General features: G+C 36.2%; 3 protein-coding genes and 1 long non-coding RNA gene across 5 annotated transcripts in view; 2 read left to right on the top strand and 2 right to left on the bottom strand.

Annotated features, from left to right (window-relative positions):
* LOC127837894 (laminin subunit gamma-1-like) overlaps positions 1 to 11,060 on the bottom strand; it is a 59,129-nt gene extending 48,069 nt beyond the window's left edge. Inside the window, exon 1 of the mRNA XM_052365342.1 lies at positions 10,562 to 11,060. Within this exon, the coding sequence (XP_052221302.1) occupies positions 10,562 to 11,027 (466 nt within the window). The 5' untranslated portion in view covers positions 11,028 to 11,060. The remainder of the gene's footprint in view (positions 1 to 10,561) is intronic.
* A 10,839-nt stretch (positions 11,061 to 21,899) lies between these two features.
* On the top strand, positions 21,900 to 40,806 carry LOC127837906 (E3 ubiquitin-protein ligase PPP1R11-like). Its single transcript, XM_052365360.1, has 4 exons — positions 21,900 to 22,044; positions 28,434 to 28,548; positions 31,458 to 31,574; positions 37,870 to 40,806. The coding sequence occupies exons 1-4, from the start codon at positions 21,985 to 21,987 to the stop codon at positions 37,902 to 37,904; spliced, it is 327 nt and encodes a 108-aa protein (XP_052221320.1). The 5' UTR covers positions 21,900 to 21,984; the 3' UTR covers positions 37,905 to 40,806.
* A 2,203-nt stretch (positions 40,807 to 43,009) lies between these two features.
* On the top strand, positions 43,010 to 60,587 carry LOC127837901 (uncharacterized). The gene is made up of 8 exons (XM_052365352.1): positions 43,010 to 43,183; positions 44,127 to 44,162; positions 44,397 to 44,426; positions 56,129 to 56,245; positions 58,289 to 58,435; positions 58,726 to 58,746; positions 59,518 to 59,628; positions 60,372 to 60,587. Exons 1-8 carry the CDS (start codon positions 43,153 to 43,155, stop codon positions 60,512 to 60,514), a joined length of 636 nt encoding a protein of 211 aa, XP_052221312.1. The 5' UTR covers positions 43,010 to 43,152; the 3' UTR covers positions 60,515 to 60,587.
* LOC127837907 (uncharacterized) lies at positions 46,753 to 55,757 on the bottom strand. Of its 2 annotated transcripts, none has more exons than XR_008029519.1 (2): positions 51,828 to 55,757; positions 46,753 to 47,724 (listed from the first exon to the last, which is right to left on the bottom strand). It is a non-coding gene; the product is annotated as an uncharacterized LOC127837907 (long non-coding RNA). The 2 variants fall into 2 exon arrangements; XR_008029518.1 differs by lacking the exon at positions 51,828 to 55,757 and adding an exon at positions 49,776 to 50,609.
* Positions 60,588 to 69,866: the final 9,279 nt, after the last annotated feature.

Raw genomic sequence — 69,866 nt, forward strand, 5'->3', positions numbered from 1 at the left:
TGCATTTCACACTGCTGATACCTGAAAATAATGACATTCTCGTAGAGTTAAATATTCAATTAAGTGTTGTGGTAAGAAAAAAAAAGCCTACCTACTGACCCACATTTAAATTAGATTACTGTTATATAGATTGAGTGAAAGTCCACTCTTTTGTCCTATAGATAGTGATAGTCCCATATATAGAAATATATGTTTATAACAGTTAAACACAGTTGTAAAACTTGTTGTTTTTTTATATAAAAATTCCCCCATTTACAGGGCTGCGGACCCCTTCCCCAAAGTAGTGTGAGGGCGCTGGTATTTTTGTTCATGCACAATAAAGCCTAAAACTGGATTTTAATAAATGAATTCAGCTTTGTGACAAATAGTAATCTGACAATGTGTATGTATTATTTGAAGGACTTTGGACTCCTTCTGCACTTAACCCTTTACCACTTAGTTTCATATTTTGACACATTTATAATCCAATAGAAGGTTAAATATCATTTATGACCTTTTTTTCTAAATTCAAGTTTAAAGGCTTTATTTCCAACCCTTAGATACTGATGAGCAGCAAACATCATAAAACCAGAACAGACTGCGAGTTACTCTCAGGCTGTTCTGGTTTTGTGCTGGTTGCATATAGCCATTTTCCCTATGCTTATGAGTGGGAAAGGGTGAAAAAGATATGCTGCAATATGTAGGCCCCTGTGTGCCCAGTCAATCTGTATATAATTTACTAATAAAGTGGCACATCAATTGGGGGAAATGACTCTGAAAGATATTGATTGTTTACAACTCTACACTTTAAACTTAGGCCATGAAAAAACAACACCAAAATGGCCTTTATTTCCAGTTCATTAATATTAGACTCAGAAAACAAAAATAACTGTGTTAGTGTGACAAGCTATGTGGGGTGTCAGATAAGAAAAGAATGCTCATTATTGGCCCGCAACTTATCAGGTGTTGACACAATAGAAATGTTTTAATTTATTGCCACTTGAAAGGTTCACTGACTTTCACCACGTTTAAATTGTGATGCCTTATGGTCATTTAAACCAATAGAACACAACATAATCTTGATTTAGAATGTACAAATCCAAGCATATCACTGAACCTCTATTTTCTATAAAAAAATATTATTGCCTAGAATCACATTTAAAGGTCATTAATAGCATCATTAACAAAATAAACTGACACAAACCACGATTCAAAAAAAATTATATCATATCAAGACAATTGGCTTGAATGTATAAAATGTGAATCCTGTCTTATTCCTGGGCCAGCATGTCGGCAAATATTTGTCCCAGAGTTGGATGTTTACGGCATAATCAGTTGGTTGTTAAGTTTTCACAGCTTAATGACCGCAAAAATTGATTATTAACAAAATAAAATTTCATACAAACAAAAAAATAAGACTATAATTTTACTCTGAAATTTTTAACACCATTTTATGAATCTTTATTATTACAAAGGCCCAGTTTAGACTCCATAGATGGGACTGCACAGCCATATCCTTCTGAACAATTACAGACACCAACCCATAAATGAATCATAATGAAATGTATGGCCCAAACCACAGTTAATATGGCAGATTCTGACAGGTTACCAGTGTAGAGCCAGTCAAGATATTGTGTAGCAACCAGACACCCCACAAGTCCACCTGTCAATTAATCCCCATTATCTAGCATCTTGGCCTGCTAAGCTCTAATCCACTGCCATGTTGAACCAGGAACTACATCAGTGATGCTTACACAGCTAAATCTAAAGCTCTTATGAAACAGATCATCACCACAGTTTTAGGCTTGTAAACTGAATAGACCTATAGTTTAAGAAGTCATGTAGGACTCAAATTGTTGGTTTTAGAGCACACATTAACTTTATAGACACAAGGTACAATGTACACACCTAAATGATGGCACCTTCAAGTATGTGAATTTTTGTGATTGCTTGATGCTGATCCACCTGATAACTGATGAGATTATGATATATTCAAAGCTCTAACATGTACATTGTCTGATTCTTGCTAGACCAGTGGAAATATCCTAGAACTTAACATCTGATAAATAGCTTATTCCAAAAACATGCACAGGTGTGTTGAGTTTGAAATTAGGCGTGAAACAGTTATATCCCAGAAGAAAATGTAAAGCATATACAACAGTTTGTTTCACACTCAATGAAAGTATGTTACATAAAACAAGGCGTATATCCTGACTTTGTAGTAGTAAGAAAATTTACTTTCTAATTTATTCAATTTATTAAATTAAAAACAATGGTTTAAAGTATTGTTGTGTTCTTTATTTACTTAAACCTCGCATGAAATGTTTGTCATGAAGTGCACGTTTATTAAACAACATACACTGTAATAGATACAAATGTTACTACATTTGATCGCATCATGTGTCCTAACTAGGCTAATTATGAATTTATTTCTTTGTCAACATTAAAACCAGAGCTCCAGATAAGGGTCGTATTTTCGTAATTACGAATTATTTTAAAGCCCGTTACGTATTTATTTTAAAATCTTGTCGTACCATTAAGAATAACAAAATCAAGTTACGAATATTATTTTTACATCGGTTCGTATCAATTTTTGATGGAGTTCTTTTCGCCTATTAAATATCTTTGCGGTGCTTATATAGAATGGCTATCGGGTTTGTTTAACAAAGCGCATTTTTTCCAATAAAAGCGGCGTATACAGTCTATTTGTCAAAAAACAATGGCGGCGCCCAGAGAGCGTCCTAAAAAACTGCAAAGCGCCCAAAAAACACGCTTTTAACATATTGTACGCAAAGTGAGCCGAAGTTAAATGTTTAGAAAGACATTATAGAAAAGATATTATACGATGTTGTATGTTCAGTTTCCGACACAGTCGGAAAAGCTAAACAAAAACGCGACACGACGGGTCCAAACTTAATCACAAAAAAACATTGAACTAGTGGACGGGACAAGTCCCGTGGCTAATCGTTGAAAAGATTGAAGGGGAGACCCGTTTAAATTGTGAAATATGTTAAAATTCATCTAAGGCATGCAATCTAAACACAGTTTGGGCATATGAAGATATTTGAAAAATAAAATTGTATAATACTGAAAAGACACGGTTAAACTCGTATAAATAAAGTTGCTAGTACGTTTATTTTGATTTGTTTTTGCATGAAAATAACCATAGTTATTTATTTTTAGGTCATTTATAAGTATAAGTAAAATTAGTAGTAACGTTAAGAATAAAATTTGAGAGTTAAGAATTCTTTTTGAAAATCTGGTAGTAATTTAAGAATTTCACAAAACCTTATCTGGAGCTCTGTTAAAACATTTTTTATTTGATAAATATCAGGGGTTTTTTTCACACATTTAAATAACACTGTTACATCCGCATCTTTCTAAAATTGGTCTTATGGCATATGCGGCCATGCAGCGTAGCTCAAGCTCAGCTTGCACACTTGCGCAGTCTGGTCAGGGGCTATGATTTCCGCTTTAAACAAGATGTGTTTGTGAAACACAATGTCCCCCTATATGATGTTTGACATTGTAGGATGACCTTGACCTTGTGAAGGATGACCTTGACCTTTCACCACTCAAAATGTGCAGCTTCATGAGATACACATGCATGCCAAATATCAAGTTGCTATCTTCAATATTGCAAAAGTATTCATAAAATAAGCGATTTGGGCCACATATATTTGACCTCTGACCTTGAAGGATGACCTTGACCTTTCACCACTCAAAATGAGCAGCTCCATGAGATGCATGCCAAATATCAAGTTGCTATCTTCAATATTGCAAAAGTATTCATAAAATGAGCGATTTTGGCCACATATAATTGACCTCTGACCTTGAAAGATGACCTTGACCTTGACCTTTCACCACTCAAAATGTGCAGCTCCATGAGATACACATGCATGCCAAATATCAAGTTGCTATCTTCAATATTGCAAAAGTATTCATAAAATGAGCTATTTTGGCCACATATATTTGACCTCTGACCTTCAAGGATGACCTTGACCTTTCACCACTCAAAATGTGCAGCTTCATGAGATACACATGCATGCCAAATATGAAGTTGCTATCTTCAATATAGCAAAAGTTATTGCAAAATGTTAAATTTGGCGCAAACAGACAGACAGACCAACAGACAGACAGGGCAAAAACAATATGTCCCCCACTACTATAGTGGGGGACATAAAAAGCACGCAACGTTTCTTTTTATCTCCTGAGACTTAGTATCCTCCTCTGGTATGCATATCCTTACAAGACTGGATGCACAGGCTTGACTGGGGCTACATGTATGTTGGCAGAATATTGCATAAGTCCCTTTTTTGCATGACATGGGCCTTTAAAAATCTGATTCCATATTGTCAATGGAACATCCAACCACTATACTTTCCAATAGAATATTGAAGTCACACTGTTATTTATAGCAAACTGGCAAGTGTCTGTAAGCCTATTTTGGCTTGCTGGAAAGATTTTCAGAGAGACTGACCGCGCATGTCACACATGTATGGCTTGATAATTACACGATTTCCCTTCTATCATAAACATTTTACTATTCTGTAGTTTAATCTCACAATGCAATACAAGTGGTACATGTATTTACCGATAGGGTTTCAGTCATGTCTTTCCCTTAAATTCCTGTTATTTAATATCTTCAAAGCAATACTTTGGTATCAACATAAGACGTTTATTACATTCTGTGTTCCCATGACGATTTACTGAACCAGCTCTGACCATGAAGGTCTTAGGGAATGAATTAACCCATAATGCATAATTGTAACTGGGCCAAAATGAACATGCAGAGAGTAGTCCGCATTTCCCTATACTGATAAGTGTTACATCCTATGCTACACAGATCACAGTGGTGATGTTGCCTATGTTCCAGGGGATTACCCGGTATGCTCAAATCAGCCAATGGAATGAATGGAGTGCATTCATTTGGGTCTGCTGACATTATGTAAAGGTCATTAAAGGTGAAAAACTGGGTTAAACGGCAATGCTGAAAAATCTGATATATTTAAGAAATATTTGATTGTAAAATACCAAACAGAAATAATTTACAGATTCATTCACATTCGCAATGCTTGGTCAAGTCAATCTTAAGGACTGTGAGTGGCCTCAGGGAATGTTACTTCATAGTACATGTTATTAAAATCTAGGAGTTTCATCCCACATAAACTATATTTGTTTACATAATGGATCAGTCATGCTCAAATTGATAATATGATCCAACATTTAAAACCTTCCTCAAATAGTAATATCTATCAGTACCCTAATTACACGGTATCATCCCCCGCCCCCCCCCCCCCCCCACACACACACACACTAGCAGAAAATTGCAAACCAAGACATTCAGGACTTGATGGTATACTTAGGTACATGCAAATATTTCCGATGAAAAGCCAAAACTGTGCTCTGCACTACATTCAGGATACATACAGGAGGAAGCATGTGTGTACATCAATAAATCTAGCCCAGAAACTACAGACATCTTGAAAGCCCAAGAAACATGTCTTACCAATTATCAATAATTTTTCAACTGCATTCACGAACCAGATGTTCATAAATAAGTTCAAAACCACACAACATTGAATTTAGCGTTTATCCTCTATATAAACTTGGTGCCGTAAATTGGGTTCCATTCCCAATGCTACCATTTTTCCCAATTTCAAAATAATAAATACAATGTACCCGTTGCACATATACAATTCCCATTTCACAGAACAAAAAAAAGTTTTTTATGCAGATACTTTTTTTTGCACTGAAACAATGGAGTGAGGTTCAAAACAATGCTTGCTTATCAACGGGGAAGTAACTGCAGCAAGCTTTGATGACAGAATATATTGGTTCCCATCATCAAATAATTTGTTGTTTTCGAGGAGAAAACCTTATAAAAATGTAATTACTTTTCAGAGATTAATCTGGGTCATGGTCCTTCGTGTCTGAAGCATTAACCCTTTGCATGCTGGGAAATTTGTCGTCTGCTAAAATGTCGTCTGCTGAATTTCTAAAATTAGCATTTTCTTCGATTTTTTTTCAAAGAATATTATCAGAAAAGCAAACAGTTTGGATCTTGATGAGACGCCACGTTCTGTGGCGTCTCATCTGGATCCAAACTGTTTGCAAAGGCCTTCAAAATTCGGTTCCCGCACTGAAAGGGTTAAAACCCGAAAAAGTGGTGCTGGTGTGTATTCCGACTCCGTGTTTTGTTAAATTCTCAAATGCGCATAATTAGAATGTTACACCTTACGTACCAGTCCGTTTATGTACCGGCATGAACCACTATCTGACACTTTATATACCATATATATAATATATATATAGAAAAATCCCTGATCCAGCATCTTGCCCCAGACCAGGTCAACCTGGAGTGGACTGGTTCATGTTGATTACGAAGCTGGTAAGAATGATTAATACTTATATTGAAATTAAATATTTCCCAATCCAAAGGGACCCGGGCTCATTCCAAAAATGGTGAAAACAACACTGAGGTTAATGGGGATCAAGTATAAACTATTCATTCCAGTGGAATGTTTTCAGATGTTGATTATAACAATTTATCAAAGACCAAGACTAGTCTATTGTTGCAAACCTGGTTAAGTAAGAGGCAGGTTGTCCTATTGCCAAGTCTATTGTTGCAAACAGTTAACCTGGTTTAATCAGAGGCAGGTTGTCCTACGGAGGCTCAGAGTACCCTCAAGAACAGCTTCAGTTGAAAGAGTGTTTAGTTCAATGAACTCAGTGTACTGTTAATAGAAAAAGGCTTTCCCAGGTATCACTTACCAATTTGACGTTAATTAGTACATGTAGCTCTATAGAAATATCACTGAGTTTCAGTAGTGAATTTCAAGACCATGCGGCCTCTGGAAATTAACCAGTAAAATTGTTGTGACATACATGTAATGGCAGAAAATTAATAAAATAAACTACATGTTAAACAGTTTTTTTATGCTACTTTTTATTTGTACACACTTTATAAAGTTTGCAGCATACTTTTACAATTTTCAAATTTTGATGAAAATGACACCTGTCCCAAAGTGGTGAGGAAAAAACACTGCAACTATTTATAATTTGCATGAGTTCTTAAAAAAAAATAGAGCCTTGTACATGCGTATGCATGAAATAAAATATTTGAACATTATTTAAAAAAAATAATGTTGCCTGTTAAAATTGTGAAATAATTTGACCCACAAGCTTACCATACATAAATATTCATCTATAATTTCTCCATCATTTCATTTAAACTTTGGGTTAAACAAATAAGTTGGCGATCCTTCAAGACTTTAGTGTAAAGACTTAATTTTTTTTTTGGATGAAAATGGTCTATTCAAAATATTAAAATTTAACATTTCTTGTCATGCCTTTAGTATTTGATGGATGAACGCAAATAATTATACATAAAGATTACTTTCATTGCGTTAGAAAAGAATTGTGAAACAGTTTGATACAGACTTTAATCAAGTAATTAAAAATGTGTAACTGAATCAAATGTCAATTTATTTTTAATTTGATTGTGACATAACATGTCTCCACTTTTCTCATGATGATTAAAGGGTTTATCCAATAGAGGAGTTAAACTTTGTTTTCATCTTAATGTTAGTACCGGTACGTTAGTTTACATTGAAACAGTACTCTGCTTTACTTCCATATTTATATTATAATTATTTCAGTACAGTTTTACATTACAGACACACACATATTTGGCTTTATTAAATATGAATAAATATAAATTCCTGATTAAACCTGTGAAAACACAAATTTTCAATTCCACACTATCATGCTTTCATCTGCAAGATTAAAAGCACTTATCACAGTAATAAACACTATCAGATTCTCTGTCTAAGCTTCTTAAGCGTAACATTATCTAATGCCTGAAGATTAACCACCTTTGACATTGTCAAATAATCCAGCCTTAACTTGATGACACTCTTGTATCTTTTTAAAGTTCTGATACTCCAACCTTATGCACAAAATTACTTGTTCATGTAAAGTCAGATGAAAACAACACACAACTTGCAGTGATGTTATGCATTCAATTTTGGATTATCATTATATGTATAGGACAGGATTAGGTTTTTATCTTATAATTATTATACAGTTTTCACGGTTCACAGTTATCACAATAAAACTATTTTTAAAATTTAAAGCCAATATTTCATCAACTACCAACAAAGAATTGATCTGTAAAACATTTGGTTACCATTAAAATCTATTAAATATGTGCAGAAGGATGTATTCACTTATTCCCAGAAAACAAATAGCAAAAGCATTTACATAGTACATGATGATATCACTAAAAATTATTTTCTATATGTCTTTCACCTTTCGAAACAAACCTCTTCATGAAAATTTAAGGAAACGCATGTTTACCAGAATGATGGAAAGTATGAAAATAACAGATAATAAGCTACAGTGACAGCAAAGTCAATGTTCAAAATGAATCCATAAAAATATTACCGGGTATTAACATAGTATGGCATTGAACATGTGAATGAATGTCGTTGAAGAAATAATATCTCTGAAATTAATTATTCAACATGACTACTTGATTTGGTGAATCCTAGTAATGTCTACTCTTGCAGCAGCCAAGTTTTCTGGTTCATGTTAATTGTAACAGTATAGTAAGTTGTATGCAAACAAAGTTGCTGCAAACAACTTAAACAACACAATTTCCTTATCATTTGTTTTCGCAATCAAAAGGGCCCTAGCCCTATTTCCAAAATGGTGAAAAAACACTGGAAGTTGAAAGGTGCATTTCTATAGGCTTTTATTGAGTTTTATACTGTGTGATGAAACTCTGCCTTCAGAATCAGGGCCATGATACATTCTGATTGATTGCAACTCACGTCTGATGGTGAACTGTCAAGATTTTAGTCAAAGTAAAGATTGCTTTGATCATCTGTACACTACCTTAAATGGGTGTTATAGTTTTGAAAGTTAAGAAGACCATAGTGACATAAACAGATAAGCTTCTACAACAGTGAAGCTAAATTACCCTAAATTGATAAACTTTCATCATAAAGTACCCATGCACAAAACAGTGTCTGCTCAAACTTAGCCCTCTGCTATCAGGTGCGCAGAGAAAGCCAAAATCTAACTGTAAGCGCCCTGGTCATGGCCCTAAAGCTGGGTTCCCACTGCCGATCAGATCAACTCGATCAAGCCCGACCAAGCAGTTGGGTACTGGTCTGGTTCTGTCGGCATGAGTGGTCGGGGGCGGTCGGCATTGGTTGGGCTTCCTACCCAATATTTTTTTACATGTCAAAAAATATCGAGTAGCGGTCGAGTTGATCGGATCGGCAGTGGGAACCCACCATAAAAAGAACAGGCCTGTTTCTGGTCTCCTTGGAAAAAAACAGGGTCTGTAGGTAGGGATGTTTTTTGGTCTTTCGGGTACTAGAATGAAAACAGGAGTGGAACGTTATGTTAAATGAAAGAAAATTAACGATTTTTTGTGCTTTTTTTGCAACCCCAATATAAAGTTGAGGGTCAGCGCCGATTCAGGAGACACGGTCCGGCTACCAGCAGGGCCCTCAATCCATTTTAGGGGAAGCAGGTCGCTACCCTCATGAGGGGGAATTTTCGCGGCGTTTCGATTTTTGGGGGATTTTTTTTCTTACTCTCTCATTATTACATTTGTACATGTTTGCACTATATTCATTTCTTTGTTCATAATTTAGTTTGTTTGACAAGATTAAATTGAAATAGAATTGAGATATAATAATCATGAGACACATCTTATGTAAAAAGAAAAAACATAATTTTTTTTTAATTTCAGGGGGAATTTTTCCCCCCAAAAGGGGAAAAAAGTATACTTTTCAAGTGGGGGACTTGATAGATTGAGGGCCCTGACCAGAAACCGACCTTTTTTTTCGCCTAGGCTTCTTACATTGTATATTTTGGCAAAACAGTTAACGGATTGGAAGCATTTATCTGTCTAGTCATTCATTGAACAAAAAATGTCATTCTGAAACAGCCTGTTACAAATAAAATGTAGATTTATTCGTTTCAGAAGACATTGCTTGTGCTTCAGACTATGAATGTCCCCAACACAGTTTCAATGTTTAAAAGAGACAAGTCAGATATGTGTAACATGCAAAAAAATTATGATATGCACAAAAACAAACATTTTGTTACATAAGTCAATGGCATTTTGTAAGTCACTGTATTTGGCAGAGACTATTGGAAACACATTGATCCCAAAATTTGTTTGGCAGAAATGGTTAATAAATATGGACAAAATAATGTTTTTACTGAACACGTTTCATGTGCCTAACATAAGATTATATATGGGGAATGATATAAAATACTTTTCTTTTTGATAGTGCTACCATTTTTGGGGGAGTGATAAAAAAAACATAACAAATGATAAGTTGTTGAGGTATACCAGCAAATTAATTTTTTGACATACGCGCATATTTAATAAGTCTGATTTGTCTGTGTGGATATGTGTTGCAGAGTCTGATAATAAACTTAATAGTACTTTTCAAAAAGTATATTTAATTATCAAATGATCACATTTTTAATAACACTGGCCTTAAAGGTAATGCTTAAACTTTGATAAGCTATTCTATAAGTAAAAAAGTGCTACCGAGACTAAGGGTGATGTTGACATGCTGTTGTCTGGAACTAAGCCAGTCTGATCTTCGTTCCAACATTGTCTCACTCTGCCACCAGGTCCAGTAATTCTGGGTATTAAAATCCGTCATGAAATCAGGGGGGTGCTTCTGCGATGGGTTACCAGCATCGCAGATGTGGCCACACGACTTGCGTGCACCTGTAACACCAGTCTGTAGACAGAACTCCTGCGGCCCAGTTAATCCACAAGTATTCGTAGCATCAGCGGTAAGATTGAAAGCAGCGTTCACGAATTCTGGAACACATTTTTGTGCCCTGCCGTTGGAGTCATAACACGAATTATCTATACCTAAAGTACTGTGGAGTACATGACAAATACACACTAAAATAGTTAATAATTTCATGTTAAGGCAAAAATGTGAGAACAGAGGAATATTTCTTAAAAATCCAGACCCCCTGAGGAACATATCCACCGCCATCGCACACAAAACTTCGCAAAGTTTACATAAAATGCATGCTGGGTAATGTATCTATCTCTTAAGTCCGGCTCGGATAGTGTAATGGGGAACCAAATGTTCTGCATCTAATACGGTCCCAAATTTAATCGGTCCAAAACATGAATGGTAAAACTGCTTTGAAATACAAATAGCATTGTATATACAAATAAATATGCAATATCGCAACGGGATACGGCTTGTTTATCTACTAAGCTTTCTTTATATAAAAAGTTTTACACGCATGCATGTTAATTGTGTTATTTAAAAGAGCACGTGGTGATGTTTCTAATATTTGATTTTTGAGCTATTCCTTTATCAGAGGGGTTATAACGTTTTCTTCTTCTTCTTCTGGTACAGCACTCCTTCTAAATAGAAGATATGGTACCGGTGCCTATTAGTTAAGGGCTGAAAAACTTAGATAAGATAAGATTTATTTTAAGTCGGCAAGAGTGCATAAAACAACAAACATAAGCTCAGGCAGCTTGTACAACCGACTATAAAACATCATGAATAAGGATGAATAAGGGTAATAAGTGTATAATAGCTGAACACCTGAAACCAATTTGTAATTAAATAAGGCAAATATACATTAAATATATAGAATGATATTATAAAATCAGATACGGTAATTTAAAAAGTTTAGATTTGTCTGCTTAAAAGTCGGATAATTTAAAAAAAGAGAAAATAATAAAATATCCACTAAATTTCTTGCAAATAAACAAGAGGTTTAAACAAATATTGCAAGTACAAAAAAATACAATACAGCGCTGTTACTAGACATTAAACATTTTATAAGCATATATACGTAAAACATCACAGTTAGTCACCAAAAGACAATGCACAGTAACTTGGATATCTAAAACACATAAATGTAAAGCAAGTAAAACAAGACAGAAGCGAGCACATTTAGTTTAGAGAGCAAACAAAGCAGCACATTAAGTCACCAATAAACAATAAACAGTATCTTGAGTTTCTAAAGCACATATAAAATAAAACAGAGACACAGCGAACATAATAAACAGATGCTTAGAGATTTAGTATACGCAGCATACACAGACAGCGGCAACTAAGCTAAGCAGATACTAACAACATATAACTTTGTAGTAGAAAATAACCCACATAAGGCACAAGTAAAACTATAGAACTTAATGATGTGATGTTCCCTTACTGTGGAGATCCCACTCAATCTACAACGTTTGCACATACAGATTTTGCCATTCCACGATCCCATTAAAGTTTTAAATTGCGAAACATTAGTACATTTTCAAAAGTCTTCCGGTAGGGAGTTCCACAGCGAGGAGGCAGCGTATATAAAGGAATTCTTACCATATGTTGATGTGCGTATCTGTGGTATCTGTAAAATATTGCTGTATCTAAAATATTATGATTGATGTCTCTTACCGACTAAATCATTTAACAACGGTGGAGGAATTCCATGTCTGCTTTTAAATGTTTCAATAGCAATTGATCTTATACGTCTTTTTTGCAAGGAAGGACGGTCAACCCTTTGTAAAAGATCACTATGTGGAGTGCTATAATCGTTGTATATAAAACGAATTGCCCTTTCTTGAAGTTTTTCCATCTTTTTAATATCAATTTCTGAACAGAAATGCCAGGTCATTGGGCAAAAATTAAAATTTGATAACACAAAAGTATGGAAAATAAAAAGCTTGTTTGCTACACTTAAATTTCTGGCAAATCTTTTTAAGATGTTTATCTGAATGGCAGCCTTCTTACATAATCCTTGATTATGCGTATCAACATTAACTTTATAATCTATGTCGATACCAAGTAGTTTAACAACTTGTTCACATGTAATATCGGCATCACCTATCTTAAATGATGTTTTTTTTCTTTCTAGAAGTTGATTTGCCTATTGCAAAAGATTGAAATTTGTCAGGGTTTGGTTGCATCTTGTTGAAATGAAACCAATCAATAAAAATGCTACTTTCTTGTTGTGAGACACTTATAAGTTCATCAAAGTATGATGTGTAAAATGAAAGAGTATTATCATCTGCATTATTAAATATGGTATAGACTTGTTTATAAAATAAAAAATATTATAAATAAAGACGTTGAACAGTAGGGGAGCCAGAATAAACCCTTGGGGTACTCCTTTTGTTATACTGGCAAAAGTACTAACTATCTCCTATTTTAATTTGCTGTTTACTGTTAGAAAGGTAAGATTGGAGGAGTCTGGATGCAGGCTCTGACATACCATATGCTGACAGTTTTGACAATAGAATATCGCCTGGCATGAAATCGAAGGCCTTGGATAGGTCAATGATAATTGCTGCAGCGAAAAGGATTTTATCCAGAGCCTGGCTCCATTCCTCCAGAAGTTTTAATAGGGTGGTTTGACAGCCATGTCCCTTCCTAAACACATACAAATTTATTAAAAATTGTATCAAAATGAGAGTTTAGTTGTTTAGCAATTACTTTCTCAAACAATTTAGAGGGCATTGGTAAGATACTTACTGGTCTATAGTTAGATTTGCAGCAAGGGTCATTTTTCTTGTATAAGGGTGTGACTTGTTCAATTTTGAATTTATCAGGAAAAGTACTTGTGGCATTAGAGATGTTTACACGATTAGTAAGAGGTTCAGTTAAAGCTGATTTTCCATTGTTTTATATTTTGTCAACTCCAGTGGCTTTCTTTACATTTAGCATATTGATTTCTTTGGCGACATCGGGCATGATTTCTGGTTTAAAATTAAAGGTTAAAACATCTGGTTATTTTTCATGAATTTTCCTGAGACTTGGGTGACTACCTGGATTAAATATACAGTTTTCCCTCAATGGACTGGGCAACATTTGAAAAGTACGAATTACAAATTTTAAGCGTTATCGTTGTCATTGGTTGTGATTTTCTTGTTTTCATGTACAATTATTTTGGGCAGTTCTGTACTTGATTTATTTGATAAAAATGGCTTAATGGTTTTCCAAAAAATTGATGTTTTTGCCCCACCAATGCATCTTTCTTGAAAATATTGGTTTGCTGAGTTGTGTTTTAAAAGGGTTCGTTGTTTCCTATAAATTTCCCAATTTTCGGGTGTTTTAAGGTTTTGGAATTTGTGCAAGTACATCTTTTGAAGATAAATTGCTTTACGTAGTGTTGTGTTCATATATGGTACTTGCTTGGTTTTTCTGTACATTTGTTTTACTGGTACATGTAAATCGTAGACGTCTGAAAAAGCAGACTCAAAATTTTGATACATAATATTTAAAAATTCTGATCTAGGGTTAATCTCATTGGGATCCTGATATTTGACAGATCAGCATTTAGAGCACTTACATCAAGATTTTTGAAGTTTCGATAACTTATTTTAACATTTCAATCGTTTGAGTAGCATTGTTTATCACAGTACAGATAACATTATGACAATCACTAATTTCAGTAACAAAATTTTGGGTATTCGACCATAGTGATCTAGAGTTGGTAAGTATAACATCTAGTAAGGATGGAGTGCAATTCTTCATAAAACATGTAGGTTTTTTTTACTAAACAGTGCAAGTCAAAAATCTCAGTAAAATCTAAAAGTGGCCGACCTTCGTCGCACAGAAGATCATAATTCAGGTCACCTATAATAATTAAGTGATCAAATTTAGTTAAAATATTGTTAAACAGATGCTCAGTTGGGTGTTAGTATAAATGTATTTACATTATAAGCGTTTACAGGTGGATACGGGGGAAAATGACGGCCATGGGAGTAATGGTTTTGGATACTTCTACTGTGGCTGCCTCATGTATGAAGGGAGGTAGTGAATTCCATTGTATTACCATATTTTCAATCTGACGCCGTCAATGCCGAGTCAGGTATTTTTCGACGTTTTATACCAATAATTATTTTTGTATATTTTTTAAATGCCACTCACTTTCCAGCCATATAATTAAAAAGTGTTTGTATTTATTTCTTATTAATATTTGATTTATATCTCGACCTTACTTGCTACAGAAATTTTTAAGCGTGATTTTGTGATCCCGCATATTTTTTATTTATGTTTGTCTGTCAGCATAATAATATGCTTATACTATCTCAAGGAAAAGACTCTCGATAATTTTGTACAACTTAAGATCCAATCCTTTTTCAATTATTTATGTGTGTATGGAAAAAAATTATACATTTGTAAAAATTTAGTTGACCTTCAAAATAAAATAAGTTAATACTGTACTATTTTGAATCGATGATACTGGTCGCTAAACTTAGTGAGTTTTCCGGACTGTGGCATGCTTTTTATAAACTACATTATTGTTACGACGTCAATGGAATTTGAATTCAACCATGAACATGTTATCATTTAAACACAACGAAAGTTTGTACTGTTAATTAAATGTATTTTCGAGAGCATTATAGTCGATGCATGCATATGTCACCTAGGCACTTTTCTAACGCATCACATTTCAAACTTGAATATCTCAGTATGAGTAAAGATATTTATTAAATATTTTACATGCGATCATTTGACTATATTCTATGCAAGCTCACAATAAAATCATTCACTCGTGACGATTGAACGCTTTAGCACGTGTGGTATATGTGGTTCCATATTTTTGCACGTGGAAATGGTGAAACTAGATATAATTCTATTTTTATTTTAAATAAGTTATTTAAGGTCGGTTCTTACACAAGGAAAACATAACATTAATTTACAAAACAATATAGCTCGCATGAACATTCAGCAGCGCAATCGCGCACTTTGCATTTTTCATTAATGTAGTCAAATGATCACATGTGCAATTTTAAATAAAAATATTTACTTATTACTGAGATATGTGAGTTTTAAAAGTATTGCGTTAGAAAAGTCACCAAGTGTAGTTGAACGCGATATACATGTTATTCCAATTCTAGGTCAGTTTTTAAACAAGAAAAACATAAAATTAATTAAAGAACAAGATGTGTTTGTGAAACACAATGTCCCCCTATATGACGTTTGACCTTGTAGGATAACCTTGACCTTGACCCTTCACCAATCAAAATGTGCAGCTCCATGAGATACACATGCATTTCAAATATAAAATTGCTAGCTTCAATATTGCAGAAGTGACATTACATGAGCAATTTCGACCCATATATTTGACCTTGAAGGATGACCTTGACCTTGACCTTTCACCACTAAAAATGTGCAGCTCCATGAGATACACATGCATGCCAAATATCAAGTTGCTATCTTCAATATTGCAAAAGTATTCATAAAATTAGCGATTTGGGCCACATCTATTTGACCTCTGACCTTGAAGGATGACCTTGACCTTGACCTTTCACCACTCAAAATCTGCAGCTCCATGAGATACACATGCATGCCAAATATCAAGTTGCTATCTTCAATATTGCAAAAGTACTCATAAAATTAGCGATTTTAGCCACATATATTTGACATCTGACCTTGAAGGATGATCTTGACCTTGACCTTTCACCACTCAAAATGTGCAGCTCCATGAGATACACATGCATGCCAAATATCAAGTTGCTATATAGAATATTGAAATACTGCAAAAGTGTACATTAAATGAGCGATTTTGACCCATATATTTGACCTATGACCTTGAAGGATGACCTTGACCTTGACCTTTCACCACTCAAAATGTGCAGCTCCATGAGATACATATGCATGCCAAATATCAAGTTGCTTTCTTCAATATTGCAAAAGTTATTGCAAATGTTAAAGTTGGCGCAAACCAACCAACCAACCAACAGACCAACCAACCAACAGACCAACAGACCAACAGACAGGGCAAAAACAATATGTCCCCCACTACTATAGTGGGGCACATAAAAACAATATAGCTCGTATGAATATTCAGGAGCACAACGGCTCAATCGGCATGTTGCAAGCCGGTTAGTTTTTAAGACGTGTAAGTTTATGCGTTTTACTTTTCCCATTGTTATTATTTTACGTTGTACGAGTTTGCGAATTTGACTTTTAAAGTGACGTTTTTAATTTGTTAAGTTTGATATTTTGCTGTTTTTTCAATTTCTATTAAATTTTCAGGAATAATCAGATATGTGTTGAATTATTCTTGATCCAAATTTCAACACAATCCGTTCAAAAATAAGAGAGCTATATTGATTGGCGTCGCACTGAAGTGCGGCGATTAGTATGTAATACGTTTTTGTTTCGCTTATGGGAGGGGAAGTTATTTTACGGATCAATGTATATATTTTTGTTGTCAGAATATCTTGCATAGTGGTGATTTTTTGTTAAATTAGTGTAAATAAGTTCTGCATTTGTGCCTATGACAACATGTATTGCCAATAATGCAAAGCTAATTGTTTTAATTAATAACTGATCACAGGGACTGGGCATATACGCGAACCGGTGAAACTTTCTGGTTTTGTATAAAAACAAAACTTCTTTGTTCCACTATCCTAGCAACCACTTAGTTACTAATAAAGGCGCTATAGAGCGCGAAGCGCGACACGTATTATTGATTGTAATAATGAGTCTTGATAAAGGAAGCAGCCGCTTATCAATGAGGAGCACCATCACAGAACCCCAGTCTCATTACTATCAAGTCCTCCTACAGGGTTTTTTAAGAACCACATACAGAAGGCCGCAGGCCTGACTCGTATCTTGCCAGTGGTATGGACCCTTTAGTATGGACCTTTAACCCCGCTCACTATCCAGCGTTTAAACTTTCGGGTTTACATTTAAACCGACTATTAATAGCTTATTAATATCTTAGTTAGAAGGTGATTTTTCAAGCGGTTCCGTAGTGTAGTGGTTACACGCTCGCTTCACATGTGAGAGGCCCAAGGTTCGAGCCCCAGTACAATCAAATTATTTTATTTGTGTTCTATGTTATCTTTTTGTTTTGATGTAGACATTTAAGTTTAAATAAACATGCTGTTTTATTGTAACCATTTTTTGTTTGTATTATGCCCATGAAATATATGTGTGAGAGAGTGTGGGGGGGGGGGTCGTAAACACATTAAAACTTTTACAGTGTTTTCAGTGTATTAATGAGTACTCAATCCCAATCGTAAATGAGCTACGTAAGAATAAGTTCAGAATCATCTCCCCTTGACGTTGAGAAAATATGAAATTACGCTTACAAGATGAAGCAGATTTTTCAAAACCTACAAAGTTCTGTTCCATTAATGAAAACTTCACACGAATGCCAGTAAGAAAAAAGGAAACCAATGTAAATAACATGAACTATAAAATATTTGGGGGTTACAACACAAAATCATAGATAATGGTTATTTGGGAGTTATAACACAACATCATAGATAATGGTTATTTGGGGGTTATATAACAAAATCATAGATAATGGTTATACCAGTATCTTTTTCTATTTTGTTTAAAATAATCGGCCAATATATTAATATTTACAGTAGAAAAAAAATCGTTCCATGTAACTTTATTGAGTACCTTTGACACTAAAATTCCCGACGCCCTTTGATGCTTTGCATCAATACTTATCTTGTATCATTAAGTGATGCGTAAGAAAAGAAGTCTCCAAGTGTATTCAATAATTGTCTCTTCAGCAAATGATCCGTCTGAAGCATCTCTGGATACAACGCTAGGCCAAGTCTAATATTTACATATTTACATATATATTTATATGTTTGCAATATGATAATAAACATACATTTTTCATCGGTGAGCATTTACTTTTCTTAGAGCTATTGATAAATGTATGTGTATTGCTAGATTTAAGCCCTATTGAATATGAATTGAAACCGTACCAGTACTCTTTTAATAATTTACAACGACATTGTCCAATCAAAGGCTCGTTGTGCTTAAAAACAATACTACTTGACGGCATAGTATATTAATGTTAACAGCGATATACACCGAAGGGATATGCTTTATTCATAGTTTTAGGCGCAAAGGTGCGTGTTTTAACTGAATAGGCTTCAACAGACTCACAGCTGGATTTATCCGGACTTTTAACTTAAAGGATGCATATGAAACTAGTTTGTTAGCTTAAATAATTTTAACAATTTAAGTAATAGTGTGTAGTAAGGTCCTTTGTGATTGTATTTGTTTTCCTGAATAGTGTGATGTATTTTTTAAACATTGTTTATTTATATTATTTGTACTAAATGGATGTATCAATGGTGTTTTAAAAAGAGCGTTTTAAATAGCTATTAATTTTATGATTTTTATTTTTAAAAATTCACTTGGAAAAGTTTCCGTCACTTTATATATGAGTGTTTGAATATAGCTATTCGTTTTATGAATCTTCGAACTTCAAATTGACCATGTTTTACTAAAAATACATTGTACGCAGTAATGTGTTGCGCGAAAAGCAAAACACTGTGTTGATAATTTTTAATTTTAATTGGTTTTGCATTGTAGTTATCGCGAGTAAAATGATCTATGGTAGCGGATGCATTTGTGTATTGTGAAACTTTATAGTGAACAGTTTAACCCTCCTGTACTAAATCGTGAAAACAAAGCCGCTGCATTAACTCGGTATTCGACAAACAAATCGCCGTAAGCTCGCCGCAAACCTGCTTTGACCAAACGCAATAGTTTTGATCCATCAAGGGACGTATAGAAAATATTTTAATGTAGGTAAGGGTAATATAGATATGTTCGAAAATCATTTGTCCTATGTTCAAAGAGCTTTACATATTGCATATGCATTAAAGATCAATGTACATCATGCATCATTCAGTACATAAGAAAAAATTAAAAGCAAGTCAACCAATTTTACGGACCTATCTGTATCGTATAGCTTCTCAAGTAGATGAACTCGTGAACCATTTTTAGTCTAAATATTTTAAATCATTACAACAATCCAATTGTGTCTTTCAGTTGGTCATGGTCTCATAACTTATAAGTAAAGCACAAGATGAAAAACATAACCATTGCTGAAACAAATTTCAATATATTTTATCATTACATTTGTTCATTTATGCTTTTCATGGTCAAAGCTGATAATTAATTTTAACTGTGGAATTAGCATAAATATATTGAAGTATAACGTTTTCTATTTGCCCCGGTGTTTTCTTACTCTCCACATATCGTTATTTTCAGAAATGCTGAAATTCATGTTAAATTCGTTGATTTTGATTGGTCAAGCGCCATGCGTGAAATGTAAATCCGGAGTTAATTTTATAGATCTGAGAACAAAACTGTTCGCCCCGAATGCTTACGACTACAGGGCCCGACCCACGAATGACCAATTGTCACCTTTCCACCATATTTCTCATTTTGTAATTGTATTTGATCATTGTAAAAAATCTCAAATATATGCCACCCGTTCTAGCAATGTCGAATGTGACGGTCTTTCGGATATAAAATGCGTTTTTTCCAGTTTTCTTTTAAATGACTGGACCTTATTACTAAATGCACATTTGTTTTATTATTGTAACACACTCGTCCAAATTCTTCTGTAATAAAAACACTTCATCAAACTTACCAGACGTTCCTAACATGAAATATGTTATTTTTTCATGTGTTATACGAGTACGACTGAACAATTAATTACACATGCAGTTATATTTTAATTATAAGACAAATGTTAAACAGAAACAATCAATAAATCATTTGCAAGTCGTTAAAACACGTTTGTGTGAATATTAAACGATTTAGGGTACATATAGTTTTTGGCCCATAAGTTTAAGAAATATTTGCAATTCTGGACTTTTGTTCATTTAAGTGTGCACGATTTTCTTTTCAATGAAATTAAAATTATATTTTGATAATTTGCTAAAGATTAGAGAACGCTCTGGTTTTATTTTTATGATACGAAGGTATATGGGAGGACAGCACATATTTTTTAAATTACGACCTAATGACAAAATTTTGATTGTGTCTTATGTTCATGGTTCAGAATTCAAACACAAAATGTGTTCTTTCTAACATCATAAACAAGGTATATTAAATGTTGATAGGTGAATTATCGTGTATGGATTCGTTGAAACTAGTCCAGTTACTTGAATGATTAATTACCGTGATTGAATAATTTATTTTCAGAAATGATCATGCCTTATATTGTGTTCATTGTGACGCAATATAAACTGTGAAGCGGCGTTTTTTCATGCTTTGCACCTATCGCTTTCCTTTACATGACTGAAATTGTTCGTTCAAGATACCTCATATAGTCATACATAAATGTTTTGCATAAAACGTATCAGTAATTTACGTTATTCGACAGAAAGATCCGAAGACCTTCTCGCCATTAACGATCTGAATGTAGCCAAACAAAATATGAAAACAACGGTATACCTAAGGTTGAATTGGACTGGCGCATTTCTGAAATGCACATCGAGCACCTACGGTAGCATGCAGTATGCATTCTGACCACATGTAAACATAATGTGTTACTATAAATATTACATTTATCAAATTATGGACTACACATTATTGACTACAATAATGGGACAACTTTTGACCAACGTCGCACGTCAACGGTGATGTTGAATCAATTGTACAACGATACACGCATAAGGCAAGTTTGGCACAATGTCAGCATGCTGAGTGTGAAGTTATTTCTCATATCTGCTGTTAATAACTTGACAAGGCAGGTCATTACTCATAACTGCTTGTGATTAAAAATCTTAATGCTTTTAAAGGGGCGCCCTTTTAAAGTGATGTGCAAACAACACGTATCGATCTATATTCTAGTTTATTTCACATCAGCCAAATTGAGATTATAACACACGACGCGACATGGTATTTCTTGTTGTTGTTGTTGTTGTTACTGTTGTTAAACAATATATAATCCATTATGATTTATTAATTTTTTAATAGCACATCCATATTTACAGAACACTTAATTTCATCTCTTAACCTCAATTATCAGTATTGGCATACGGTACGCATATGTGTGCATGGGTCCGTTATAACCTGTGGCTGTTTTAAAAGTTTTTCACCCGTACTGACCTGTTAGAAACTGACAATTGGAGTAACCCGCCCTTGTAATGAAAAGCAACAACACAAAATAAAATATATGCGCTAATGTGATCGTTAAATCAATAAAATGGCAGAGGCTACTTCTTCTTTTTCTGGAACTCAAGTAGTATCTCAACCTCCACAACAGGTATAACTCGATATATTTAAAACAACAGCCCGTTGAGTTTGTCTTGAACATGATTAGATATCGGACGCTAACATCATTTTCTCTTTAACTTAAAGGGGCCTTTTCACGTTCTGGTACATTGTCAAAAAGAAATAAAGTTGTTTCAGATTCGCAAATTTTCCTTTTAATTATGGTATGTGTGAGGAAAAAGTAATACTGAACGTTTACCATGCTCTAAAATATCCATTATATGCATCTTTTTATGATTTGAAAACCTGAAAATTATAAAGGGTTGCAACAACAGAAACGATTCACGATTTCTACATTGTCAAATCACGCGTAACGAGACTGCCAAGATAACGCGAGATTAAGGGTTCAGGGGGTGGGGGGTTCTAGCAGTATTCCCTCTACAGACCACACCTACACTATCCGCTAATATAGCTATATATTGACTTTAAAAATAAAATGAAGGCGATAAATTGCCGATTTATAATTAATAAAGACAATTCACAATTTTGACATTGTTAAATCACTCGTAACAAGACTGCTAACAAGACTGCCAAGATAATTTATTATCCCCGCCAAACATTTTGGAGGGGATATAGTAATTGGTCATGTCCTTCTGTCCGTCCGGCTGAAGCTTTGTCCGGAGCATAACTCCAAATCTATGGATTTACTTTAAACTTAGAATATAAACAGATGGCAACTAGGAGAAGTGTAGTGGCCAAGAACCATAACTCTATCTACCTTAATTTATGAATTATCTCCCCTTTTATATAACTTTAAAGTAAATTTTTGTCCAGAGCATAACTCTTAATATACTAAAGGGATTTACTTGAAACTTGAAATATAAACAGATGGCAACTAGGAGAAGTGCAGTGACCAAGAACCAGAACTCTATCTACCTTAGTTTTTGAATTATCTCCCCATTTATATAATTTTAAAGTAAATTTTTGTCCGGAGCATAACTTTAAATCTACTGATGGGATTTACTTGAAATATAAACAGATGGCAACTAGGAGAAGTGCAGTGACCAAGAACCACAACTCTATCTACCTTAGTTTTTGAATTATCTCCCCTTTTATATAATTTTAAAGTAAATTTTTGTCTGGAGCATAACTCTAAATCTACTGAAGGGATTTACTTGAAACTTGAAATATAAACAGATGGCAAGTAGGAAAAGTGCATTGACTAAGAACCATAACTCTGTCTATCTTAGTTTTTGAATTATCTCCCCTTTTATATAACTTCAAAGTAAATTTTGTCCGGAGCATAACTCTAGTTCTACTAAAGGGATTTACTTGAAACTTGAAATATAAACATATGGCAACTAGGAGAAGTGCAGTGACCAAGAATCATAACTCTATCTACCTTAGTTTTTGAATTATCTCCCATTTTATATAATTTTTAAGTAAATTTTTGTCCGGAGCATAACTCTAAATCTACTGAAGGGATTTACTTGAAACTTAAACAGATGGCAAGTAGGAGAAGTGCAGTGACTAAGAACCATAACTCTATCTACCTTGGTGTTTGAATTTTATCCCTTTATTTAATTTCAAAGTAAATTTTTGTCGAGATCATAATGAATTATCTCCTTTTATTGTTTTTACAAATATTATTCTACTCTCTAAAACAAATGTTGTCATACAAGCAAACACATTTCGGGGAAAAGTTGGCCCTACTGTGACAAGCTCTTGTCAAATTTTGATCCAAGTCAACCACTTTTGACACACATATCAATTTTTAGCTCACCTGATTGCTCATGTGAGCTTTTGTGATCGATCTTTGTCCGTCGTCCATCCATCCGTCCGTCCGTCGTCCACAATTGGTTTGTAAACACTCTAGAGTCCACATTTCTTGTCTGATCTTCATGAACTTTGGTCAGAAGCTTTGTCCCAATGATGCCTCGGTCGAGTTCGAAACTGGCTCATGCTGGTACAAAAACTAGGTCACTAGGTCAAAAATGAAGAAAAACCTTGTAAACACTGTATAAGTCACATTTTATGCTCAATCTATATGTAACTTTGTCAAAATGTTTGTATTAATGATATGTTGGTTGAGTTCAATAGTGGTTCCGGTCTGTGGAAAAACATGGCCGCCAGTGGGCGGGAGTTTTCCTTATTTGGCTATAAAGAAACCTTGCAAGCACTCTAGAGGCCACATTTCTTGTCCAGTCTTAATGAAACTTGGTCAGAAGATTTATCCCAATGATACCTCGATCGAGTTCGAAACTGGGCCATGCTGGGTCAAAAACTAGGTCACTAGGTCAAAACAAAACATGTTAACACTGTAGAAGTCACATTTTATGCCCAATCTTCATGTACATGTAACTTTGTCAAAATGTTAGTCTTAATGATATGTTGGTTTAGTTCAAAAGTGGTTCCGGTCCGTTGAAAAACATGGCCGCCAGTGGGCGGGTCAGTTTTCCTTATTTGGCTATAGAAAAACCTTGTTAACACTCTAAAGGCCACATTTCTTGTCCGATCTTCATGAAACTTGGTCAGGAAATTTATCCCAATGATACCTTGATCGAGTTCAGAACTGGGTCATGCTGGGTCAAAAACTAGGTCACTAGGTCAAAAAAAGGAAAAAACCTTGTAAACACTGTAGTCACATTTCATGCCCAATCTTCATGTAACTTTGTCAAAATGTTTGTCTTGATGATATGTTGGTTGAGTTCAAAAGTGGTTCCTGTCCGTTGAAAAACATGGCCGCCAGTGTGCGGGCCAGTATTCCTTATTTGGCTATAGAGAAAGCTTGTAAACACTCTATAAAGGCCACATTTCTTGGTCCAAATCTTACAAAAACCTTCTAAACACATGTAAAATTAGCATTACTTGCAAATGTTTGCATTGCAAAAACCCCATGCAAATTGACAGTACTCAATCAGAATTAATCATATGCTCACTCTGCAAAAGTAAACAGAAGAGAACCAGTCTAATATGCTCTAGTATGGAATGCCATTTCTGACTTCATATGACTGTTGTCGTTGTTTGCAGTACATTAATCATTATTTTCAGTGGGATATACATTATGCTTTGTTCAATTTTCTTTACAATCGGTACATTCGTCATGGTATGCAGTAGTTAAAGCATTACGCGAAGTAGTAACAACATTATGTTCTGTCCAAACTTCTTGACGTTCTGTACATTCAACATTATGTGTAGTAGTTTTATCTTTATGCGCTGTGCAAACATCTTTACGTTCAGTACATTTGTCATTACGTGCAGCAGTAACATCATTATGTGCAGTAGTAACATTACGTGCTGTGCAAACTTCTTTCGGTTCTGTACATTCAACATTATGTGTAGTAGTTTTATCATTATGCGCTGTGCAAACGTCTTTACGTTCGGTACATTCGTCATTACGTGCAGCAGTAACATCATTATGTGCAGTAGTAACAACATTACATGCTGTGCAAACTTCTTTCCGTTTGGTACATTCGTCATTATGTGTAGTAGTTTTATCATTATGCGCTGAGCACACGTCTTTACGTTCGGTACATTCGTGAACAAGCATAATGTATATTCCACTGAAAATAATTATTAATGTACTGCAAACAACGACAACAGTCATATGAAGTCAATAATGGCGTTCCATACTCTAGAGTACTGAATTTTCAACTACTGGTAAGCAATGAACAAGGCCTTGTAAAAAAAGGTGAGCGAACTAGGGCCATCTTGGCCCTCTTGTTAAATGTGTGCTATCGGGGAGGGGCATAACACGTTCATTGTTAGGGTGTCTTTTTTACTTATCAAACAATATGTACCAAGATAAGGTGTCCTCGTATCATTTGGCTATTTCAGAAGGCTGAGCTAATGGAATGCAAGTGTTTCAATCCAGTCAATAGGCACAATTATCGAAGTTTTAAAATGCAGCATTGAAAGATTTAAAAACATAAACAAAATAAAATATATACATACTTAACAAACAAGACATGAACGACCAGCATGCTCATCAAGTATATTATCACATACTTTCTAGAAAAAGAGTTTGGTGTTAACTTATTACCAAAAGACACATGTTGGACCAAACTGAATGGGTGTGCCAACAAGAAATGAAAGAGTGATAATAAATGATGACATACACGTAGATTTGTAGTGTAAAAAGCATTGTGATAATAGGAGAAATAACTAAAAATAAGCAATGTTTCTTTTTATTAAAATAATTTCTTAAAACATCTGACAAAAACTTGTAAATATTTTTATGCCCCCCTTCGAAGAAGAGGGGGTATATTGCTTTGCACATGTCGGTCTGTCGGTCGGTCCGTCCACCAGGTGGTTTTCGGATGATAACTCAAGAACGCTTGGGGCTAGGATCATGAAACTTCATAGGTACATTGATCATGACTCGCAGATGACCCCTATTGATTTTGAGGTCACTAGGTCAAAGGTCACGGTGACCCGAAATAGTAAAATGGTATCCGGATGATAACTCAAGAACGCTTAGGCCTAGGATCATGAAACTTGATAGGTAGATTGATCATGACTCGCAGATGACCCCTATTGATTTTCAGGTCACTAGGTCAAAGGTCAAGGTCACAGTGACCCGAAATAGTAAAATGGTTTCCGGATGATAACTCAAGAACGCTTATGCCTAGGATCATGAAACTTCGTAGGTAGATTGATAATGGCTGGCAGATGACCCCTAATGATTTTCAGGTCACTAGGTCAAATGTCAAGGTCACGGTGACTCAAAATAGTAAAATGGTTTTCGGATGATAACTCAAGAACGCTTAGGCCTAGGATCATGAAACTTGATAGGTAGATTGATCATGACTCGCAGATGACCCCTATTGATTTTCAGGTCACTATATCAAAGGTCAAGGTAACGGTGACCTGAAATAGTAAAATGGTTTCCGGATGATAACTCAAGAACGCTAATGGCTACGATGATGAAACTTCATAGGTACATTGATCATGACACGCAGATGACCCCTATTGATTTTCAGGTCACTAGGTCAAAGGTCAAGGTCATGGTTACCTGAAATAGTAAAATGGTTTCTGGATGATAACTGAAGAACGCTTCTTCCTAGGATCATGAAACTTGATAGGTAGATTGATCATGACTCGCAGATGACCCCTATTGATTTTGAGGTCACTAGGTCAAAGGTCAAGGTCACAGTGACCCGAAATAGTAAAATGGTTTCCGGATGATAACTCAAGAACGCTTATGGCTAGGATCATGAAACTTCATTGGTACATTGATCATGACTGGCAGATGACCCCTATTGATTTTCAGGTCACTAGGTCAAAGGTCAAGGTCACAGTGACAAAAAACATATTCACACAATGGCTGTCACTACAACGGAGAGCCCATATTGGGGGCATGCATGTTTTACAAACAGCCCTTGTTTTTGTTTGTTTTTGTTATAACTCATTTATTTCTGCTTCCCATAAACCACTTTCCTCTACACAGACAATTTGAAGCTTACGATTTTTAAACAGTTGGTATCAAATTGCTGATGGGATTGTAGATTTGTTGTTTTTATAAATCATTTACCTTTAAAAGATTTAGACAAAAAGAGAATTTGCACATAATGAAACAAAAATTTTCACAAGATATACAGATTTTGCGAACACAACAGCCACACTAGAATGTGCTTATCTGTGTGTCTTTTGCTTTGCTTTTTATTGATCAATAATTGTTGTGCATTTATTTTGTTATGCCCCCAGATTGAATGATCAGGGGGTATTTTGTTTTCGGCCTGTCCGTCTGTCTGTCATTGTATGTGTGTGTCTGACCAAAAACTTTAACCTTGCTCATAAAATTTAAACTCTTGGGTCTATGTTCTTAAAACTTCACATGCCTATGCATCTCATTGAGATCTACTATCAAACATGGTTTGAGGTCACTAGGTCAACATTCAAGGTCACTGTGACCTTTACATTCAAAATATGACCTTGTTTTGAAATAGCTGCTGTGGGACTTTTAAGTGCAGTAGGGGGCATTGTGTTTCTCAAACACAGCTCTTGTTAACCTTGCTCTGGAAAAACAGAGCTTAACTCTTTCAATGTGGGAACCGAATTTTGAAGGCCTGTGCAAACAGTTTAGATCCAGATGAGACGCCACAGAACGTGGCGTCTCATCAGGATCCAAACTGTTTGCTGTTCTGATAGTATTCTTTGAAAAAAAATTGAAGAAAATGCTAATTTTAGAAATTAAGCAGACAACATTTTTGCAGACGACAAATTTCCCAGCATGCAAAGGGTTAATTCATTGAGCCTAATGTGTCCTCTCAGTGTAGTTGTTTAAATGAAGTATCTTCTAAAGAGGCTAGGCGTAAAGTGGTATCCCTTATTAGCTTGTGCACACTGCATGGGCCAATCTGCTTTTTCTTTCTACGCACATGCAAAACATACAAGTCCAGTTTTCCCAGAGGTGGCTCATTTATATTTGTTTGATTTCAGCCAGCCACCACTCCAGTACAGGTACTGAAGTTGAAAAATCCCAAAAATGACAAGAAAGTCAAGTGGACAAACGAAACAGTGGATAATGAACATTTGAACAAAAAGAAGTCCAAGTGTAATTACCTTTTTTCATTTGTTATGATTGTAGGTAATATAATACATTACATATACATCTTATACTGTTAAGTTTTGGGATATTTCTCAGCAAACAAGTGCATGCACAGCCTCATATATTTCTTTTGAAAATAATTTAACTTATAAAAATATAAATATCATGTATTATAAAGCTACAGTAAAACTTCTTTAACTTGATGTCATACCCATGACAGTTAAACTTTAGTTATTGAAGGCAGTGCTCCCGCTAGATTTTGAAAATGACGATGTGCTTTTTTTTAGCTCACCTGATTGCTCAGGTGAGCTTTTGTGACAGGTCTTTGTCCGTTGTATGTCTGTCTGTCCGTCTTTCTGTAAACATTTGCTCGTAAACACTCTAGAGGCCACATTTCTTGTTTCATCTTCATGAAACTTGGTCAGAAGCTTTGTCCCAATGAAATCTCGGCTGAGTTCGAAACTGGGTTGTGCTGGGTCAAAAACTAGGTTACTAGGTAAAAAAAAAGACCTTTTTAACACTGTAGAAGTCACATTTCATGCACGATCTTCATGTAACTTTGTCAAAATGTTTGTCTTAATGATATCTTGGTTGAGTTCAAAAGTGGTTCCGATCCGTTGGAAAACATGGCCGCCAGTGGGCGGGGCAGTTTTCCTTATTTTTGGCTGTAGAGAAACCTTGTAAACACTCTAGAAGTCAAAATTTTTGCCCAATCATCATGAAAGTTGGTCAAAACATGGTTCGGGATCGGTGAAAAAACATGGCCACCAGTGGGCGGGGCATTTTTCTCTTTATGAAAAAAGTGTAAATGAACACAGTAGAAGTCACATTTTCGGCCCAATTTTCATGAAATTTGCTCAGAACATTTGTTTCCTTGATACGAGAGTTGAGTTCAAAAATGGTTCCGGTCAGTTGAATAACATGGCTGCTGGGAGGGGGGCAGTTTTCTCATTATGTCCCCCCCCCCCCCCCCCCCTTCGCCCCTTCGAAGAAGAGGGGGTATATTGATTTGCTCATGTCGGTCCGTCCGTCCACCAGATGGTTTCCGGATGATAACTCAAGAGTGCTTATGCCAAGGATCATGATCATTGATCATGACTCAAAGATGACCCCTATTGATTTTCAGGTAAATAGGTCAAAGGTCAAGGTCACGATGACCCGAAATAGTAAAATGGTTTCCGGATGATAACTCAAGAACACTTATGCCTAGGATCATGAAACTTCATAGATACATTGATCATGACTTGCAGATGACCCATATTGATTTTCAGGTCACTAGGTCAAAGGTCAAGGTCACGGTGACCCAAAGCAGTAAAATGGTTTCCGGATGATAACTCAAGAACGCTTATGCCTAGGATCATAAAACTTCATAGATACATTGATCATGACTCGCAGATAACCCATATTGATTTTTAGGTCACTAAGTCAAAGGTCAAGGTCACGATGACCCGAAATATAAAAATGGTTTCCGGATGATAACTCAAGAACGCTTAGGCCTAGGATCATGAAACTTCATTGGTACATTGATCATAACTCGTAGATAACCCCTATTGATTTTCAGGTCACTAGGTCAAAGGTCAAGGTTAAGATGACCCGAAATAATAAAATGATTTCCGGATGATAACTCAAAAACGCTAAGGTCTAGGATCATGAAACTTCATAGGTACATTGATCATGACTCTTAGATGACCCCTATTGATTTTCAGGTCACTAGGTCAAAGGTCAAAGTCACAGTGACCCGAAATAGAAAAATGGTTTCCAGATGATAACTCAAGAACGCTTATGCCTAGGTAGGATAATAAAACTTCATAGGTACATTGATCATGACTCGCAGATGACCCCTATTGATTTTCAGGTCACTAGGTCAAAGGTCAAAGTCACGGTGACCTGAAATAGTAAAATGGTTTCTGGATGATAACTGAAGAACGCTTATGCCTAGGATCATGAAACTTCATAGGTACAACGATCATGACTCGCAGATGACCCCTATTGATTTTCAGGTCACTAGGTCAAAGGTCAAGGTCACGGTGACCTGAAATAGTAAAATGGTTTCTGGATGATAACTCAAGAACGCTTATGCCTAGGTTCATGAAACTTCATAGGTATATTGATCATGACTCGCAGATGACCCCTATTGATTATCAGGTCACTAGGTCTACGGTCAAGGTCACAGTGCCAAAAAACGTATTCACACAATTGCTGTCAAGGTCACGGTGACTCAACTTAGAAAAATGGTTTCCGGATGATAACTCAAGAATGCTTTCGCCTAGGAACATGAAACTTCATAGGTACATTGATCATGACTCGCAGATGAAATAATGATGAAACTTGACCAGGATGTTTGTCTGGACAATATCTAGGTCAAGTTTGACATTTGGTAAAGATTAAATGAACCGACTCCTCTCAGGTGAGCGAACTAGGGCCATCTTGGCCCTCTTGTTTAGGGCACTTAGCGCACAGACATAGGTCATATATTATCACTGAAGCATGTTTTCAATATGGCATGTGTGATTTTTGTTTATATTTCACATTACATGTTTTTCATTTAAAACATAGTTTGTATAATAAATTAACCTAGTTTCACTGTGAAAATGTAATTAATTTATCAAAACTTAATATACATTTTTCCATATTATAATGTGATCAGATACAAAAATTGCTAGGTGGGGGTCCATGACAGCAGGGTGCTTCCCCAATCCAATAAGGCTAAATGAGCACTTAAAATATGATGCATCAACTTTAAGACTTTTTTATTTTAGAAAAATCAGGCCATTTGTTGATTCATGCAGTTTGCATAGACAGCAAGGAAACCCTGCATATGAGTAAAATTGACTTGCAGGCTGCTGCATAAATGATAAGCCTCGCATGTTTAACAGCAAACCTTGTAAATGAGTTACCGGGTAATTGACTTGCAGGCTGCTGCATCTATGAGAAGCCTCGCATGTTTGGCGAGTCCTCAGATGAGGAAGAAGACCATGACTGCACGGGGCACTGTAGAGGTCACAAGGACAAGTGTTACCGTGGAGATGAAGGTAACCATGCACCGGAGCAGTATTTGTATTACAAGCAGTAGGTTTAGTTTAAACTTATTTATTTTAGCTTGATTGCACGGAAAGCCTAAGGCTTATTAGGAACGATCTGGTTCCGTTTCCTGGCACTAGAACCAGTACTTGGTGTCAAGTGGGGAGATCATAAGAACCCTCCCACAGTGGAAATCGAACCCGTGACCTCCCTGTCGCTAGACAGACACTAAAGGTGGACACCATATCCACTACGCCATGATGTCACGTATTGCATGTACCGTATTTGTTTTTTACTTACCTAAATAAGATTTGTGTTCCAAGGATTCTAATTTAAAGCATACTTAAGGCTTTGATATAAATGGTCTCTTTCTGAGAAAACTGGGCTTAATGTACCTGCGTTAAGTGTTGTCCCAGATTAGATTATGCAGTCCACACAGGTTAATCAGGGACAACCCTTTCCTCTTAGACTTGATCTTTGAAGAGACTAGCTTTAAATGAAAAAAATCAATAAAAGCAAAAAGTTTTTCCCTAGTTAGCCTGTGGGATGACACTTTACACACATAGCCTGTGGGATGACACGTTACAGGCTGTCAAGCGGTCATACTTTTTCCTACTATTTCCTACTTTTTCATCAGGATCCTACTTTTTCCTATTTTTTTACCAAATCTTCCTACTATTCCTACTTTTTCATTTTCAATGGAGAATTTTTTTTTTTAAAGAGTTTATTTAGTAAACTTGCAGGATGAATGAATCTATGGCATGACTGTATCCCTGTTAATGTGCATTCATCTAGATGAGATCTGACAACCCATGCTGACTGTCTGCTAGCACCTCTTCAGGAGCATAAATATTTATTTCTTATGTAACTTTTAAAATTATTGACAAGTTTTTTTTTAAGTAACAATAGTGCCTTGTTTACTTCCTTAGCATTTGTACACTGCAGACTGCACTACCTTACACAGTTCCCAGTGATGCAAGAGCTGAGGGAACCCATTGTTTATTCCAGTTTTATTTTGTTTCCATTGACAATAATTTGACCAAACCTTATGCATGTTTACATGATATTGCTGTTTGGAATGTAGAGATATAGAGATACATGTATTGTATGAGTGGTTATGTAATATGGAATTTATTACACAAGTTATTGGAAAAAAGATAAAACTGATGCTTTGCCGAGTTTTCATCATTTACAAATATAATGTAATAAATTCTGTATTACATGACAACGGATATGATGTTCTATTGATATCATAGGTACATCATGTTTAGTAATTAAAGATAAATGCACAGAGCATAAATGCCCTGATACATTTTTATGCTCCCGGTAGGGTGGCATATTGCAGTTGTACTGTCAGTCCGTTTGTCTGTCTGTCTGTGTGTGTGTGTCCGTCCGAAAACTTTAATATGAGCCATAACTTTTGCAATATTGAAGATAGCAACTTGATATTTGGCATGCATGTGTATCTCATGAAGCTGCACATTTTGAGTGGTGAAAGGTGAAGGTCATCCTTCAAGGTCAAAAGTTAAAAAATACAATCCAAGAGAAGTAATAAGCTTTAAAAGGGAGATAATTTCTAAACCTGCCAAATGATATATTGAAATTTTATTTCAAAGCTGGGCAATAGTGTGCATTGTGTTTCGTACAAACACAATTCTTGTCTAATGATGCCATAGCTAGTGAGGTAACTTCAAGGTGTTAAAGCGAAGTATTAAAATTATTAAACGGCATTATTACACTCCCGCAAAGTCATCAATAATTTTTTTTTTAAAAAACATCCATAGAATTATAGCTACAAATAAATATCTCTTTAAATGCATATTATCTAACTCAAATCTGTGTGACTTCTGCAGTGAAAACATTGAAACTATAGAACATCTTTTTTGGGAGTGCAAACACATCCAGCCTATTTGGAATCAATTAATATCTTTTCTTGAACAACATCAACTAAACGTTAAACTATCTTTCTTAAATGTAAGTTTCGGAATTAACTCATTGAAATCAATAGACTGTAATAATATTGTGAATTTTATGGTTATATTGATGAAATATTTTATCTTAAACATGAAGTACAAAAACAAAAAACAAGTACCAAATTTTAATGCTTTTGTCCACAGTCTTAAACTAAAAATCCAGATTGAGAAAGAAATAGCCCTCAGTAAAGACACATTACAAATCTTTGAACAAAAATGGAATCGGATTAAATTCTCATAATGTTTTGTCCACTTATATACATTTCACTCTAATGTTAGTTTATCTCTCTAAAATAGTTTTGTTTATTTATTTTTTTATTTTTTTTATTTTTATTTTTCAATCTGACAAGATCATTGTGAATACACAACAGAACACACAAGTCCAGTATGCTTTCTCCCGACTTTATACAACTCATCATTTTTCATAACTATTCCTCTGTTGTTCTTTTCTTTTCTCTCATTTTTTTTAAATATATTAGCATATCTTGTATAACATGTCTGAACTTTATTGCTTTGTACAATCACTATGTTGTATGATCATATACATGTTTACATTGTATGTATGATATTGAAGCATATCTTGTATAACATGTCTGAACTTTATTGCTTTGTACAATCACTATGTTGTATGATCATATACATGTTTACATTGTATGTATGATATTGAATAATCCAATAATATAAAAGCCATTATTTGAAACTGGAATAAACAATGAAGTGCAACTGTTTCATTGCCCAATCAATGCTGTCATAAAAGATGTCAGGTGATAAGGTCCTATCTCCAGTTGCATAATCTGCTCTGCAATGACCAGTCATTTTGAATGTAACTTAAGTCATTATAACTGCACCCTATTGTCAATTTAAAGGTTTCACAATGTAGCTGTAGCAGAGCATTGACACTGCTTTATATACTAGTATTAATCTTGTACAACAAGTTGGTGTATCACTAAATAAATTTGGTCTTCTGTTTAAGGATATAACATGCACAATATAATTACCATTTTTATATCCATACACAGAAGACCTCTAACCACTTATTTGATGATACACCAAAATGAACAGCATCTAATTACATGTATACTTCTTTATCAGGGTAGCTTTGCTTGAAACTTAATTATCATAGATACACTATAAGCGCTTAAATTCCTAGTGGGAAAACAAAGTTTAACCCTTCATGGATGGAGAAGTTGGACATCAGTGGAAAAACACTGGGATCATGGTGCAAGAGAGATACCGGCAATGAGTTTGCAAGATATTGTACTGTCAGAATGAAGTCCATCTTGTAGTAATTCTGGTGCTAATCAACTTATAAGTCATGCAGATGGATAAAAACACAAGGAAAACATGAAATACATGCATGATAATTCACAAAAGCGTTTGTTTGGAAGTGCCCAAAAGCCAAGCAGCTCTCAGGGTTGTGGGGATAAATCTATCTGTATGCAAGTACATCCATCACACAAGGAACAGGTACAAAAGGCTGAAATCTTCTGGGCCCTTAAGGTAGCTTCAAGTGGGTATCCATACAGAACATGTGATGGCACTCCTGCTCTGTTTCAAGCTATGTTTTCTGGACCTGTGTCTAAAAAATAAGTATTATGTATTCCTACTTTTGAGGGAAAAGTTCCTACTTTTTCCTACTTTTCCCTACTTTTCTTGCAAAAGTAGTTCCTATTTTTTCCTACTTTTTGAAAAAAGGTCACTTGACAGCCTGCACGTTACACACATAGCCTGTGGGATGACACTTTTCACACATAGCCTGTGGGATGACACGTTACACACATAGCCTGTGGGGTGACACTTTACACACATAGCCTGTGGGATGACACGTTACACACATAGCCTGTAGGATGACATGTTACACACATAGCCTGTAGGATGACACGTTACACACATAGCCTGTGGGATGACATGTTACACACATAGCCTGTGGGATGACACGTTACACACATAGCCTGTGGGATGACACGTTACACACATAGCCTGTGGGATGACACGTTACACACATAGCCTGTAGGATGACACTTTTCACACATAGCCTGTAGGATGACACGTTACACACATAGCCTGTGGGATGACACGTTACACACATAGCCTGTAGGATGACACGTTACACACATAGCCTGTGGGATGACACTTAACACACATAGCCTGTGGGATGACACGTTACACACATAGCCTGTAGGATGACATGTTACACACATAGCCTGTGGGATGACACTTAACACACATAGCCTGTAGGATGACATGTTACACACATAGCCTGTAGGATGACATGTTACACACATAGCCTGTGGGATGACACGTTACACACATAGCCTGTGGGATGACACTTAACACACATAGCCTGTAGGATGACACGTTACACACATAGCCTGTGGGATGACACTTAACACACATAGCCTGTGGGATGACACGTTACACACATAGCCTGTAGGATGACACGTTACACACATAGCCTGTGGGATGACACTTAACACACATAGCCTGTGGGATGACACGTTACACACATAGCCTGTAGGATGACATGTTACACACAGCCTGTGGGATGACACGTTACACACATAGCCTGTGGGATGACACTTAACACACATAGCCTGTAGGATGACACGTTACACACATAGCCTGTAGGATGACATGTTACACACATAGCCTGTGGGATGACACGTTACACACATAGCCTGTGGGATGACACTTAACACACATAGCCTGTGGGATGACACGTTACACACATAGCCTGTAGGATGACATGTTACACACATAGCCTGTGGGATGACACTTAACACACATAGCCTGTAGGATGACACGTTACACACATAGCCTGTGGGATGACACGTTACACACATAGCCTGTGGGATGACACTTAACACACATAGCCTGTAGGATGACACGTTACACACATAGCCTGTGGGATGACACGTTACACACATAGCCTGTGGGATGACACTTAACACACATAGCCTGTAGGATGACACGTTACACACATAGCCTGTAGGATGACACGTTACACACATAGCCTGTGGGATGACACTTAACACACATAGCCTGTAGGATGACACGTTACACACATAGCCTGTGGGATGACACTTAACACACATAGCCTGTGGGATGACACGTTACACACATAGCCTGTGGGATGACACGTTACACACATAGCCTGTGGGATGACACTTAACACACATAGCCTGTGGGATGACACTTAACACACATAGCCTGTGGGATGACACTTAACACACATAGCCTGTGGGATGACACGTTACACACATAGCCTGTGGGATGACACGTTACACACATAGCCTGTGGGATGACACTTAACACACATAGCCTGTAGGATGACATGTTACACACATAGCCTGTAGGATGACACTTAACACACATAGCCTGTGGGATGACACGTTACACACATAGCCTGTGGGATGACACGTTACACACATAGCCTGTAGGATGACACGTTACACACATAGCCTGTGGGATGACACTTAACACACATAGCCTGTGGGATGACATGTTACACACATAGCCTGTGGGATGACACGTTACACACATAGCCTGTAGGATGACACGTTACACACATAGCCTGTAGGATGACACGTTACACACATAGCCTGTGGGATGACACTGTTCACACATAGCCTGTGGGATGACACGTTACACACATAGCCTGTAGGATGACACTTAACACACATAGCCTGTAGGATGACACTTAACACACATAGCCTGTAGGATGACACGTTACACACATAGCCTGTAGGATGACATGTTACACACATAGCCTGTGGGATGACACTTAACACACATAGCCTGTAGGATGACATGTTACACACATAGCCTGTAGGATGACACTTAACACACATAGCCTGTAGGATGACACTTAACACACATAGCCTGTAGGATGACACTTAACACACATAGCCTGTAGGATGACACGTTACACACATAGCCTGTAGGATGACACTTAACACACATAGCCTGTGGGATGACACTTAACACACATAGCCTGTAGGATGACATGTTACACACATAGCCTGTAGGATGACATGTTACACACATAGCCTGTAGGATGACACTTAACACACATAGCCTGTGGGATGACACGTTACACACATAGCCTGTGGGATGACACGTTACACACATAGCCTGTGGGATGACACTTAACACACATAGCCTGTGGGATGACACGTTACACACATAGCCTGTGGGATGACACGTTACACACATAGCCTGTAGGATGACATGTTACACACATAGCCTGTGGGATGACACTTTACACACATGCATTAAGCTCAATTTTCTCAAAATGAGGCTCTAAACATGTGTTGATTTTCATGTTTTACAGGGAATCCTGACCAACCTGGCACAAGTGATAGTTGATGGACCAGACATAACGTACTGCTGTTGATATTGACACTTTGTTAAAGCTTTGAGGACTTTTCATAGTTAGATAGTTATCATTTATGAACAATGTCAACCATATTGAAGTTCATTCATTATGTTGTACCAGTTAGTTAACCCTTTCCCACTCAGAAACAAAGTAAAAATAGCTAAGTGCAATCAGCATAAAACCAATACAGCCTGCGAGTAACTTGCAGCTTTTCAGGTTTAATGCTGTTTGCTGCTCATCAGTGTCTAAGGGTTGGAAATGAAGCTTTTAAATCTTTAATCGAGTAAGAAAGGACTTTAATTGAATTTGATTTTCAAGGCGATTTGTTGCTCAGTGGTAAAGGGTTCACGAGCCATCATGTCTGACACGATGATCAATGCTAAGCATGAGCTAAAATCATTTTCACACATAGTTGATTACATTCTATATTCAGAACTTATGTTCAGACATTGTGGAAGGGGTTTGATTTCTCCTGCTTACAGCTGATTTCCTCCCTTGCAATCTCAAACTACTGTTACAAATATTTATTAACTTTTATGAATCTGTTTATAAATGAGTAGATCAATTGAACTCTGTCAGGGGGAAGAGCGTTGTCCTACTCTGCATTGGTTCACCAGGGCTCAACATTAACCGAAAAACCAACTTGCCCTGCCGGGCAAGTACTTAGAAAATCTACTTGCCCTGAACGTAAAGCCACTTGCCCAAACATGAAATATCCCAGCACCTGTAAACCTCATATTTAAGTAAAGTTCAAAATGATACACTACAAAACCTTTTTTTTTAACATTTAACAAAATAAATACAGCAATTTAAGTCTAATTTAAGTCTAAATTAAATGCTCTTTGTTCTTTTTTGCACTTTTCCGGGCGGACAACTAGATAAAATAACTTGCCCGGACCCAACTTTTACATGCCAGGGGCAATAGGAAAACCATTAATGTTGAGCCCTGATTCACACAAATATGTATTTGACTGAGCAATAACTAGAAAAGTAAATTAAAAAAAATCTTGCAGTGAAATAAGTTATTCAGCAATTACTAGTGATGGGTGCATTTTAGAGTGTGTTGACAGTGAAATATTCATGCTTGGCACACAAAAGAGATTTTAATTATCAATTCTCAATAATTTATTTACAAGAATTAAGGGAATTTAGTGGAAATGAACATGGGTGTATGGCTATTCATGGAAATATCTCCTAAACACTTGTTAAAGTTCTTACCAGATGTGTGTGTACATCAAAGAATCTTGTATTGTATACTTTCAGTACTATTTGAGTGTAGAAGCTGTGTGTCCTGCAATAATATACAAATATATATGAATGGAATATAAGTTGTATGGAATCAATATACTTTTATGGTGAAGATTTCCATACCATTTCTTGTAAAATATATAAATAAATAGTCACTCTTAATATATCTGAACAACATTTAGGGCAGTAGAACCATGATTTATTGAATTGTGTGTTTTTTAATCTTTTTCTTTAATAAGATAATGTTTGAACTTGTATTATTTCTTTTACTGGTATTTTTGTTAACATGTTTGAAATAATCATTTGAACATTATTCTTGATTATTAAACACCCACCAAATCTCTGTTGGACCTTTTTTAAAATAATTATAAAGCTCTCAGCTTTCTTAAGGCATATGATGTACCGGTGTAAGTTTGTTGTAAATGAAGGGTTATACATTTTGCTGTTCTTCAAAATGATTCGCTAAATTAAGTTAATACCATGTTAGAAAACATGTATGCAACGAACAGACTAAACTATAAATATCCTTACCCATGGATAAATGGAACTCTGTTGTTTAGTACAAACTTTTAATCATTAAAACTAAGCTTATAGCTTTGTGAATGGTAGCTTGGACATACTTTTCTGTGATATGTTTTCTATTTTACTTCACATTTTCCCTTTGCTTTTATGAGTAGGTAATTATTGTTCATGTATGTGTAGTAGAGAACAGACTTTAAACTCTTGTCTTTAAAGATTCAATCTGTTGGCTTTAATTTAAAAACAACAACACAATTTTAAATTTTATATTTTTTGTTGATGGTTTGTTAGAGGAATAGTTATAATAGTATTTAGTTGATTTGTGTTTACAATTTTTTATATTAAAGTATTTAGATGTATTTTAATGATCGTAAATAAGAAATTGCTCCGTTTATTTATTTTGTTGGGGAACTTCTAAAAAACACAGATCTGTCAATAAAGACAAATAAACATTTAGTCATGTACAGGTAGTCATTAGTTTCGGCTACTCAACACAGGCCACATAAGTTATTGCCAATTTAAGAATTGTTATCGTTTTTGTTTGTTATGTTTGTCATACTTGTAGAAAATATAACAAATTTAAAAAGACATGATTATGCTTCACGTGTCTACATTATTAGCAGCATCATGCTTAAATGGACCTTGTGCCATGTCCAGCCAGCATAGCTTCAGACCAGACTACTGGATTGCAATGTCCGCCTTAAAGACTGCAATGTCCGCTATAAAGACTGCAATGTCCGCTATAAAGACTCGCAATATTTTGTGGTCTCATTTGCAGACAAGGTAGCTCCAGACCGGACTGCGCTGATGCCCAGGCTGGTCCACCCGTAGGCTGGCTGCATATGGCATAACATTTTCGTATGATGATTTTACCAGAACAAAAGTGCGCATTGTTAACTGTATTGTCTTAATCAGCATCGCTTTAATGTATCCTAAAATCTAGTATTCAATCTGTATAAGGTATAGCCCTCCAGTGTATTGTCTGTTATAATTGTTTATTAATTATTGGTAGAGTGATGTGTTTAAATTGCAATACATCTGCATGACTTATCATGTGTGTTGGAATAATTAATGTTTAATATTGTGCAAATGAACTTAGCATATATTGGATGTTACTGATTATTACATGTGTGTTCGTTGTCATTTTTTCCAAAGTTTGAAAACCGATAAGTCCATCATTTCGAAAGCATATGAAAAACTAAACAACCTTCACACAACGTAAATGTTAGAATCACTTAACCCTTTCCCACTCAGAAGCAAAGTGAAAATGTTTATGTGCAAACAGCAAAAAACCAGAACAGCTTGCGAGTTAATCGCTTTTTGTTCAGGTTTGATGCTCTTTGCTGCTCAACAGTATCAAAGGGTTGGAAATGAAGACTTTTAAACTTGAATCTAGTAAGAGATGTCTTTAATTAAATTTAACTTTCTAATGGACAACACATGCGTCAAAGTACATATCTTAAGTGGTAACGGGTTAAATGTGTCTTCATCACACTGTGTGTGTTGCAGGTCATTAAGTGAAAAGGGGGTATCTTTTTCAGCATCCATTAAATATTTAAACTTGGAACTAAGAGGTTCAAGTAATATGCCCATGAAATGTTATCGCCTATAAACAATACAATAGTAGGCCATAAGTCGTTCAACTGAGACCTGAAGGACCTTTACTGGTCTGATCAGGTAGGCGCCCAACATTTCACTATATGCTATTGTGTTTCTTAAGGGCCGGATTCATTATCAAAATCAGCTGAGATGGCATAAGAATACAATTTTTAATGTTATTAGCAAGTTTCGTGTACTTTGCATAAAAGACTTCTTGTTTGGTTGTTTTGTGTGATTGTCCGCTACTTATTTCCTGTTTGGTTGTCCGCTACTCATCTCCTGTTTGGTTGTCCACTACTTATCTCCTGTTTGGTTGTCCATTACTTATCAACTGTTTGATTGTTCGCTACTCATCTCGTGTTTGGTTGTCTGCTTCATATCTCCTATTTGGTTGTTCGCTATCTATCTCCTGTTTAGTTGTGCGCTATCTATCTCATGTTTAGTTGGTGCACTACTCATCTCCTGTATGGTTGTGCGCTACTTATCTCCTGTTTGGTTGTGCGCTACTCATCTTCTGTTTGGTTGTCCACTTCTTATCTCCTGTTTGGTTGTGCGCTACTTATCACCTGTTTGGTTGTCCGCTACTCATCTCCTGTTTGGTTGTCCGCTACTTATCACATTGTGAACATTGGCTCTCAAATCAAAGTGCTTCCTCCTACAATTTTGAAACTTCTTATGTAGATGCACCTTGATCAGTTCTACACATTTCACCCATTTTTGGGTCACTAGGTCAAAGGTCAAGTTCACTGTGACCTCTAGTATAACAATTTAACATAGGCTCTAAAATCAAAGTGCATCCACCTATTACTTTGAAACTTCATATGTAGATGCACCTTAATGAGTTCTACACGCCACATCCATTTTTGGGTCACTAGGTCAAAGGTCATGGTCACTGTTACCTCTAATATAAAACTTTGACATAAACCTAAACATGGGCTCTGAAATCAAAGTGCTTCCACCTACAACTTTGAAACTTCATATGTAGATGCACCTTGATGAGTTCTACACGCAACACCCATTTTTGGGTCACTAGGTCAAAGGTCAAGGTCACTGTTACCTCTAATATAAAACTTTGACATAAACTTAAACATGGGCTCTGAAATCAAAGTGCTTCCACCTACAACTTTGAAACTTCATATGTAGATGCACCTCGATGAGTTCTATACGCAACACCCATTTTTGGGTCACTAGGTCAACGGTCATGGTCACTGTGACCTCTAAAATAAAACTTAAACATTGGCTCTAAAATCAAAGAGCTTCCACCTACAACTTTGAAACTTAATATGTAGATTTACCTTGATTAGTTCTACACGACACATCCATTTTTGGTTCACTAGGTCAATGTCGCTGTTACCTCTAATATAACACTTTAACATAGGCTCTAAAATCAACGTGCTTCCACTTACAACTGTGAGACTTCATATGTATTTGCACCATGTTGAGTTCTACATGCTACACCCGTTTTTGGGTCACTAGGTCAAACGTGAAGGTCACTGTGACCTAAACAAAATTCTGCCAAACTTTCATTTATTCAAAACTGCACCCGTAGCGCGTTGGCACCCGTTATGCGGTGCTCTTGTTTAAAAAGCACCTAACGTAGATGAATTCAGTGATAAAGGCAGCTTCAGACTGCCGAGTGTCAACTATTCTATATGTTTGTGTGTGCAACGTCTGCTATAGAATTGCTTGACTAACGACAGTGACGAACGTTGTACGCAATCTCTACTACTACAACGGGAAGTCTTACAGGGAACCGTTTGCTATCGATAAGAGTCCCTTGTTTAAATCTTTGTGTCAGTGGCCTACAGTGTTCATACCAAATATAGTGAACAGTCTATGAGCTAGGAATTGTATCGCTGCATTTGTTTAAGTATGATTAAAATGGGCGCCATGCATGTTTACTGTAAGTTTAACCGTTTTTGTTGTTTGTATTAGTTTATTTTAACTTGTAATTCGATAAACATACAGTCGGTTTATTTCATTAGAAACTGGTGTTTTAGTCATAACGGTCTTATTTCAGTTAACAAGTAAAAGTAACGGTTGGATGCTCGTCTTATACAATACACACGTGTTTAATAACTGTTCCTCTATTCAAAGCTGTTAATTGAGGAGCTGAACTGATCATATAAATTAAATTTAAAACGCAAAAGTTCTTGTTTGAAATGTTCACACGCACGCTCTCACGTACGAACGCAGGTATATACATGTACATTGAAATTCGCCCGTATGCACAATTATTTGTCAGTTGTCTGCTAAAATGGTATGAACAAGTCGGCACTGTAATTTGTCCGTTGTCACATATATTCACATTATCTGGTGTAAATACATTTGTCCGTTGTCACTTATATTTACATTAGCTAATATAAATACATTTGTCCGTTGTCACATATATTCACATTAGCTAATATAAATACATTTGTCCATTGTCAGCTATATTCACATTAGCTAATATAAATACATTTGTCCGGTGTCACATATATTCACATTAGCTAATATAAATACATTTGTCCGTTGTCGGCTATATTCACATTAGCTAATATAAATACATTTGTCCGTTGTCGGCTATACTGGCATTAGCTTATATAAATACATTTGTCCGTTGTCACATATATTAACATTAGCTTATATAAATATATTTGTCCGTTGTCGGCTATATTCACATTAGCTTATATAAATACATTTGTCCGTTGTCGGCTATACTGGCATGATTCCATAGGCACAGTCATTTGTCCTTATCACCTATTTATTGCCTTAAGCCTATTCAGACACTGATATTTTCCATGAAAATAAATATTTTTGAACGATTTGTTATACCTCAAAGTACATATTTCAATGTTTGTTTTCAGTTCTTATTGTATCCATGTGCGCGTCACTAGTAATGGGTATGTTTACCATTCGTTGTTATTTCTGACTTATTGACACTCGTGTATCTGATAACATTCACTTGATATAATATTGATCCATAATTATTTTACTTTTAACTTTATATTAGTTTCAAATCGTCTATTTAAACACATTAATTGAACTGAGCGAATGTATGTTTTAAGGGTAATACGCGCACTTGCTTGAATAAAAAAAGTCACCTTCTAACTTCAATAATTGTATCTGCATTTCAGGATTCATTATGCCTACGCCAACAGCTGATAGTACGTATAGATCTTATTTGTGTTAATATGAATACTTTACTGCGTTAACGACTCTGGGAAAACCGGGCTTTCATCCATGTGAGTAAAGTGTCGTGCCAGATTAGCCCGTGCGGATAACACTTTCCGCTGAGACTAGTTTTTCGTTAAGAAGAACATAACAGTACAGAACAGACAGTTTATTAAGACTTATACATAAGTACCTCGTCGTTAATGCACATAATTATAAATAACATAACAGTACAGAACAGACAGTTTATTAAGACTTATACATAAGTACATTGTCGTTGATGCATATAATTATAAATAACATAAAGTTTAAAAAATACTTCCTTTAAACGAAAATTCCATAAAAGCGGAAAGTAGTGCCTCTGAAAAGCCTGTACGAATCGCACAAGCTTATGTAGTACGAGACTTTACGCACATGAATTAAGCCCTGATCGATACTCAAATATATTTAGAACTTAAGTCGCATGTAGAAAAAATAATACATCCAATGGCGTCAAGATTATTTTCTGAGCAAGAACAATGCATGAATCGACAACAAGACATGATGTCGTCCTCCGACAGTGCAATTGCCGTTGCACTGGAAACTAATTTACCGTAAACCACTTCCTATCTCGCTCTTGTACGTTTCCGGCAATAGTTCACAGTGATCCATGTACTAAACAAAATGCCTTGAGCGACAGTAAATACACTTTAAGAAATTTCTCCTAGAAATTATATAATAGTGCGATTGCAATATTTGACTTATATTTAAATCAGCAACAAAGCATTTAATGGTCTTATAAAGTTTCTTGTTCAGCGAATGAATTGTCAAGAAAGGTGGATGTGTTTTCTTGAGTGACGAGAAAAAGTGCATTAAACGACACTACTTGAACGCGCTAGTGTCCTTGGCGGTTCAATCAAAGCCTCCTTATCACTTCAAAGAGTGCATGCACCAAGTAAATTATCATGAATGTAATAGTAAAAAAGTTGATAAACATATAGATTTTCTAAATGGGATGCGAACTAAAAAATGCGTTTAAACACACAATAATCTTGTTTTTAATAACCTTATACTTTTTTTTTATGAGCGGCACATTCTGACTGTATCTAATTTGTCCGTTACTAATTATTACACAGTAATAATGAACACATGGAAAAGACAATTATATTTACATATTTTCGTTTATGGGTTTCTGTGCGCATGCGAATTTTATTGACAATGGCTTCTACTTTACAGTTGAAAAATAATTCAAATGAAAGATCGAGTATGAATGCGCATGGTGTTTGTATGTGCTCTTAAATTGCTTATCAAAATTGCTAAATTGATCTTTGACGAATTAAGGTCAGTACTGTTGCATAACCTCTATCATGGGAATGTCACAGCATACCGTTTATGTTTTTTTTGTCGGTTCTTCGCGATAAGATAGATACGGATTAGGCCGTCCCAGAGAAATGCTTAAAGACAAACTATGTATTCGACGTCAAAGTTGGGTTGACCTGAAATTCTCAAACCATTAGAGATAATTAAAACGGCAACAACACGCCATAAACATAATATTCACATGCTCCATAGAGGAATGAGCCGCGCTCGTGGACAAAGGGACTTAACCCTTTATCGCTTAGATCCGTATTTTTACACATTTGTTGTCCCTTAGATAGTTAAATTTAATTTATTACCTTTCTTACTAAAGTAAAGTTTTAAAGGCTTCAACTCCAACCCTAAGTTACTGGTGAGCAACAAACAGCATGACACCTGAACAGACTGTGAGTTACTCGCAGGCTGTTCTGGTTTTATGCTGGTTGCAAAAACAATTTTCACTTTGCTTCTTATTGGGGAAAGGGTTTATGCATTTTTCCGAATAAGACGTTTACATGAAGTCCATCTAAACAAAAATCCAGTTTGGGTTGAAATTATCTTCCCTGATTAGCATGCACGGATTGTACAGGCTAGACTGGGATGACACTTAACGCACGTGCTTTAAGCCCAGTTTTCCAGACTGCGGCTCAATTTTCAGTGGGTTTGCGAACCAATTAATACACCGGTATTATACTTAGCAGGGATAAGTCAGAAGTACTAAAACCGCACCTATTTTACATTTTTTAGTTTATGTATTATAAATACGAAATAAATATGGTAGTGGACTTGTCAAGGTATTTCAAAGTTATCCATTTTTTCTCATTCTCCAAATACGATCGTTGAAGCACTATAAAAACAACCGACTATTCAACAGACCATTCATTTCAATTGATATAAATATCTGTTTGTTAAACTGCATTTTAAGGGACTTGGTCACATATTTCCATATTATTTTACGACTGCAACGATAAAACAACACATTACTCCATTTAACTAGTTTAATGACCCGATTCCAAAATATTTTGCCTCCCAATAAACATCACAAAATGTAATAGAATGCACAAAGTATTCACTAACAGATCTCTTTAATATTATACGAGTAAAAAGTGGGATATAAAAGGCCGCAGCGAAAAAACAGCCGGTGGTAACCACGAGCCTAACGAAAAATCGGCTACTCACTCGTGGAAACCTGTTACTTTGAAAATATACCTACCGGAGGTGGATGAGCACACGATAAAATTACAAAACGTGAAGTAACACCGTTATAGTAGCAACACCGTGTACCCAAAATAAAAAATGCTATTGCTCATCAAGCGACCGAACTAGGAAGAACCATATACTTTGCTGGGCTAAACCTAGTTCTACCAATCGCTTGACCATTGTATCCACTTTTACATGATAATCGCCATGACACTTTTAATGACACACTAAAACTTTTACTTGATCACTACACTTGTGATCGCACTTTTTTCGCACTTGCGAATTACATACTTAATCGGACATTGATCACTACACTTGTGATCACACTTTTGCGCATTTGCGATAACACTTACTTGATCACTACACTTGTGATCTTTTACATACTTAATCGGACATTGATCACTACACTTGTGATCACACTTTTTGCGCACTTGCGTTAACACTTACTTGATCACTACACTTGTGATCCAATACTTTTACTTGTACCTTTTACATACTTAATCGGACATTGATCACTACACTTGTGATCACACTTTTTCGCACTTGCGATAATATACTTAATCGGACATTGATCACTACACTTGTGATCACACTTTTTCGCACTTGCGATAATACTTTTACTTGATCACTACACTTGTGATCACTTTTATCGCCACACTTGCGATAATATTACTTGTACCTTTTTACAATCTTAATCGGACATTAAAATACAACTTATCGCTCAGGCAGCGATTTGACACCTAAACGTTTTTTACCCTACGGTATTGCTACTATTTTTTATTCTGTTCAAGCAGCTTAAACTTTAATAACTTGGAATTACCCGAAAGGACAAGGATGATAAACTACGCAAGTAGTCACAGAGTCCATTCAGATAAATGTAAACTTGGAATTACCCGAAAGGACAAGGATGATAAACTACGCAAGTAGTCACAGAGTCCATTCAGATAAATGTATAAATGCGCATGCCCATCCGACCCCCGGCAAACAGAATTTTCCGGCACTGCGACAGGAAGGCAAATGCAACAAGAAATATATGACAATAAAATTACAAGACATAATAACACATAAAAAGGCTCATATGACAATAAAAAACAGACAGAATATAAAAAACGACGCCAAAGTGAATGTTCGGATATGGAAGTGGCATCAAAAATTCCTGTGCACTTATATTAAACACGAGACAGTTCATTGTTCACCGGCAGAATGCATGTGCTCTATATAAACGTGCGACAGTGCGTTTGTCCATTGTAGCATTCGATGAAGACAGTCCAAGCGCCGAGTCACGCTGTCCGCTGGAATGCGCCCCAGTTGTACAAGACCAAGTTTGGCACCATCTCGATCGACTGTAAGGGGTGTGGCCTGGCCCCGGCACCAAAATGGGTGTGAATGTCTGCTGTCAGATTTTAGGATCCCGCCATGAGCCGGTGTACATGTACTGGAAATATAGAACTTGCCGGCAGAATCGTATAGCTCAAATGTATAGTCCATTTATGTGCAAGATATGTTTTTAAATCGACTCTGAGCATCTTAAAATGTGGATGTCGGACCAGTCGAGATATTAATCAGGGTGCGGTGGGTGGGGTTTGTTGACGATCAGAACAAAAGCACAGGCAGTTTGCAAAAGGCGGAATGACGTAATATCACGTGGTACGGAAATGGTAATTTCATTGTTTTAACGAACTCTACCGAAGCATTCCGTACATAACGTTACATCCGTAATCGTATCTATAGAAACCAGCAAACAACATTCGTTTCCGCGAAAATAAATATTATTAATTTATATTCAGAAATTAATAAGTCTTATTTTACGACTGCAACGATAAAACAACACATTACTCCATTTAACTAGTTTAATGACCCGATTCCAAAATATTTTGCCTCCCAATAAACATCACAAAATGTAATAGAATGCACAAAGTATTCACTAACAGATCTCTTTAATATTATACGAGTAAAAAGTGGGATATAAAAGGCCGCAGCGAAAAAACAGCCGGTGGTAACCACGAGCCTAACGAAAAATCGGCTACTCACTCGTGGAAACCTGTTACTTTGAAAATATACCTACCGGAGGTGGATGAGCACACGATAAAATTACAAAACGTGAAGTAACACCGTTATAGTAGCAACACCGTGTACCCAAAATAAAAAATGCTATTGCTCATCAAGCGACCGAACTAGGAAGAACCATATACTTTGCTGGGCTAAACCTAGTTCTACCAATCGCTTGACCATTGTATCCACTTTTACATGATAATCGCCATGACACTTTTAATGACACACTAAAACTTTTACTTGATCACTACACTTGTGATCGCACTTTTTTCGCACTTGCGAATTACATACTTAATCGGACATTGATCACTACACTTGTGATCACACTTTTGCGCATTTGCGATAACACTTACTTGATCACTACACTTGTGATCTTTTACATACTTAATCGGACATTGATCACTACACTTGTGATCACACTTTTTGCGCACTTGCGTTAACACTTACTTGATCACTACACTTGTGATCCAATACTTTTACTTGTACCTTTTACATACTTAATCGGACATTGATCACTACACTTGTGATCACACTTTTTCGCACTTGCGATAATATACTTAATCGGACATTGATCACTACACTTGTGATCACACTTTTTCGCACTTGCGATAATACTTTTACTTGATCACTACACTTGTGATCACTTTTATCGCCACACTTGCGATAATATTACTTGTACCTTTTTACAATCTTAATCGGACATTAAAATACAACTTATCGCTCAGGCAGCGATTTGACACCTAAACGTTTTTTACCCTACGGTATTGCTACTATTTTTTATTCTGTTCAAGCAGCTTAAACTTTAATAACTTGGAATTACCCGAAAGGACAAGGATGATAAACTACGCAAGTAGTCACAGAGTCCATTCAGATAAATGTAAACTTGGAATTACCCGAAAGGACAAGGATGATAAACTACGCAAGTAGTCACAGAGTCCATTCAGATAAATGTATAAATGCGCATGCCCATCCGACCCCCGGCAAACAGAATTTTCCGGCACTGCGACAGGAAGGCAAATGCAACAAGAAATATATGACAATAAAATTACAAGACATAATAACACATAAAAAGGCTCATATGACAATAAAAAACAGACAGAATATAAAAAACGACGCCAAAGTGAATGTTCGGATATGGAAGTGGCATCAAAAATTCCTGTGCACTTATATTAAACACGAGACAGTTCATTGTTCACCGGCAGAATGCATGTGCTCTATATAAACGTGCGACAGTGCGTTTGTCCATTGTAGCATTCGATGAAGACAGTCCAAGCGCCGAGTCACGCTGTCCGCTGGAATGCGCCCCAGTTGTACAAGACCAAGTTTGGCACCATCTCGATCGACTGTAAGGGGTGTGGCCTGGCCCCGGCACCAAAATGGGTGTGAATGTCTGCTGTCAGATTTTAGGATCCCGCCATGAGCCGGTGTACATGTACTGGAAATATAGAACTTGCCGGCAGAATCGTATAGCTCAAATGTATAGTCCATTTATGTGCAAGATATGTTTTTAAATCGACTCTGAGCATCTTAAAATGTGGATGTCGGACCAGTCGAGATATTAATCAGGGTGCGGTGGGTGGGGTTTGTTGACGATCAGAACAAAAGCACAGGCAGTTTGCAAAAGGCGGAATGACGTAATATCACGTGGTACGGAAATGGTAATTTCATTGTTTTAACGAACTCTACCGAAGCATTCCGTACATAACGTTACATCCGTAATCGTATCTATAGAAACCAGCAAACAACATTCGTTTCCGCGAAAATAAATATTATTAATTTATATTCAGAAATTAATAAGTCTTATTTTACGACTGCAACGATAAAACAACACATTACTCCATTTAACTAGTTTAATGACCCGATTCCAAAATATTTTGCCTCCCAATAAACATCACAAAATGTAATAGAATGCACAAAGTATTCACTAACAGATCTCTTTAATATTATACGAGTAAAAAGTGGGATATAAAAGGCCGCAGCGAAAAAACAGCCGGTGGTAACCACGAGCCTAACGAAAAATCGGCTACTCACTCGTGGAAACCTGTTACTTTGAAAATATACCTACCGGAGGTGGATGAGCACACGATAAAATTACAAAACGTGAAGTAACACCGTTATAGTAGCAACACCGTGTACCCAAAATAAAAAATGCTATTGCTCATCAAGCGACCGAACTAGGAAGAACCATATACTTTGCTGGGCTAAACCTAGTTCTACCAATCGCTTGACCATTGTATCCACTTTTACATGATAATCGCCATGACACTTTTAATGACACACTAAAACTTTTACTTGATCACTACACTTGTGATCGCACTTTTTTCGCACTTGCGAATTACATACTTAATCGGACATTGATCACTACACTTGTGATCACACTTTTGCGCATTTGCGATAACACTTACTTGATCACTACACTTGTGATCTTTTACATACTTAATCGGACATTGATCACTACACTTGTGATCACACTTTTTGCGCACTTGCGTTAACACTTACTTGATCACTACACTTGTGATCCAATACTTTTACTTGTACCTTTTACATACTTAATCGGACATTGATCACTACACTTGTGATCACACTTTTTCGCACTTGCGATAATATACTTAATCGGACATTGATCACTACACTTGTGATCACACTTTTTCGCACTTGCGATAATACTTTTACTTGATCACTACACTTGTGATCACTTTTATCGCCACACTTGCGATAATATTACTTGTACCTTTTTACAATCTTAATCGGACATTAAAATACAACTTATCGCTCAGGCAGCGATTTGACACCTAAACGTTTTTTACCCTACGGTATTGCTACTATTTTTTATTCTGTTCAAGCAGCTTAAACTTTAATAACTTGGAATTACCCGAAAGGACAAGGATGATAAACTACGCAAGTAGTCACAGAGTCCATTCAGATAAATGTAAACTTGGAATTACCCGAAAGGACAAGGATGATAAACTACGCAAGTAGTCACAGAGTCCATTCAGATAAATGTATAAATGCGCATGCCCATCCGACCCCCGGCAAACAGAATTTTCCGCCACAATAAATTTCACAAATTTATCCCCCACAAATTCTGGATTAGCCCTTTAACAGAACTTTAAGATGACGTCGCGAATGCAATCCAAATACAATTCGAGGCCAACATCCGACAGATGCACACCATCGGCCCGAAAAAACCCTGGCGACGCGGAATCGATCGGCACCGACACTATTTCGTGCTTGGTAAACTTTTTCGCGCGCAGCCGACCCCAGCGATTGATGTGCGATCACACTTTTACTTATCACACTTTACTTGAGCGCTACACCTGCGATCATACCACTTTTTATACCAATGGTCACTTGACTATTACACACTTGTTAACTCGGACATTTAGTACCAATGGTCACCTGACAATTACACGCTTTACCAATGGTCACTTGACCATTACGCACTTTTTAACTCGGACATTAAATACCAATGGTCACTTTACCACTACACAATTTTTAACTCGGACATTTAATACCACGGACATTTAAAACCAATGGTCACTTGACCATTACACACTTTTTAACTCGGACATAACTCGGACATTTAATATATCTCGGACATTTAATACCAATAAGCGCACTATTTCGTGCTTGGTAAACTTTTCAGCGCGCAGCCGACCCCAGCGATTGATATGCGATCACACTTTTACTTGTCACACTTTTACTTGATCGCTACACTTGCGATCATACCACTTTTTATACCAATGGTCACTTGACCATTACACACTTTTTAACTCGGACATTTAGTACCAATGGTCACTTGACCATTACACACTTTACCAATGGTCACGTGACCATTACGCACTTTTTAACTCGGACATCAAATACCAATGGTCACTTGACCATTACACAATTTTTAACTCGGACATTTAATACCACGGACATGTAATACCAATGGTCGCTTGACCATTACACACTTTTTAACTCGGACATAACTCGGACATTTAATACATCTCGGACATTTAATACCAATAAGCGCTATACAAGTTTTTTCCCTGCTGCATTGCTACTATTTTTAAAACCTAACCTTTAAATTAGGTTGATATACTACGCCTGCAACCCAGAGTCCATTCGAGCCAATGTGTTGATTCATAGTCGCTAAGGTTATGGACCGACTTTATGGGGTCGCACTGCGAGGTAGTCTGTAAACGACCGAACTGAACACAACGCAGACTCCGGCTCGTATGGGATCCTAATTGTGACCGGAATACCGCGCTGATTTGTTTTATGTTTCCTGAGTGTGACCATTATGGCGTGTTTATCCCCCGTGACCCTAACGTGGGCTATTTGCAACTGATAACTGTATGTTGCTGTTGCTACCAATTCACTGACTCGAAACGGACCGAAATATGCCAGAGTAAACATAGCATTGAATAGTGAGCGCTCGAAGTCATTATAACACACCTTTGCTAATTGCGAGATAATAACCGTCAAGACCTTGCGAGTGATTGGTGCCAGTGCCCGCGTACCAACCGTTTGTCGCGAGCGAGAACAGCCCTCGAGCATTTACTTCACTACCAAAAAATGTTACTTATATCGTACTAGCCCATGTATTTATGAATATAACTCAATCCAGAAATGTAGCTCTTGATAGATTTAGGTGATAGACCCTTTTCAAAACAATAGGCTACAAAGAGAACAACATATTGTTTATCCGCGGGCCAATTGTTGTTTAGACTATATGCAGATCGAAAATTGTTGAACATAATATTTTTATTTTTTAAATCCTCGCCCAGAGAAACAGTGCAACTACAAATGGAAATAATTCGAGAACAGTTATGTCACTAGTTACGCCCTTTTGCCGCCATAAATTAGGCCAACGAGCGTTACACCAGTGACCTTAAAAATAAATCCCAAAAACCGAAACCAGACCCGCCAGCACTATCTGTAAACAATTCAGTGTCAACATTGAATATCCAGTATCGGTCATGGAAAAACGACACGCCGTTGTAATCGCGCAAAAATGTCAACCACATTTCGAGGTCTTGCCTAACAGCACGTGTTATACGTATGCGGTGGAATGCTTTTGTTATGTCACAGGTGGTGTTAATTAATCAAAACGGGCGGCCGACTGGGATTGCCCTGCACACGAAGTTAAGAGACCTTATTAACGATTGAACTTGCTTTAGGTTATTTTTTTTTTTTTTTTTTTTTTTTTTTTTTGTTTCTGCACGATGGTGTGAATTTTTTCCCGTAACTCCACGATTTTTATTTAAGAATGCGGACTACTAGTTCCGCCGAATCTTATTCTAAGCCTAAGAACACGATTATTTCCGTGGGCCCTTCTGTTTTCTCCGTGGCTAACGGCACGTTTAGCTCGTGCATGCAATTGATAAACGAATCCATCACCTTGCGGCAACCTAGCTCAGATTTATCGCCACCAAGAAAATCGTCTAAATAGTGTATAAGCTTGCCCGATGACATTTTACTCTTAACGCAGAATTCAAGGAATGAGGAAAACTGTACAAATGTTTTGCAACTGACTGAAGCTCCGAATGGTAATGCTTTTTCCACATAAAACATACCATTAAACTGTATGCCCAGTATTTCAAAATCTTCTAGCCGAACTGGGAGTAGGCGAGATGCAATCTTAAGATCCGTTTTGAAAAATTTACAGTGTCGCCCTAAATCTTGAACCATGTGAACCGCCTCATCGAAATTTGTGTACTGAGCGGATGAGTATTTTTTATCAATGAAGTCATTAACCGAGTTACCCTCTGGAAAAGAAAGGTGATGAATCATCCTAAATTCACCTGGTATCTTTTTTGGCACCAAGCCAACTGGGGAAACCATGAAATTAGAAAAAGATTGTTCGCTGAAAGTCCCAGCCAACCTCCCCGCCAAAATCTCCTTATTTATCTTATCTTGAATTATGTCAGCATTTGCGATTGCAGGCTTTAATTTTTTACTAAATCTACTGACTCTGGGTCCGTTATAATGCATTGAAAACCCATTTGTAAAAAACATTTAAAAGGTCATTTCGATCTGTAGAATTATACGATGTTAAATATTCACGTAATATTTTGCTATTCACCGGCGATGGTGCGAGATTAAGTAGGTCATTACAGGGAAAGTTAATGCAAAATCTCCTGCACTTTATCGCGTCGCGTGCTATGGTAGAGTGACGCATAAATCAAGAAAGCGTCCGACCACCGTTCGATGTTATGAATTTTATCCCTACACTCCTTAGGGCGCTGTTCAAGAGTGCCCTCTGCCGAAAGTTACAAAACACTACCGTTACAAAGAGCGGATAATTCGAAGGCACCTATTAACAGCCAAATTGACATATTCGCCTCTAGAAATTTGTTGTTTCAATGCGGCTGGCACGTGCGCAGCCAAGTCATCGTTTGATAAGCGCGTTAATTCCTGACGACTATATCATGTTTTGACCCTGATTAATAGCCGAAGCAAGAGATTGAACTTTTATTGTATTTTCGATTACCGGGAAACTTAAGAGTTGATTCCCCGCTAACACCGCACCCCTCAACGTTACGTGTATTAATAGGAGGAACGATTTTAGATGCCCTTAGATCTATTATCTTCTCAAAATCAATAAAGCCTCTACCTGGATCCGGTTGTAAGAGCCGGGTATCGTCCTCTCCAACCTCTTCCACATTTTCCGGTAATTTCCGTTTTGTTCCACGCGGCATTATTTGAGATGATTCGAGATTTAATTTAAATTAAGTTTGTTGACGATCAGAACAAAAGCACAGGCAGTTTGCAAAAGGCGGAATGACGTAATATCACGTGGTACGGAAATGGTAATTTCATTGTTTTAACGAACTCTACCGAAGCATTCCGTACATAACGTTACATCCGTAATCGTATCTATAGAAACCAGCAAACAACATTCGTTTCCGCGAAAATAAATATTATTAATTTATATTCAGAAATTAATAAGTCTTATTTAAAAATAAAAACAAATAATGCCTCCACGGCAAAAACTGCAGTATTTGATATTAGAATAAAACAAATATTAAAAAAATAATGCTACCGTACTACATATATATTTTATAAAAAAAAAATCAATTGTAGCAGCCGATATTCATACTGCATTTTCTCTATTCAGACTGCCGGGACACACTGGATTACTGTGCAAAGTACGATCCGAGCGTCTGCACCAATACAACCTACCGGGCCTACATGACTGCCAAATGTCCGAAATACTGCGGAATATGCACGCCAGGTTATACCTGAAGCTGATTTTTTTTTTAAATTGGGTTAAATGCATCTGCGTATAGTGTCGTCCAATATTAGCCCGTGCAGTCCGCTACGTCTTATCAGGGATAACACTTTCCGCGTTTATGAATTTTTTCGTTTAAAAAAATGTGCCTTCCAAACAAAACTATATTGTAGGATAAACATGCTGTCCCTGACAAGCTTGTTGGGACTAAACATGCTAATTTGGGACGACGTTCTACCCATGTGGATTTAGCCCATTTTATCCGTTTCATACATTACAAACTTTTTGTTTTCTTTATTTGACAGTGTGACCAAGCTAGTTTTTCGTTCGATTACCGGTAGACCAATATTCAATTAGAACGTGTTGTTAACCGCGATTATTATGCTAGTTTAGTTTTTAGTTGGTCGCGTTAGCCGCCGACTTAATTTACAAAGCATGTTTTGCAAATCAGTATGTGCTTAGCTACGCTAAGGTCGGTAACTCACAGCGCTAGGAACGATTGCCGCTGCCTGTCTGCACTGCAGACGACGAATGCTTAGGAGCGTCTGCTCTACTACTGCAGTGTGTGTATTTACCAGCTTGTAAGACGACACTGGCCAGTCTAGTGTTTATTATTGCAATCTGTACATAGTGGCTGCTTTCAGGGAAAACGGGGCTTAATGCATGTCAAATAAGATTAGCCTGTGCGCACTGATTAGCCTGTGCAATGCGCACAAACTAATCAAGGACGACAACAGCAAACAACTTTAGTGCCTTCAGCGCATTGATTACCTGATAAGAAGGTCGAAAACTAAGCTTGCAATTGTCCGACCTACTTGCCGACAGTGGTTGATCAGTATTTCACCAGAACTATGGTAACCTCTGTGCAGAGATTATGCATGTTTTAAGTATAGCAATCGTAGAATCTCTGACGCCATAATAAAACATGCGATGATCGATTTACATGATGTTGTTTTTTTTTAAATCGAAAATGGTTTTAGTTTGTTATTAGTTCCCTGCCGGCGTGACCTGTTTTTGTTTTTAAATATTAATTATGGTTTCACTGTGTTATTAGTCCCCTACCGGTGTGACCGGTTTGCACCCGGTCCGTTTGTGTGTCTCTCAGCCCGAAATTGGATCCTGGATATATCTAACTCAACAGTACCAAACCCGTGTTTGATAAAACTAATAATATGGATAGTGAGCCATACGGGGAATATGCACATTGTTTCAGTGTTTGTGTCGGACAACAACTGAGGTTACTATAATGAATGAAATAATTTAACACTAAAATCTGAATCCCGCGAGAAAGTACTCAAGCTAGAGGGATGAAACTTGTATACATGTTTATTGGGCATCGCGATATACCGGACCGCGATATATTGGAGTTGCTGTGTAGTGGATAGAGAGTCAGTTGAGGAATCATAGTCGTATTCGCCTGCCAGTCGTTCTGTCCATCTGTCCGTTCGAAAAATCGGGATCCTGTGATAACCCCAAAGGGACTTCAGCTAGGTTGATGTAACTCAATTATTGGATAGATACCTATACATAATGTTCACCTCATTGGTAACATAAAGAAAACGTTAATATGCATCCTAACATAACTTACCACAGTAGAGGATTGCTCTTTTGTCGGTCACAAAACTCTTTTTATATACTCTATCCGTCAAGTTACATAGTCACAATCCGTCAAGGATGGTAACAGTTTTTGTGAGCCAGCATTGGTTACAGGAGATTGGCAAACTTACCTGACATACGGTTCGTACACACATAACAGTTCCAGGGGCATGTACTGTTGAACAGGCAAACTCCTCACATTGTTACCTTCTCTTTATTGACCGGTAGATGATAGAGCTCAATCTCCACGCAGAGTTGTTGTTCCTTGATCCCAAATACAATAGCTATGCTATGCTGGTTCCCGTTAAATCTCTGCGCGGAGGTTGGATAGAGCTCAGCTCGCAACCAATGATAACTCTGTGCGGAGGTTGGATAGAGCTCAGCTCGCAACCAGTGATAACTCTGTGTGGAGGTTAGGAGAAAGGTCAAATGCGAAAACGTTTCTTCCAGCCCATCCCGACCCGATCGTTCCGGTCAACTGCGCGGACGCTTTGCCAAATTGTGTAGAGTACGACACGGGAGACCTCTGTACCAGGTCTGATTACCACCAGTGGGCCAGAGAAAACTGCCGTGTTTACTGTCAATTCGACGGATGTCGTAGGTGTTTGGTGATACTTGTTTTTTATGTGTTAACATTTCAATGACAGGCTGTGTTTTCTGTGGAAATGGTTTCGTTTTTAAGCATGGGCTTATACGTTTTTGTAATGACCTAGGGCGGATTAATCCGTAGTTGTTTTTAATACAACGTTTTGAAAAGTCTGTTAATTTGATTCATTTTTTAAATACAATTTATATGTGGTTTGGTGAAATTTTTGTATAAGAACTAGACATGATAACGTATTTTTTATTTTATTGTAAGATGGTTATATTTGTCATTTTTTTTGCAGGTCAGATCACCTCTCCACCAGGTAAAGTTTAAATACATTGTTTACTTAATCAAAGTTATAACGCTTAAAGTTTAAATTATTGCCTTTAAAGGGACCTTTTCACAGATTTTGGCATGTTTTGAAGTTTGTCATTAAATGCTTTATATTGATAAATGTAAACATTAGATTTTAAAAGCTCCAGTAAAAAATCAAAAATAAAATTTCAAAAAGGAAAAAAAAGTAGCACGCAGCAGGGGTCGAACCAGTGACCCCCGGAATCCTGAAGTAAAAACGCACCAGCCAACTGAGCTCTCCTGCCAAGCATACATAAGATGCGTATTTTATACGTTATATAAGCAATCTTCGTAGTTTCACAAATTTAAACGACAACAACAGAACTCTCCAAATTATTCAATCGTTTCGCGTTGCAACGATTTATACTTTTTAGGTTTTTAAATCGTCAAAAGATGCATACAATGGCTATATTAGACCATGGCAAATGTTCAGTAATACTGTTTCCTCACAAATATCATAACTAAACCGAAAATTTGCGAATCTGAAACAACTTTTTTCAATGTGGCAATTTATAAAAACCGTGAAAAGATCCCTTTAAGCAGCCTTTTTTAATTTAAATAATAATCGTTAATAGAACGCTACGTCTTCTACCCCAAAGCTTTAAAAACACAGAACTAAAAAATATACGAAATGCTCTAACAAATGGGCTAAAAAAATTGTACAACTGATCATTTTTAACATGAACTGCGCAAGCCCCATTTAATATCTTATACACTTTTATAATTTGCTGTTTTGAAGAGTGTAAGGACCGGGACGCGGATTGTGTGTCGCACGAAAAGTCCATTTGCACGACAAGCAAACCCTGGGCGACCTTCCACTGTCCAGCATACTGTGGCTTTTGTCAGCCGGGTGCGTATTGCTTTATGTATTGTACTGTAAATACGTGCGTATTGTTACATGTTTATTATAAATATTGTTTTTTTTTTGCTGTCGATGTGATTTAATGCCTCGCAAATCACGATTTTAATGCGCAAAATAAGGCACTGTAAATTTAAATGGGTTTATAGTTAGTTTAATACGACGGAGTTTGATGCACACCGTAAAAAGCTCTATGTAAATTAATGTATTATAATTATGTAATAATTTGATTGTTTAATCGTGCGCTTTGAAAAAAGAAGGAACGCTTAACCCTTAAAGCGCTGGAGCTGAATTTTAAAGGCCTTTGCAAACAGTTTGGATCCAGATGAGACGCCACAGAACGTGGCGTCTCATCTGGATCCAAACTGTTTGCTATTCTGATAGTATTCTTTGAAAAAAATTCGAAGAAAATGCTAATTTTAGAAATTCAACAGACGACATTTTAGCAGACGACAAATTTCCCAGCATGCAAAGGGTTAATACATATGCGTGAAGTATCGTCCCAGATAAGCCTGTGCGGGGACGACACTCTCCGCCTAAACTGGACTAAGACGAGATCACCTATGAACGAAAAATACCATTAACGCGAAATGTGTAGTCCCTTATTAGCCTATGCGGACTGCACAGGCCTATCTTGGACGACTTTTGTCGCACATGCATTAAGCCGCGTTTTCCAAGAGCATGGATCAAATAAAATAATTATTTAAAAAACGCCTGAAAAAATTCCTTTTCAGCGGCCACTACCCCGGTCGCCTGCACGGACACGTTGACGAACTGTAGAGAGTACGACTCCGGGAACCTGTGCACGGACCACACGTACGCCAAGTGGGTGCTGGAGCACTGTAAACATTACTGCAGGGTGCCCGGATGTATCTAGACGCTACCAGGCATACGTGTCGCGTGTATTTGTGTGAATTTTTTGTTACATTAAATAACACAAGGAGAATGAATTTACCCAACACTTGTCTGTTGAATGTGACTTTTTTACAGAAAAATAATTCAATGAAAATGAATGTAGGTGCTATTCGTCGCTTTACTGAAAGCAACCAACTTTATTTTTACTATATAATTAGTTTGATAATGAAAACACGAGTAAGAAATGAAATATTGCAAGATTGCCGGCTATATTTGTACGCTACAAATAGATGCATGTCTGGTTTTGTGTTTGAAATCGTTTCTTTAAATATTAATCTATTAAGGCACGTTTACCAATTCACTTTTGCAAGGTGGTCGGCTGCATTTAGAAGCCAAAAGACAAACGCGCTTCGTTTTGTGTGAAAATTAAAACTTTTATATACATACTAATCAATCAACACTTAAAACTTGTTAAATAAACAACGACCAAAAGTCTTCCAGATTTACTAAACATGTCTACCAACAAGTCATTAGCAAGTAAACAGTCCGTTCATGTTTTGCCAATGCAATACAAGTTTGGTACACATAGAACCTGAAGATGTTTACTCAATTCAACAAATGTTATGGTACATGTAAAATATAAATCTTGACATAAATTCCAGGCCAACACCAACTTTTTGTTATTGTTGTTTTAGCAAAACAACATTCAATTGTCCCATGATTTTCCTAAAAGGGGACAAATGGAAGCATCTAGCATACACTTACAAGTTAACTTCTACTACTTCGTACTTCCTACAGTCAATTGCTAACTATTACAGGAAGGCCTATTACAGGCAGATATGGACACTGTTGAGGCCATTTCCTGGGAAGAACCAGTACTTGGTATCTATGGAGGAGATAATGCTAACGCTCCGCGAGTAGGAAGCGAACCCACGAACTCCCGATCGCTAGGTGGACACCTTATCCACTAAACCACCGCACTCTCATTCAGCAATATTTATAATAATAATAATAATAATAAATTATATAAGAGAAATATGCCAATCTGTCAACAAAGTACAGAATCAAAACTGCACAGAACCAAGCTGCTATAACAGTATTTCAATTGTTTACATGATCTTGTAAATAAGTAATAAATAACCATACTCATAATACTCATGCCTTTCCCCAGGCTATTTAAGCTATAATTTATTACATTTTCTCACCACTTTGTGTTGCTGTAATTCTTCAATATCATGAAAGACATTAAAATAAAAAGATTCAACAGCTTTTTAAAAGCTGATTAGTTTAAAAGGATTTTTTCAATTATTGCACTTTCTTAAATACAGTAACATTTGATTACCGGTAAGTGCCTAAAATTAAACAAATTCAAAGGGGTAACCCAGTAACCGGTGAATCACACATATTTGTCCCTGTGCCTTAGTAAATTCAATATCATTTATTCAGGATACTCAGAAGGTTCAGCAATGCATCAAAGTACACACATGATTTTTTGAGTCTTTTTTCAATCTAAACAACATTAAATATACATGTACATGCAAGCACTTCAGTATACAAATATTCTAGCATTACAAGTAGATCTTAACATTTTATCTATAGGAATGACATTCATTAATTCTATATGAATGGGTACATATTGCACTGATAAATGTAAACATTGATTGCAGAAAAAAGTTTATGCATTAAATAATGACTGTGACAAATCACTAATTTAGATAATAAATGTTGTAAAGACTAATAATGCCTGTTGGTATTTTTGTTTAAAAAACATTAATTTATATTGTGAATAATTTGTATATAGGGCCTGTTGTACCACAAGCTGTTTCAGAATATCAACTTGGTTGGCAATATAAAACTTAAAAATGTCATGATACATGTATATTACATTAAGAATGTGTCTAAATTTAATCTTAGTAATTTATCAAAATCAAAGATAACACATGTAACCCAGCTAACCTTTTCAAAGGAAAGTGTAAGAAAATTAGACTGTTTCATGTAAAATTATTACTGATAAGAGATCATGATGAAAATTAACGCCAGGTATTGAATAAAATTTATGTTTTTTTAAGACTTAAGATGCACATTTATTTGCCATGTAACTCAGGGCTTTTTTTCAGCTTTTTTTCTTCTGATTTTATAGCCGTAATTCGGCCATATTCCCGATGGAAAAACATATCCTTTTTTCCAGTTCCAGTAAAAAATAATCTCAAATGATACCATAGTTTTAATAGTTTTAATTTAAAAAAATTAGAAAACTTATACCCGGTAGTATTTTCTCAATTTTTGTTGAATTAAAGCTTGAATATCCAGTTTCATGGGTAAAAACAGCAGTATTGTCATGACCCCATGTTGACATTTTTATTAAATAGGTCACGAGTACATGTTTGTTTTTATGACCATTTTTTACTCTATGTCAAGTGTAATTTCTTATTGCATTCAAAACTAAACATCTTATTATCAATATCTACTATGCTTAATTTACCGTTTGTATGGTTCATATCCGTGTAAAATCCATTTTTGTTGGTCACTACAATCACATGTTTGGATAGACGCCATATTTAAAGGAAGTGACTTTTGACCTTTTTGTTGAATTATGGGTAGTGTACATTGACGACCTCTGTCAAACATGTCAGCAGACGGTTTTATCTTGCATTTTCGCAGTACATATCTTCATCATGCGGAGGTTTGATTTTTATCATATAATTACAGTCATGTGTATTTTTATGTTCTAAACCTTATTATTATACTTAAAGAAACATTTCCAGTCATTTTAATGAAGTTTTTATTGTTTAAACTTAAGGCAGTAACTCTGTTTATTTTTGAGGTGATCGGTTACGCTCGGAAGATGCGCGGATGATGCGCGGTTGAGTGATTGCTCGGATTAATGTAAGGACCGCGCAAGGCTCGGACCTGCTCTGAGTGTGAGTATATAAGCTCTGTTTTTTTCACAGTCAGGGACTCTGATTTTTTTTGGAATTAAAGGCACATTCTCATTACTAAATTTTTCTCCAATAAATATTATTTTTTAGGCATTTTCATTAAAAGTAAGTTAGAAACATTTTTCATATTTTTGCATATAATACTGTTTTTGAATAAGATTTAAGACTAAGGTATAGGGATATTTTATCGTACAGTTTTAAGACTGATCGAGCATTGTAAATGTGAGTTTGAGAATTGTATTATTTATGATAAATTGTTGAATGCATTGATGTACTATTGATGCAAGTTAGTTGGAATAAAGATTTGTTGAACTTTATTTAGTTGTTTATTATACTTATTATTTGAGAGTCATAAAAAGACTCAGGCTATTATCTTCAGTTTATTTTAACAGAGTCCATTTTATTTAAAATGTTTAAATACAACTTAATGAAAGAAAAGTTGGTTTGACACCAAGAGTAGGCCCGCTATCACATTAAAATAAGGAAAAGAAAAAGAAGAACCGCTCGGCTCGTTACATATTTATGGTGGCAGCGGTGGGATAAAGTAACATCTTTATTCCAGTGATCGAATTCACACCTCAAACGAAAATGTCCGATACTGACACAGATCAAGAAAATGAAGTTTTCTTCAGGAATGAATTACGACAAAGGGAAAGACCAACTAGTCATCAAGATGAGAACCAAGTCCATGAAGAACAAGAACCTACTGAACAGGATGATCAATGGTTAAGGGCAGCGTTTGGAAAATTAGTACACATGTAAGGCTAAATGGTTGAAACACTAGAAGGAGTCAAAAAGATGATATCAAACATTCAAAGGCAAAATGAAAGTACAGTTCTTGTACATAATAGCAACATTCAGCAACAAAATGATCTCCCCTCTCTTCATAGAAACAATAATTTTGCAGGAGAACCTGCCATACAGCACAACATGTTACCTAGGTCAAGCATAAACTACTCCAATCATAAATGCAATAACAGCACTAAAATTCCACCTTTCAATGGGAAGGATGAATGCAAAGTATGGTTCAACCGATTTGAAACTATTGCAAATAGACAAGGTTGGAATGATGAAGAAAAGCTAGACATTCTTCTACCAAAACTACAAGGATCAGCAGGGGAATTTGTTTTCACACAACTACACAGAGAGACCTTCGATAATTATGATGAACTAGTAAGGGAAATCAACAATAGATTCAGAATAATAGAAACTCCGAGAACGTTTGCAGCCAAATTTAGTCAAAGAGACCAGAAACAAAATGAAACAGCAGAAGAATACGCCGCTGAACTCAAGAGGCTGTATGATCGAGCGCACAAGCGTCGGGATGGAGCGACGAGAAAAGAAGATTTGGTAAGAAGGTTCCTTGACGGACTGCGAGATGAAGATGTAAGGTGGGAAGTAGAGTATGTGAAAGAGCCCAGGGATATCGATGAGGCAGTTTATCACGTAGTTAACTACATTCAAACAAGGAAGCGTCATCAAGTAGGCTCTAATCGGAGACAACGACCCGTGCGCAGGACAGGTGGCACAGAGACAGATGAAGCAGACAGTGAAAATGAAAGCGATTCCGATACAGTTGAGTATGCATTCAGGGTGCCAAACAAGAGACAACTCAAGCGTAGTGAAAAGACTGAAACCAAGAGAAAAGAGAATTAAACAGTAAGGAAAACAAGTGTCAATCAGGCTCAGACCAAAACAGAGGTCAAGGAAGATGTGATACAAGCTTTGATACAGAAAATAGAAGAACTAAGCAAGAAGTTGGAGACGGTAAATAATAAATCGACAAAAGATGACAACCGCAGAAGCTTTGTGAGATGTTACAACTGCAACGGAGAGAACCACTTTGCAAGAGAGTGTCCAAATAAACATCAGCAAGTAAACATACCATTATACCACAATTTTGACCCTAACAACAGAAATAACCTCTACCCAGACCCGAAACAAAGCAATCAGCCATTGAACCCAAATGCGCAGACTTTTCAACAACCTTTAAACTACACACAATAGAAGAAAAGAGGTGAGAAGAAAGAAAAAAAAAGGAAAGAAAGAAAAAAGAAAAATAGAAAAAGAAGAGGAAAGAAAAGAAGAAGAAAAAAAACCTCAAGATTAATAAGGAATAATGTGATTTTGAAAGTTCATAACAAATTGATGTTCAATTAATTGACATATTTGTACTGTATATAGGTCATTGCTAAATATGGGTTCTATAAATTTCATGCGAGTTTACAGATGCGATGTAAAGTACAAGATTTTTGTTGTTGTTGTTCAACTTGCCATTTCATTGATGTCATTTACAATGAAGTTTCTTCATAATCACATGAAGATATCGATAAATGCCAGTTTGTGATGGAAACGTCTTTTCCTATTCTGATGTGTACATCAGGAGATATGTGTTTGCTGCAATTATATTATGTTATTGCGCTATTGATTATGTTTTACTGCTGTAAACAATGCTCTATCAGATGTTAATACTTGCATATATGGGACTAGTACTTCAAAATATAAATGAGGTGAAGCTGTATTGAAGGCACTTGTGAAAAGTAGAACAACAAGAATCCTGTGATACAATGATGTTTGGCGAGATAAATAGGGAAATTGTATATGTTTGGGGAAAAGAACAGTATGGCGGAGAGCAGTATGAGAGTAATACAGTTTGGGCATTAATATTACAAGGAGTAGTCGACAGGATGTTTGCTGGTGCAAACGGGGTGAGAAAATTGCAAGGAGTACAGAGTGAGAGAGAGAGAGAAGAGAAAGGACTTAAAGAGCGAGCAACTATTTCGTCCAGATACTGCATATGTAACAGATTTAATGCAAAACGCTAGTACACGTTGGTAAAAGTAAATTAAATCTTCTGTTTTAGAATCATGGAAGAGCAGACAAAGTCGGGCCACGGTTGAAGCGACTGGAAACGCTACCAGTGCCTTCGATGCTATCATGTGAATGGGGAAGAGAAAGTTGGTCCTCGCTACAGAATCGTGGACCATTTCCTGCGGCAGAACCTTTCACTGGATCAGGCGCCATTCCATTGTAAGCTCTGCCTGTTCCGCTGCTTCCAGCTTGAGGATTTACAGCGACATGTCACCAATTTCCCTCGACACAGGATATTGCTACGAGAGAAGGGGGTGGAGGATAGCGAAAGCTACCTTGTAAGGAATCCAAACCCATACACAGTAGGACCTAGGGATGTTGCGCTACAAACCAGCAGTTGGCCATGACCATGGTCAATCTTGCGGGAGCCATCACATCTATGCGTGCACAGCCTGTCCAGATGTCTCATGTCGTTCCCGTGACACAGCCTACAATGCAGACAGAGGCCCCACATCGGAGAGTAGAAGAAGGAATCAGGGAGCGCGGTCGTCATCAGGACCATAAAGAAAACAGGCGGCCACAGTGGCACAAAGAGAATAGCAACCACTATTACCGCCGGGATCGCAGTCCATTGCACAGAAAATAGAAGATTATATAATGATGTTAATGAACATTTATCACATAGTTTATTGTTTTATCACAGTCAGTGTAATTCACAATTAAATAGCTAAATAGTATCACAGTAATTTATAAATAATGATGAAACTTAACTTTGTAAATTTTATCACAGACATTGCTATATACTACACTAATATCTAATGTATTTGGATCCTGTGCTATAAATAAGTGATCACTTTTATATCTAGAAGATAATAAGTATTGTAATTGTATTGTGAATTTAAAGATGCTTAAATGAAAATCCAGTTGTTTTTTTTTAAGTGCACAAAGTTGGTGCTGACATTTTGTAAATATTTTAAAGATGTTGGACTTTGTTGTTAAAGTTTAAAGATTGTTATATATATATGTGTGTGTAACCATGAGTTTAAATGTTTTTAGGGATTAAAGAGGGACCTTTAATGTTAAGGAGGGGGTAATGTCATGACCCCATGTTGACATTTTTATTAAATAGGTCACGAGTACATGTTTGTTTTTATGACCATGTTTTACATTTTAACTCTATGTCAAGTGTAATTTCTTATTGCATTCAAAACTAAACATCTTATTATCAATATCTACTATGCTTAATTTACCGTTTGTATGGTTCATATCCGTGTAAAATCTATTTTTGTTGGTCACTACAATCACATGTTTGGATAGACGCCATATTTAAAGGAAGTGACTTTTGACCTTTTTGTTGAATTATGGGTAGTGTACATTGACGACCTCTGTCAAACTTGTCAGCAGACGGTTTTATCTTGCATTTTCGCAGTACATTTCTTTATCATGCGGAGGTTTGATTTTTATCATATAATTACAGTCATGTGTATTTTTATGTTCTAAACCTTATTATTATACTTAAAGAAACATTTCCAGTCATTTTAATGAAGTTTTTATTGTTTAAACTTAAGGCGGTAACTCTGTTTATTTTTGAGGTGATCGGTTATTTTCGGAGGATGCGCGGATGATGCGCGGTTGAGTGATTGCTCGGATTAATGTTAGGACCGCGCAAGGCTCGGATCTGCTCGGAGCCTGAGTATATAAGCTCTGTTTTTTTCACAGTCAGGGACTCTGATTTTTTTGGAATTTAAGGCACATTCTCATTACTAAATTTTACTCCAATAAATATTATTGTTTAGGCATTTTCATTAAAAGTAAGTTAGAAACATTTTTCATATTTTTGCATATAATAGAGTTTTTGAATAAGATTTAAGACTAAGGTATAGGGATATTTTATCGTACAGTTTTAAGACTGATCGAGCATTGTAAATGTGAGTTTGAGAATTGTATTATTTATGATAAATTGTTGAATGCATTGATGTACTATTGATGCAAGTAAGTTGGAATAAAGATTTGTTGAACTTTATTTAGTTGTTTATTATACTTATTATTGAGAGTCATCAAAAGACTCAGGCTATTATCTCAGTTTATTTTAACAGAGTCCATTTTATTTAAAATGTTTAAATACAACTTAATGAAAGAAAAGTTGGTTTGACACTAAGAGTAGGCCCGCTATTACATTGAAATAAGGAAAAGAATGAGAAGAACCGCTCGGCTCGTTACATAATATTTAATTTTCTTATGGTTTATTTTGTGGAGTGTTTCACAAACTGAAGTTGTTTTTAATGGTAATAGGAAGTTGATACTGATATTTACATTATCAAATAAAATATTCAGGATCATTGCTTTATTGATGTATTTACAATAAAATCTTTGATTTCAGGCATATTTGATATTTACAAACTAGTCAATACAATTTAAAACCATTGCAATAATTGAAATGAAACAACACAATGAATATTATCAATAAATGTTTTGTTGCCATTACATCATCTTCTTGAGCCCCTGCTGGGATTTGAACCCAGTTCTCTTCCCAATTGGGTTGACTGGAAAGTATTCTCTCTTGAAATACAAGGGCAGGAATGAAGAATACAGCAACGTTAAGTATTTCATTTATCATATTTTATTATATCTTTAAGTGGCAATAAGACCTAGAACTGCAGTTTAAAGATTTATAGTTTTAAGCATTGTGAACAGAAACAAACATTTACTATTCTACATGTAGGTTAGAAAACATAGGTGGATCCAAGGGGAGGCAGACGCGGTCTACGCCCGCCCCCCCCCCCCCCCTCTAAATCGCCAAATTAAAGTCAATTCATTTGATGTTTCACACTTAACTAGCTCTAAATCACCTTTTTAAACTCATTTTTCTTCTTATTATTTTTGTACACAACGTTTCCCACCAATCACAGACAATCGCTAAATGTTTTAACTTTAGACTCTCTTCGCCCGGTTTTTCAATATAAAGAAGTGAAACTCCAGCTGCTGGAGCAGTATTGAATTTTCATTCAAAACAATTAATTGGTCCTTTATTTAAGGCAAGTGACCCGATTGCCCAAACAGTACAAAACAGCACAATACAGCACAATACAAACCAACATAAACACAAAATATGAATAAAGCTGGGGTCACCGCCTTGGAACGGTCAATGCAAAGCATTGGGGGTTTAACCTGGTTATAGAGCGCTCATCCTCACACTTGGCCCAGCAATATTCATAATACATTTAAGTTTAAATAAAATTTAACGCCATAGCATTGTAACTCAAATTAAACAATAATAAAGGGAATTAAAACGCATTCAATTTAATTACTATTTAATTACTCATTTGCATTGAAGATACAAGAGTAACAGAGTTACAACTTTTTGACGAACGATCAAATAAAACTATTAACAATTGTCAACCTACATTCCTTCTTTATAGAAACAGATTTGAGAATATAGCATCATTGAGTTAATATCTCAGATAATCATCGCGCAAAACCGGACGAAGAGCAGCACAATAATGGGTGTAAAAATTCCATATTACATCGTGGTTGTTTATGTGACTGCTTAAAAAATAAAAATAATTAATCCAACAAGAAACGCCTATCAGAGAGAAATATAAATAAAATGGAAACGTTATACCC

The sequence above is a fragment of the Dreissena polymorpha genome, chromosome 7, assembly GCF_020536995.1.
Source record: "Dreissena polymorpha isolate Duluth1 chromosome 7, UMN_Dpol_1.0, whole genome shotgun sequence".
NCBI lineage: Eukaryota > Metazoa > Mollusca > Bivalvia > Myida > Dreissenidae > Dreissena > Dreissena polymorpha.

Coding starts and splice junctions, on each gene's coding strand:
- LOC127837906 (XM_052365360.1), top strand. CDS start 21,985: ATGGCAGAGGCTACTTCTTCTTTTTCTGGAACTCAAGTAGTATCTCAA. Junction 22,045..28,433: donor TATCTCAACCTCCACAACAG/GTATAACTCGAT, acceptor GTTTGATTTCAG/CCAGCCACCACTCCAGTACA. Junction 28,549..31,457: donor GAACAAAAAGAAGTCCAAGT/GTAATTACCTTT, acceptor ATTGACTTGCAG/GCTGCTGCATCTATGAGAAG.
- LOC127837901 (XM_052365352.1), top strand. CDS start 43,153: ATGATTAAAATGGGCGCCATGCATGTTTACT. Junction 44,163..44,396: donor GTGCGCGTCACTAGTAATGG/GTATGTTTACCA, acceptor TCTGCATTTCAG/GATTCATTATGCCTACGCCA. Junction 58,747..59,517: donor TCAGATCACCTCTCCACCAG/GTAAAGTTTAAA, acceptor GCTGTTTTGAAG/AGTGTAAGGACCGGGACGCG.